The sequence below is a fragment of the Mugil cephalus genome, chromosome 8 (genome assembly GCF_022458985.1).
Source record: "Mugil cephalus isolate CIBA_MC_2020 chromosome 8, CIBA_Mcephalus_1.1, whole genome shotgun sequence".
NCBI classification, from domain to species: domain Eukaryota; kingdom Metazoa; phylum Chordata; class Actinopteri; order Mugiliformes; family Mugilidae; genus Mugil; species Mugil cephalus.
The window spans coordinates 24,358,783-24,430,871 of record NC_061777.1 but is presented as its reverse complement, the minus strand read 5'-3'; the positions used below and the strand labels follow the sequence as shown (position 1 = coordinate 24,430,871).

Genomic DNA, 72,089 nt, shown 5'->3' with positions numbered 1-72,089 from the left:
AAGCAGATAAATAAGTAAGTGTCTTTACAAGTGTTCCCTCTCCCTGAGTGCATTTAGTCAGTTATTTAAATGCTTTTCATCCGTTTCTGCTTGCAACAGTGCAAAGGATGGATGTTTATAAAAGCCTGGCAACTCTGTAAAGGTTTCAACACCTGATAATGTTCAAGGAAACCCAAATGAATGAAGACAGTTGTTAGCTGATACGACTGTACAATCTACATTTAAACAATATACATTGACTCTACACATACAATTTTTTTCTACTTTTCTTTTATCCCCTGTTTCCTTTTAGATAGATAGATAGATAGATAGATAGATAGATAGATAGATAGATAGATAGATAGATAGATAGATAGATAGATAGATAGATAGATAGATAGATAGATAGATAGATAGATAGATAGATAGATAGATAGATAGATTCATTTGCAATCATATTTCTGACCACTCTCCATTTAGCACTATTTTTGGTCCAACTCCAAGTGAAGAAAACTTGTTTTCCAGCTAATCACTAAATCCACATGTCTGCCTTTTGGAGGTATACAATGTTTTTTCATTCCCCAAAAATCTACATAAAACTACATGTTGCGCATTGAGCTCACTACTTAGTGAGTGTGACTGAATGCTACAAGAAGTTTTGATCATTGTTTCTTTGTTATAACCTCACTTACTCAAAAAAGATGACATAGTTTGGGATGAATTACATGCCAGAGTATCAGAAATGTTCAATTGAGTCTCCGGTAATAAGATGTTCAACTGAGAGATTAGTTACTTGAGTTTACAAGAAGTCTATCTATGTCAAGTACCTGCAAGGCAGACAGTAAGATCAGACAGCTATGAAAAAAAAATGCATGTGGCTGATGAGAGTGCTGTGAAGTGTCCTTACCCTCCCGTTGCTCACTTCCCAGCAGTCACGACGGTCTCAAAGCCTGTGCCTCTGTCACAGTTAGAGGTCATTTTATTTGTCAGCGCACAGAGTGGGAAGTAATTTGCATCAAAAATGGTACTTCATCTCAGAGGTACAGCCTGGTCCAGTCTGAACACAGAACGATGGTTCATTTGCTTTTGCGTTTGGCACGACTTGCCAGATATATTCACATTTTTTGATGGCCATTGTGAATAAACAGCCATAAACTTAAGCAATCAGAGGAAAAAATGTTCACCTTAGAACTTTTCTCCACTATCAAAGTAAACCAGTGATTGTTGGAGCAATATTGCTAATGTGAATGACATTAAGGCTAAGAAAAATCAAATGAGAACATGCTGAAAAGGAACCTTACGGTCAGTGATTTCAAATGTACAGTATGCCTAAGATGTCTGTCTGAATGCCTCCGTTGTAAGGGTGCAAAAAACGGAAACTGAAGCTACTCTTTAAACCACCTGTGGTACCAGCATGTGGAGCTCAGGTCTGCCAGGTCAGCTCGCTGCAAGAAACAACTCTTCACCTGTCAAAAAACCCACCCCTGGTGCCTGTTACACAACAACAAACTATAATTCTACTGCCATACTCACATACTAGCGAATCGTTTCTTGGCGAGAGAACTGGCCCTGTCCTCTCGCCTGTCCGAAATGGTTCTCTAACTCCCTGACTCCTACTCCCCAAGTAGAGAGCTCGATCCCAACAGTTTTCGGAAACTACATGTATCATTGTTTGCCAAGTGCAGATTCTGCTATTATCACATGGAGATACTGCAACGGTAAATAAAAAGCTGTCACAACTGGACTGCTGGTCAACACAGACATGATGTACAAGATCAGAGAATGAACCTGCCAACCCTGCAATTAGTACACCGCTCACTCTAGCACCTGAGCCACAGCCAATTGGTGGCTGTGGAAGGGAAACCACTGAGGCTGAAGACCTAGGAACGAGGCCCAGATCTTCTTTTCCAGCACTGGTCGGAGGCATGTCGTGGTAATGAGTTCCAGTCTGTACCAAACTCAGGTACAGTGGTGGGCTGATCAATCCAAAGCATCGATAGTATCGATACCACGTTTGTATTCGTGCCGGATAGATGTGATGGAATCAATACTTAAGTTTCATTTTTTTTTTAAATCTAGGTTAAACGGGTAAAAACACTGCTTTTTACTTGTCTGTGATTTTTGTCCTGGGTTTTCTGATCATAATTATGAAAACTAATTAAAAACAAAATTATTCAAGCATCATGATTTGTTTTTCATTTTCATTCAGATTTGGATATGGATGATGCATTCACTTAATAAATGATGATGCATTGCTCTACATGAAAATAACTGCTTTTGTAAGTGAAAAGTATCTCCCTCTGCAATACTGGCCCTGTGTTTACTTGGTATCAATCGATACCAAATTTTGCAGTATCACCCACCTCTACTTTGATACCACTTGTGTCATGTTATTTTATTTAAAAAAAAATTCTGTAAGCCTGTTTGGTTTTCTTTGCATGTTTCATTTTTCAAAAGATTCTTCCTTGATATTTTGTATCGTCCTGTGCTTTCCCTTTTTTACGATTACGTGATTTGTTTCTCCTTGTATGCTCCTCTGTCAGTACTCTCAGTGTGTGTGTATAGTCTTGCCGTTCCCTTTGACCTTCATCAAGTGGCCTGTTGAGTCACCTGTTCTTATACCATTGAGTTTCCCGGTGTTTCTTGTGGTTCCTTGTTTTCTGAATTTTGTCTGGCCTTTAGTTCTTTTTGAATTCTTTCCTTTGTTTTTAGTATTCTCTGCTCATGACTGCCTTTTAGTTTCTAGTTTCGTTTTAGAACATTCTTGTGCTGTCCTCCTCTCGTGTCTTGCATTTGTAACATTCAGGGACACTCTTGGTGTGTTTATACAAGGACAGTATCATTACACTATTATTTAAGTAAACGGTACACATTTTCAGTAGGATGTTTTGCTTGGTTGGAGTGAAACTTCTACTTCCTGTCATTGTTTTGTAAGATGCTGTGGGCCAGTTTGCCTCTAAGGGCATGAAAAGCTTTCACTCCTCTCTACAGGCATTGTCAGTAGTTTGGGCGTGAGAAAGCTCCCTACCTGATCCTCTGCTATTGAATCAGCAGGGCCCCAGGAAGCTTTCCTGTCGCCCACACCGACCTCCTCCCAATCTTCACTGCCATCCCGCCTTTCCTGCCAAAATTAAAAGCACCCTGATTAGGCAAATGAGCAGTGCAATCTAGAGTGCCAATTAGTGACTGGACTCAGCTGGAAGAGAAGACAGAGAGGTTACTTCACTTATACCCTCTAAGGAGAGCTTTCTTTTCGTGCACATTTTGTAAACCTGTGCTACATATATTTTTGGTTATTCAGAGTATGTCCGATAATAGCATGAGAGCAAGTTTTTTGATAGACAATGCCTTACTTGCACATATTGAAAAAACGGTTGTAAAACATATTTACTCTTTTTGCAAATTGGTCTTGACCACCAATAATATTTATGAATTCCCTGATGTACCCAGATTTAAATTGTGGCTTCAAATTTCAGAATTTAGTTTTCTATGTTGAAAAATCAACCTAATGTATTATTTCTGAAGGGCTTAGTCTCAAAAATGTAACTTGTGATTTGTGAGGGTGTGATTTGATGAGCTTTCACAGACATGTGACCAAGCACCCCATGAATTATGTGGTTATCAATTGGGGTTAAAAGGGTCATCAAAGTCTCATTTTGGAGGCATTAGAACCAACCCACCAAACACCAGACGTCATTTGGATGTTGGTTTTTGGGCTAAATCTGGTCGGTCTGTCATAGTCTTGATTTATTTCAGAAATAGTCGTTGAAAATGACATTCACTTAATAAATGACAATCACTTAATAAATGATGATGCATTGCTCTGCAAAATCTGCAAAATCGGACGGCTGTGTTTGGTCCATCCAATTTTGTCCAAATTTATTTATTAAAATAGAATATTAAAATTTGTTGAATCATGTGTCCGGTATCACACCTATATGTATGACGTTTGCAGGAAAGAATCCCATGAAAATCAGTTTTGTATTCAGAGTTATGATTGATTAAATGCGCTGACACTTCTCCTGTCAGACAGATTTGAGTGGAGTGGTTGACCAGTCCAAGATGGCGGCCATATTTCTTGCACCTCAGCAACCAATGCAGCATATACTCTTTATATGTCGATGTGCTTAAGTGTTGCCTATTCAGGTGCTAACATTTAGCAACACTGTGCCTGTTCAGACCAAATGCTCATAATTTGAACGCTGACATTACTTGAACTCCTTTCCTCATTGTATTGCTGATAATTGCTGATTTTACCAGGCTAGATGGCTGCACATCTAAAAGATTTTACCATCTTTAATTTAACTTTAACTTAACTTATATTTATATTCAATTTGTTGGCCTTCAGACATGAAGGAATATTTTTAATTTTGGTAGTTTTGTTTGAGTGAGGGAAATAGAGGGAAATGCACTGTAAATGCAAACATGGTATTTAATTAAAAATAGTAAATTGACTTAAATCAGTTTTTATCAAATTGCTGTTAACACTCGCTTTTAGTAAGTTACTTGTAATTTGTGGTTGAAAAATCTCACCAGCTCAGGATTCAAAAGTTCTAGAACTACTGAAAAGGAAAAATGTCGATGTGGCCCTCCTATCTGAGACCCATCTGGAACCGTCTGATGTCTGTCGTATGCAGAACAAACACTACAGAATGATGGCATCCTCGGGGGATGGGTCCAAAACCAAGGGGGTTATGATTCTAATGAAACGTAAACTAAATGAGGCAATTGATAAAATTAGCTCCAATAACTCAGGGAAATTGGCTTATTGTGGGGTTTCTGTCCAAGGGAAAAAAAATAGCCTTCGCAAGTATATATGCACCCACAATCTTTGATCCATCATATTTTCCTTGGTTGACTAAAGAGTTACTGTGTCTCTCTAGTTACTCACTTATTATAGGGTCAGACATGAATGCATTCTTTGATTGTAGTCTAGATAGATCTAATCCAATCACACATTCACAAGCTTTAACCTCGGACGCTTTCAAGAACTTTGCTAAGGACATTAATTTGGTGGATATCTGGAGGGTTCAGAATCCTACAGCTAGAGATTACACATACTTCTCCCCATACCACAAAATGTTCTCAAGAATAGACTATATCCTAGCCACACCAAACCTGATCCCGACTGTAGATGAGGTTGTGTTCCTCCCTCGTAGTATCTCTGATCATAATTAAATAATAACCTCATCTAACCTGGATTTCCTACAAGGTACTCTGTCCAGGTGGAGGTTCAATACAACCCTTTTGAAAAATGAAAAATATCTCTCACAAGTTAAAACCAAATTGCAAGAATTTATTAATATTAACAAAGATTCAGTCTCGGATAATGCTTTTGTATGGTCAGCGATCAAAGTCTTTCTGTGCCACAATGCAATTGGTTTCTCGTCATATCTTAAAAAATGTAGATTACAAAAGATTTCCCATTTAGAACAGGCTTGCAGTAGTCTGGAGAGAGAGCTTAAGGACAACTACAGTAATGATGTGGAAACAAAGCATAAATCAGTGAGGGCAGAACTAGATGATATTCTTAGGCAGCAGGTTGAATTTATGATGCACACCACCAAATGTAGATATTAGAATGATAGCAGTAAACCAAGTCGTCTTCTTGCTTTAACGCTGAAATGGCAAGAAAATCATTTCAACATTCCATCTATTAACTGCCCGGTAAAGGGACTGGTCACTAAAACAGCTGATATTAATAATACATTCAAGTCATTTTTTGAGAGGGTTAGGGTTTATGTTAGGAATTATTCAGTTCATTCTTTGATAAGCTGAATCTACCCACGCTGTCAGACAATGAATCTAAGGAACTGGATGCCTAAGCATGGCTATTAAGTTAAATGAGCTTTTTTTTTTTTTTTTTAGTTGTACTACTTGATTTAGTACTATACACTTAAAATAAACAAGCTTTTCTATCTCAATATTCTTAAGATTAGTTTTCTTAAATTTTCTGAGGCATACTTTAAGTAAGATCAGCTAATTATTTTACAGTGTGTAACATTAGTGTTGTGTTGCTTTTATAGAACTATATCATCACAGCCTAGCCTCCTGCCAAGTTGGCTTATGACTGACTGACTGAAATGAGTAAATAGGTATTTAAAAATAATTCAAAAACAAAATTGTTAATACATATTATGGAGAACTAATCTTTTACTTTTTTGTGAATTATGTCTAATTGTCTTTTAAAGGGGGTGAACTTTTTAGTTATCTTTGTGCAGTTTTTGTAGTCAAATATTGTAAACATTATGTTACTGCCATATGTTTGCATTTGTTGTTAAATGTTAATTTCTTAGGTATTGAAAGACGTTTTTTTTTTACAATGTTAATGTAAATTATTATACATAAAAGACCTTGTAATACTACAACTGCATATTTTTAATCGACTCTTAGATCTTCTCACCCTGTATTTTTCTACATGTTTCATGCTGGTGTCACCAGCCTGCTATGTGTATGTAAGTAGTTCTTCAAATGCACAAGTTTTCTCTCCTTCGCTCTCTCCTCACCTCAGGGTGGACCAACTGGTCAAGGCAGATAGCCGCCCACCGTGAGTCTGGCTCAGTCTGAGCTCCCACCCTTTTTTTCCCTTGACACAGTCGCCACTGCCAGCTGCTCGCTCAAGGGACAGCGGTGAGCTTTCTCTTCACAATACTATCTCAACCTTATGTACTATATATAGGTGAGGCTTGGATCACTTCCCACACAAACTTGACGATAGAAAGAAGCTTCAAATGAAATAAAAAAATGTTCTACTGTAAGTGACCAACTTACAGGAGAACATAATATAAGTTGTGTCAGGGAAAAGCTGAAGGAAGACGAATCAAGTGTCTAAAGCATCCATCATTCACAAGAAAAGCACACCACAGTAACCACATAGTCAGCAAAGGGCAGAACAGATCAGCAGGTGCACAAGTTGAGCTGATTCTCACTTTCCACCATCTATCTGTTTTCCTCCTGTGCTCCCCAGGGCTAAGTGAGGTATAGTAGAGTGCTACTGAAGCAGATTTAATTGCAACGACAGGTGGAGCTGACAGTGCAGAGGAGCTGAAGCATGCATCATCTTTCCATGTGCTAATAGTTAGATTTTTAACTATGCATGTTTTTCTGGAAAATTTCTCAGTACATAAAACTACTTGCCAAACTTTAAGGGTTGAGCAAATTTTCAAGATTTTTTTTTAAGATTTTCATGTCTTGAAAACAAGGCAGGTAAACATTTTGCTGACACACTGCTGTGCTTCCATCAATGTATTTCCCAATATGTCTCTGTACTAAACAGGGACAACATGATAGGACAGAGTTGCTTGTACACATCAGGCAGACATGGATTTGTGTTTGTGCCTTCAGGGTGCCTCCCTAGAAGGTTGTTGTCCTCACACACTAGAAGGTTTACCGAGCAAAACCAGCTAATCCCTGGGTAGATCCAAAATTAGCTGGAGGGATTATCTCAAAAGGCCTGGGAACGCTATGGAATATCCCCAGAAGAAGTACAATGTGTTGCCTTTATCAAATAGTGAAAGGAGATAAACATGGACAACAAAGACCTCTGGCTGAATTTGAACAGAAACCCTGCAGGTCATACAGTTTGGCTCACAATTTTACATTCCCTGGCAGAATTTGTGATTTTTAAGGCCATCAGCTGTGTTCAAACTCTAATTAAGTGAGGGATTCTGTTAAAACTAAACCACAGTCAGGTAAACCAACCAACCAACCAGCCTGGAAATTGCGCATGGTACATACTTGAGCATTCCAACATGACAACGATCAAAAAACACACGACAAACACAAGGCTGAGGCGACCTGTCATTGGATGCAGCAGAATTAAGTGAAGGTTCTGGAGTGGACATGTCAGTCTCCTGACCTCAGCATCAGTGGGCCACTCTCAAATGTGCAGTTCACGCAAGACCGCCCAATAATTTACAAGAACTGGAGGCTTTTTGCCAAGAAGAATGGGCAACTTTACTATATGAGGAAATAAAGAGCCTCATCCACCATCCATCCAACTACCACAAACGACTTCGTTGTCCTTGATGTTAAGGAGGCAATACACGGTATTAAGAACTGGAGTGTGTGCACTTTTGATCAGGGTCATTTGGGTAGTTTCTCTTGTCAGTTTAAAAAGTGTAAACACAACTGTTCAATGAAAAATGGCTTCACCCAACCACTAACCATGAGTGAAAGCAAAGTTCTTGCATTATCATTCATATTAATAAAAATCCTAAATACTGGCATACTGGCACCACATTACATAATCCACCTTGGAGCCTTTCCCAGAATTTATCTCTCTTATAGCTACATATCAGTTCCTTTCCAGGAAAATACTTGGACTCTTATTCTGAAAGCCTAAAGAACTCAAAGAGACGCATCATTATCTGCCTGTCCAGAAGGTTTAAGTACCAGCATATTTTAAGAGGCAGACCTGTATGACTTCAAAGAGAAGAATTATTCAGAGCAGCAAATCTCTTCCAAAGTAGGACATACCGAGGCTATGGAACCATCATAATGCATACCCACATTTATAGTGGTTTTATGGCACCCTTAGTGCTGGCTCATAAAAACACAGTCTTCATAATACCATAGAAGATATGCAATATTCATCCCTTACTCTACAAACAAATAACTGCAGATGCTTGTGTGCCTGAGTGTTTATCACCACACCCAGTCATGTCCACTCTAATCAAGATAAATGAACACTCACTGTGAGTCTCCACAAATCCAACAAAACAGAAGGAAAGTGATGACAGAAGATTACAGTGACGTGCATGATTGGGGCCACTCAGATCAGCATGGCTCATCAGATTCATTTACTGTGCGTAGCTTAGACAAATTACTTGTTAACATGTACACCTGTGGATCCTATTGATGACTGCCTGTTTACTCCAAGAATTGTTTCTGCCCTAAATGCATGTTCATCGCATTACTATTGAACTACAAGTAGTTATATTACAGTGTCAATAGTAATTGAGTGGATGCTTCTGCACTGCATGGATCTTAGTTCTTCAAATTCTCTTGCCCAAGAACACTGACTGAAAGATTGTCCTGAAGTGGATATAGACTGATCAAGTGAACATTATGACCAGCCTTCTAATATTGTGTAGGTCTCCCCCATTCCTCCAAGACAGGAGTACATTAAAAATACTGTGTGGAAGCGTTGAGATATTACTCAAGTAAATGCAAGATTAAATTGGCAAGTCAATTTAAAACTTCCTTTTTGTGTTTATCGTGTACAGTCTGTACAATACACAACCCTCACAATCTTAAAATGTACACCCATCAGTCAGACATCAATCAGTCATTATGACCACCTTCCTAATATTATGTAGGTCTCCCTTGTGCCCCCAAAACAGTTGTGACTCATCAGAGAATGGACATGGGTCTTCTGAGAGTGTACTGTGGTGTCTGGCAACAGAATGGTGTTAGTGGGGTCCTTTGGGTCCTATGGGTTGAGGGGACGGCCCTTTGTGGATCATCCCACAGATACTTGAACAGTTGGGATCTAGTGAATTTGGAGAGCTCTTTAATTGAGTTGTACTTAAACCATTTTTCTGTCTGTGTGTGTGTCAGGCTGCATCCTGTTGGGATGGCTGCTGCCATCAAGGAGTATCATTGCTATAGGGTAGGTGTGTCTGGTCTGGTCTAGTCTCCCAGCAGAGCATTGCATTGTTTGTTCCATATTTTTCACTTCACCTGTCAGTGGTCATAATGTTGCCAGACCTGTTCATTTAAGAGCGTAAATGACTGGAATGGTTTTATTCATTTAGAGACCAACAATAAGTTGAAGTTTATTTAACTCTTTAACCTTAACTTAACACTAAACAGATACAGTACACATGTGCTTTCTGACATTAAGTGTCCTTAACCTGCACTCTTTTTAACAGCTCTGGATGCAAGTAGAAGTCCACTTCTTCTCTGCATGATATATGCTTTATTGAGTTTAGAGTGAAATAGATGAAATTTACAGATATGCTTTAGTTCATGGCTACCTAGAGATAGATAAATGGTTACCATATGGGCATGTGGAGTGTCCTTGTGTTCTCAGTTAGATCCTCCCCTCCTTGCTCACTCTGTCATCCACTCATCCAAAGATTGTCACTTATGGTTCCAAAGAAACAGTAGTGCACAAACCAAAAAAGACGTCAGCGTGGCTACTTCTTTTATATGCTGAGGTGGTTACCAAAGTTGTTGAGCTTGTAAACGACCTTTTTACTTAAAAAGGCTTTGGGTTCAAATCCAGTTTGCGTGTTTCTTTGCATGGGTTTCTCTCTGGGTATCCCAGCTTCCTCCCATTGTCCAATGACGAACGAGGCTAAGCATTGAAATGAATTCAAAGGGATTTTAACAACTGATTTCATCTCATCATGAGTTTATACCAATGATTCTCTTTTGTTTTCAGTGGGAGCGAGGGTGTGCCGAAGATTCCTGTTGAAGCCTGGGAGGTCGGACTGAGGTCAGCAATACACTTGATGATGGGGGTTGTGATGATATGATAATGAAGTCATGATGCTGATGATGACTCTGATGTTGAAAATGAGCTCTATGGTGATGTTGAATATGGGCAGATGAGCAGTTGTGAGCAGCAGAGAGGAGTGAAGCACTGATGGTGCCGTGGAGTCAGTACACGCAATACCACACTGAGCACTGTTCATTTCTTCAATCTTTGAAAGGACTTTCCTTTGACAGAATACATTCCCTACCCCCTTACCATAACCTTCTATACTAAGTGCCTAATCCTAACTCTAACCATAAACTAATACTAACCCTTACCCTAAAACCTGACAATGTTATAATTCTGTAAAAGCTGTGGGTCCCTCACACAATGGCCTCACAAGGACTATGGTATGTCAGTCTGGACCCCACAACCTAATAATAATTAGACGGCAGTCACACACCTGACTGATCTTAAAGCCATGATCTATACTCAGGGTTCAACCCAATTAACCTTCAAACAAGTGCGTGCAGTGTCAGGAGGAGTGTGTGTATGTGTGTGTGTTGAGGAAGGAGATGAAGAGAGGGCGGAGAGCAACAGAGAGACAGATGACTGACAGAGCTGGGGTCCAGACAGCAGACACACTGTGGTGAGGACAACAAACAAGGCAAAGGTTAATCACACTGACAGCATTTGTAAGTCTACTTCTTTTTGTTATGGTCAGACCAAGCTGGAGATCACTCAGATCGAGACTGGAACATTGGATTATTTTTAACAGCTGAAGTTATGTTATGAAGTTATGTTTCACACTCATGATGCAAATCGGTTTTTCAACTTGTTATGTCATGATCCTATAATCATCACGCTGACTAGACACTGACAACACGGACACTTCTTTTTCGAACCGGCTACACCATAGGTCTTCAACAGGGGGATTGCAAAATTAAAAAACACATTTTTTAAAAAATATTTACCCACAATTTACCTCCACAAATTTAAAATTCTTTAAATACACATCAACATGAATCCAACATATGTTATTAAAGGGATAAATGGAGGCAGAAGACATTATCTGTCAGCACTTCACTCATGCAAGCGATAAAGGAACTGTCTCAACAGTGCAGCATTTCACACACAGTGATACCCTAGTTGCAACCTGTAATAATGTATATATAATAATGTATATTTATAAATAGCTCAAGGTCGAGTTTAAAATAGAACAAATATAGTAGGTAGGGGGTCCATACTTAACCTCAGTTTTGGGCCCTTGGCCTGAAAAATGTTGAAGACACCTGGGGTACAGTTACTGTTACTGTGACATCAAGATGTTAGCTGGAGGCAAAACAGACAGATGTTTGAGTTGAACACTGTCGCTTTCAATCGTGAAAATGTTGTCTTGCTGTATTTTTGGGTGCCAAAAACAAAAAAACAAACAAAAAAACAAAACAAAAAAAAAACACTAACTTGTTGATAAACTTGATAAGCTTTATCACATACCAGCCACTGACAGTCGTAGACAACTTTGGTTTGGCTCTGGTGATTAAAAGAAAGGATTGGAGTGAGACAACAACAACTGGCACACTTCTTATCAGATAAGATTAATATGTAATGCATCATCAGGTTCAGCCTAGATAATGTTATGGATTAGGATAAACTGTGTCTGAAATTACATTAAATTAATCCTTATTTAGGGGATTCTTGTTACATGTTAATGCTAATGCTAAATGACAGCTAACGCAACGTATTTCAGGGGTGACGTATGGTTGGTTCATATGGACAAGTCATCGTTCATATTCTTCAATTGAAAATCTTGCACATGTCCATTGAAGACATTGTTGTAGGCATCTAACGATTTGTCTGTAATTCGCATCATTGTTGGAGAACTTCTGCAGTACACAGCTGTTGGTGTTGTGTCTGAAACCTATTAACTAAAAATCTAAACTTGTGCTTGTGTAAGAGAAAATTACTCTTCAGACCAGCAAGTGGCAGAACACATCACTTGTCGTTCAAAAGAGGAAACCACAGGAGCTACTATTAGATAGTGATGGGAATTCAGGCTTGTTTTAGAGAGGAATCTTCTTGCTGTGAGGCATCAGTGCTAACAACCACAACGCCGGGTCACAAATTTTAAGTTTCAGTTTAACTCACAGTCTACACCCCATCTTTGTTCTAAAATGTGTTTAGACTTTACTCCGTTTTCTTTCACTCATTTTTCTTAGCTTTTCTAATGTATGTTGTTTCTGTCGCCTCAAGCCTGTGCTACTGTAGTCTGTGTTGTGTGTGTGTAACCCCTCTCCCCTGCTCATGTTCTGCTTTAACAGACAATAAAAGACAAGAAAAAATCTCATCTGCTTCCAACAATGTGAACCGGCTCCGGTCATTCACCGACTCTTAGAGCTGGCTCGTTCACGATCGACCTGAATCTTAAGCTGTCACATGTTCTGGAAATTTTTACTTCCAGGTTATCATGCTGTGGTGTATTTGGATGGTCACCTCTGCACCCTCTCTGCACATATGCTGATTTGCTAAGTAGAGGTCCACTAGGTCCAGGTGGTGGTGCAGGACACCATGATCACCAGATAAACCTCCAGATAGTATGTCGCAGTGTTTCCCAGAAGCACTGGTCACGCGGATCATGGCAACGGTGGTCAATCAATCTTCTCATTTCACTCTGGAAAAGAAATAAGCCTATGTCTAAAATGGTTGAGCTTTTCATTTATTAAAGCTGTTCAAGCTGAAAGGGGAATGAATAGTACTCGGCTCAGAGTTAAACAGTCAGCAGTCCATCTGTTATAACTAATCTTATTGTTATTATAGATGGGTGCTGTGCAGGATCCTGGAATCTGAATTAGATGTGAGGTAAAAACAGGGTTTGAATAATGTTGAAAACTTCACATTCCTGTTCAATGTTGCAAAGTAAAGCATTTATATTTCTGAAACTCATGCTTGCTTCAAAGAAATAAGAACAATCCATCCCAGATGCTTGAAGCACGTTCACATTTTGACGCCAAATAACTCTAATGTGATATTGACAGGTTTTCTTTGTCCTTCAGTCAAATCAATGCCTGGCCCCTGGACATGGGATTCATCATGAAAATCTTTCGTTGCATTGATGTTTTTTATTTCTCCTTACAAATCAAGGTTTATAGTAGAAAACCTCAAGTTCACAGTTTGCAAACTTGAGGTTTTCTACTATAAACCTTGATTTGTAACTACCACTGACTACTGATCACTCATTTTCATATACTGCACTCTAAGATTTGATGGCATGGTTGCGGCTTCTGATACACAACTTATTGCTCATTAGAATACAATGTGAGGATCTGTGTTCAGTCTTGCATTAAAGTCTATTGTAAACGGCCCACGGTTTCACAAACACAGGGAAGCTGTTCTGAAGACTGCTTTCATGAGAACTGGTGATGCAGCACTGCCTCAACCAGATGGTGGAAATCCTATTAGTGGAGCACTGTAGGGCAAACTGCAGCAAGATTTAAAGCTTGTGCTATTGTGAGGGACTTTTACAGAATCCATAAAATCTGCTTTGTGACCAGCTCCAGAAAAGAGCTTATAATGGGGGGGTGGGGACACCCATCTGTGACAGGGTGTCAGCTTTACTAATCCAGATGAAGGGGGTTCAGGTGTATTCACTTTTATTCAATATCAAGCATAGGTGGGACCAAGGTATAATTTTGAACAAGGATGTAAATAAAACTGGGGCATCCAGAGTGACATGTCTGATCCCCTCTTCTGAAAATTCTGTGAAAGAAGTGGACTCATCTATGGATTGTGTCTGGTTTTTGCTTTGGATGCAGCAAACTGCTCCCTGGTATGTTAGTTAGTTGTTAGTTAACAATCATTTGAAGCTATAAAAAGGGTGTTTGTCAGTGAACGTAAGGCAATATTTACAGAGGTACATCTTGATTAGTAAAAGATTCAAACCACTAAATAACTGGTTTTGAGCCACTGCAGTATTTGGAGTCGGTTTAATGTGAAGAACTCAAGTTTGTGTACTTATCAGTAAATCCAGCATCCAGATGGTTCAGACAGCTTGGTGTTGGTGAGAAACAGCAAGATAGTCTGCTGGCCCTCTCAGATTGGTCCACGGTTAATGAAGTAACTTTTTGGGTGCATTCACACCTGTATTTCATGCAATTAATATAATATTGTTACAATTAAACCTTAGTTTGGTTCGTTTTCACAGGGCAGTTTTAGTGCGCATAGGTAGTCCTGTACGCCAGCGGGTAACATGTGATCTCACTGCAAATGAAACCGCACCGGGGAGCGATTGCAATCATCACCCTCTCCTTTGTTCTGGAAAGGAGTGCAATTGCAGTGCTCACACCAGCCCAAATGAACCAATCAGAAGGATAAACGCTCCAGGTTTTGACCATTATTTATATTCCAGTGGATGAGCTTTCAGGAGGCACACCACAATGGCACCCATGCAGACCACTGCAGGATGACTCCCAGTAATACAGCTTCAGAGGAACTGTCAGCTTTCATGATCAAGAGCACTACACTGAACATTTCTTTTGCTTAACACACTAACATGGGCTGATTTCTTATAACTTTGTACGCTGCTCCAACCCACAACAGTAACTATTGAACAAGCTATCATTTTATTCTTTTACATTACACACGTGTCAAACACACACACACACACACAAAACAAAGCTACTGAGGTAATCTATCATGCTTCATAAAAATATCTATGATCATCTTTTAAATCAATATTTTGTGTGTCTGCACATATAAGGGAATGAAACCTCTCTCTCTGTGGCCCTTAATCGCTCCTCAGTCTTCCTCTGGCTATTGTTCATTCGAGGAGTGTGAAGCATTTACTCTGTTCTTCAACTGTCTGTTCTCTCCATCCTCACTTTCTATATTCACCAGATCCTGACTACTGTAAGCCTGGCGGCATGTGTGGGCCTCAGTGTCCCTGTATGTCTGCATGATGTGTACTGCAAAGATATATCCACTGAATCCATAATCAGCTAGCAATAGATAGACTTAGACTTAGATAGGCTTTATTGATCCACAAGGGAAGTTGCTCAGTGAAGTGCATCTGATTGCCTGTATCTCCCGTAACCAGTCATGAGTTTCAGTGTGGTCTTATTGACCTGTTCATCTGGACATCTTTGTAACTCCAGCTTACAATGCACATCTGCAGCGTCTGCACATATGCGATGTCCGTCTGCTGAGCTAATAATTCTGTTTGTTACTCACGGTGGAGCTGTAATTCATATTTGCTCTCCAGGGCATGTGTGTATTATGCAGTGCCATAACGTCTGCCATATGCCATTTCTGTCTGTCCCTGAATCTTGAGAACTGGTTCAAAACAGACAAAGATATCTAAAAAAGGGAACATGCAACATACAATTGAAAGGCGTAGTCAGGACTTTTTCAAAAGGATGGATTTGAATTCATCTTGACGGGGAGTATGTTCCATCAGGTGTCATAAGGCTTTCTATGTGCTAAAGGCAGACCCCTACTACATACTGTACGTGATCAGATTTTGGTAAAAGGATGCAATGTCCTCAAATCACTCCTGCTCCTCTAGTATGTGAATGAACTTTAACCTCTGGGACAACTAGTGTTTGGACTAGATATTGTGGGAATCCATCCAAAACTTTTCATGACATTACCAGAAATGGAAATTATCAAGAGCAACTGTGAAAATATGAGATGTTAGAGGATCATCATAGTAAAATATTCAGGATTCATACTCTGGAAACAATAGTGTCTGACATAATTGCATGCCAGTCCATCCAATAACTGCGACATTAAGTGGGTCGAAAGGGGCAGACTTAGATTCATATTGCCTAATCACTGCCATACAAGAAAATCTGTCAGTGCAGAAAGAATGCCAGATCATAGTTTAAAGTCCCTGGGAAAAGGCAGGAGTAATGGTATTTGTTTCTGTATAGTGACCTGTTATTTGTGATGCTCTGAACTCTCTCTGTTCACATTTATACAAGAGATACGCAGTAGGAAGCAGGGAAGCTGGATGCAAAATTGTATTATTTTCAAAATTACATAATATAAAACCCAAAGTACGTGATGAGTCACCAGCTTTTTAAAAATCATGTTCCAGGAAATGAAAAACTCTGAAATTGTGTTTAGAGCACCTACAAAGCAACTTTAAAAAAAAAAAAAATGTTATTGTCGGGCTGGATACTGAACCTTGAACCTTATTTGGATGTTTATTAAACCATTTATTTAACCATATTCAAGTGACAGTCACTTAATGAATATGGGCTTAAGGTGCCCCTCTTAATTGGAATGAACAAAAATATCATGATAGGTTTGGGAATTAGAGTAATATTAACACCTATTCATACCTTCTTTCCGTGCACAAATGCGGATGCAATGGACAAATTTGCATAATCATAAGTAACACTCAGATACTTTGTCAGGAATCCTTTGTAGACATGGGTCTTTGTGCCTCTGGTTTTTGACTGTAATGCATACTCCATGTACACACCACTAACATTTAACGGCAGATAGTGAGGGATAAGATCCCAAGTAAAGAGAATTCAGAGTGATTCAAATACCACTCTTTTCATGGGCATAGTCATTGTTAGCATGCTGCTACATTAGCATTAAAATTCATTACAACCTGAGGTGCTTGCACGGTTGTGTAACTAAAGCATTTGCATATTAGCTCAGTGGCTGTGGCTGTCCTTTAATTATATTGCTGCAATGATATGCATTCTCCGCTGGGATCAGTAAAGTATTATTTAAAATAATCCTTGCATGACTGGTCAGGGGGAAATTATATGGGCTTTGCACACAAAGCAGAGATTAATAGAATGGATGATTTATTGCAAACTTTCACCTAAAGTGCACTGCACCTTCACAGGCTCGTGCTTCATAGCAGGAGTGGAATTAATGCTTTTCACGTATAAATCCAGCCAGAGTGGACCTCTAAATGTTTCCATTGTATTAATGACACAACTCAATCAAAGACCAGACAATGAAGCTGTGTAGGACTATGGTTTACTGCAAAAAAAAAATCATTATAAACATTTTTTTTTCTCACAGGTTATTACCAACATTGTGTAGTGTAACAACATTTCTTTGCTATTAGTTCAGATACAACAACTTTCCACCTTGGATTAAAGCTCCATCTATAATATCTATTCTAAGGAAGAACCCAAAAGCTTAGGGAAGCTACCCAGACATAGTTTTAACTTTTACTATTATCAAAATCACCAGATATATAGTAATGTTATTTGCTATTATACCTTTCATAAAACACACATTTTTCTCTATCAAGACACGTGATGAGTCTGTTTTTGGAGCCTTATTATAAAATCACCCCTACAGTCTCTACTGTCTATAAAATCTATTAAAAAAAGTAATGCTCAGTTAGATGACCTACAAGTTGATGCAAAGTGAAACAGACATCACACAAACACATTATTTTTCACTCTTCCCAAAATACAATCACGGCTCGACTGTCAGGGCAATCAAAGCAGCATCAATCCATCATCCTCATCAAGCTCAATCACGCTGCCAACTGAGCCCTGGCAATCTCCACTAAGGAAAAGGAAAAGAAAAATGAGGCAGCAACAGGGAGGGCACAACAATGCTTAATATTAATTTGTACCGTCTTCTGGTCACAACAGGACAAACTGTTTCAGTTGAAAAAGAACAGGAGAGGGTATCTGGGTAGAGATCAGTCTCTTGATTCGTGTAATTATACTCTCTGGAAATGGAAATAGCTGCTTCAATGAACCAGCACCACAAGTCAAACTGTGTGTGTTTTCTCGGGCAGCTTCACTGGAAAGGATTTGCACTAATATTAACCCATCACTCAGCTCGCTAAAGAGCCTGTTGACATTTGAGTTATCTTTTTGTGCCAGCGTTTGTCTTTTGTCTTATCGTTGCCCTCACCCAAAAAAAGACTGCCAGAGCTGTCAGAGCATGACTCTCCCCTTGACTCCCAAGGTTGAGCTCTCCTGCTTCCTCCATTACTCGTATGAACATCAGTGCTTACTTTTTACCCTAAAATCACACTAAATCTTAACCTTAACAAGAAACACACAGAGTATGATCACATGACACTGCAGCCCCCCCTCCAGCTCGTTATTTTTGGTGACGGATATTTGCTGACAGGTATGTCATGACTTGTGGCAGAGAGACAAATGCAGCGACAGCGCATTAAATTCCACGTTAGTGGAGTTTGACATATACCTCAAGAGTTGGTGAATCCCAAAACAGAAGTAAAAACACTGGAAGTGATCAAGTAAGTGGAAATCCTGATTTGATGTAATGATGATGCGAGTATATATACCTTGGATTTTGTTAGAGTTAGTGATCACAAAGAACACGTTTCTTTTTGCTTCAACCCTTGTCTGGGAGTCTGTTAGCTTAACTGTTCAGGATTAAACATGAAATCATTAAAATAGGAACAGCATTCCAAAGACTAAAGCTACCTCTGTAACTTTACAAAGTCTAAGATTCCTCTTTTAGTTTTCCATAACATCACCGATCCTTCATGCTAAACATAGCAGGTGGGCTATAAAGACTGCAGGGGTTGCTTTCAGGGACCAGCATGAAATCGGAATTCCAATTCAAGTACTTAGTTCAGAGCACTTAAGCAGGCCTAGAGTAATATTTAAACTTAATTGTGCACACTGTAGTTCAAAATTCACACTACTGTCATTAAGACCAGGTTTGATTGCTCCTTAATGATAATGTACATCACATTTTAAGATCAGTGGATGAGTGAATGGTTCCAAAATGGCTTTTAAACTGTGCCAGACTCAAGCGTCCCCTATTTGATGCCAGTTGGAGCTGTTTTCCTGTTGAACCTCCCGCTATTTTATTCACTGTTTTTAAACACAATTGATAAAGGAGAGAAATCACCGATTCTCCAAATAAGATATATTCTCTCCTTTTTAAGCAAAACTTGAGCCCAAGCTTTATCAGGTGATCTTGTTCCTGGATGAAGTCTCTCTTTCTTTTTCCTATCATAGTATTTTTTCCGTGTAAAACATAACTACTAATTATACAGCTTACAAGTAGTTTTCCACTGAGCTCTTCCATCATGTTGCTACTGATGCTTTGTCCTCCCGCTTGACAGGTAAGAGAATCTGCTGTGCCCGACGGCAGATAATGGATATCCAGTACAGTAAGGACGCTCTTTGTTTTCGTTGTGATCAGAAAACTCATTAGAAATCCATCAAGCTTGAGCCAGTTTTGAGTTTGCAATTAAATCCAACACAGCAACAAGATTGAATATACTGTCTTAAGATGCATTTACAAGAACTGTGCAGGCGTGCGATTAGGCTCTGTGGTTTGGCCTTTACTTCAGCACACAGCAGAGGAGAAAGCAGAAGAGTCTTGCATGAGTAGAGACACACTGCACTGCAGCAGAATATAAAGGAGCCAATCGGTGAGCACACTGCTCTGCAGTGTCTGTCTTTGCTTCTGTCCATCACCACTGTCAATCAATACTCAGTCCAATCCAAATGTATTACAGACTAATACAGCATCTTGGACACTTCTCTATAGTGTACATACAAACCATACAGAATGTTTCTCACACCGTATATTGCTACAGAATAAATATTTGGAAAGAATATGGTGTTTAAAGAAAGTCAAAAAATGTACAACACTCATTAAGGTCAGATCTTATGTTCAAGCAAAGAGATCATAGAGCACAAAAGACAGTGACAAGCTCACGTGATACATCCAAAAACACTCAGGAGAGAAAATACGACCAAAAGGAACCTTAAAAAGCTCTATGTCTGAACAGAGGGTACATTAACTGTGAGGTCGGTATCAATACTGTGAATGAACTAAATCCACCGGGTTGTACACAGTTAATATAAAACACTTCAAACAATTCAAATGATCCAAACTTATAGTAGAGGGTCTGGGCAGTATAGGCAGTTACACGTTGTGTGAAAAACTGTGAAAGGAGTACCTGGTCTAGATGTTCGCCATCAGGGATTTTTGTGAATGGTTAACGCTGACTCATAGCCTGTTCTTTCTGGGTGGAGGTCCATGTTGTGTTTGATCCATTAATTCAAACAACCACCTCCTCACATGGAATATGTTGCTCTTTTTACTACCTCACTTGACATCCTATAGGCTTTCTGACAGAAAGTCCTGAAGGCAAACTAACTTCCGGCACAGCATTCATATCAATTAATAGAACCATTTTTTTTTTTGTTTGTTTGTTTGTTTTGAGATTTTGAGCAATGTCAGGTTATCATCAGTTCAACTTTTCACTTTTTGCAGATGTAACAAATTCAAGAAATAAAAAAAAGCAGGAGTTTATGCCTCAGAGCACCTGGGAGGCTTTGGACACTACTGTAGTTCAATATTAAACAAAATTTCTGTTCAGTAAAAATGTAAAATATTGTGATAAGAGCAGGTTTGATTCTATATTAAGGGCATGAAACTGCAAGCAGTTCAGAAAACAAGATCTTTTTACTAAAACATAAGAAACAAATGCTAATAAATAAGTGTAGCAATCTTTTACAAATAAAGCCCTCTCTCTCTCTCTGCAGTTGAGGTAATTCAAGAACCCAGAAATCCTTTGAGAATTTAAAGTACGCTGCATGGACTAACTCATTTCGGGACCTGTTACTGATTTGTTATCTAGTGGGACCATGAAAATAACAAGGCCTTGTTACAGTGGTTACATCAAATGATCCGTGACCCATGCTACTTGGTGGCATAACTATGCAGCAACATGTATGAATAAGCACAGGTGACAACATAAGCACTCACAATAGTCACAGTAAATGGAGAAGAGGAATGTATTCGGCAAAGCAAACATATATGAGAGACCTTATTTCAACTATTACAGCTTAAAATTATGACTCATTCTTTCTTAATTATGAGATTCCATGAGAAAACTCTCCCATACTTACAAGATACAGTACCATATTAAAAAAAAGTTATGGAGTTATGGAAATTTGTTGTAATTCCTTTTGTACAATTAATGTAGTTTGTTATTTTAAAAGTGCTACTTTTTAGAGCTTTTCAAAGCTGCTTTTCAAGCAGAGGAACAAAGATAAAGACACTATGTACATCCAAAGGGTTGGGTGCATGTAGGTGTCCTAAAAACAGGAAGTAAGTTTTAGTGTGAAAAATGTCAAATAAGACAAAACAGAACTAACAGTAAATTAGTTTAATTCATAGATTATTTCTAGACTCTTAAATATTAGAGTTTACTTCTGGTCATTCATACAAGAGAAGACTAGTTTAATGTCACATTTTGCAAACCAAAGATGAGATAAAAGCGGGCTAACTGAGGTAGTGGAAGTGAGATACTGATGACATCTTAACCTCTTCTCACAACCTGGTAATGATCGGATAGTAAGTCATAATTATGAGACAATATTTTGTTTCTTATATGAAGCCAGTGTAGTTGACTAGAAGCAGATAATGCAAATGGTAACGATGCTAATGAGGAAAATAGCTCATTTGTTGTTTTTCATGCACTTAAAGGGCTTCAGTCTATAAACCTGTTCAGATAAAACAGCGCAACCTCTTTTTTGACACACTCCCTGCAGTAGCAGTGATTATTGCCCCGGCTATAAAGGAGTTCCACTATAAAATACTTGTTTTAAGACTAGCCTCGCTGAGATTTAATGTTTTACATATATATCAAGCGATGAGGAAACATGCCAGGTGCCTCCATGTCTCACGTTCAGCCATGGCTCTCCTTATGGAGCACGTATGACCTCATGGACACATTAAGATGAAAAATGTCGGCATCTGAATCCTCTTCTGTGTCCTTCAAGCTAAGAGCTACTTTAAATACTCCACGCTTCTTCCAACTCACTTGACCTGCATGGATCAGGAAGCAGCAACAACACACAACCACCATGGCGCAAATATACAAAGAACAGTGAAAGGACTCAGTCATCCATGGTTGCAACGTAAAACACATTAACAGGCTGGGGGAAGCTTGGATACAAAGGAAGCACATATGGATTAGTGACACCATCTTTTATAACTGTACTATATGGAAAACCTTTCATAAACCTTTGTCTAAGTAACACTGAAGAAGAAAGTAGCAAATAAAGCGTTCACTTTTTCTTCACTCTGTCATATTTCTGAGGACATTTGCTGCGTATCTGCAGAGGGCAGGATGGTGTATAATAGAAGACATGACCACTTCAGCAAAACCTCGAGCTGCAGCAATCTAAACGTCGCTCATCGTATCTGAGGCAACATTTATTAAGCACTAACACAAGCAGTTTTATAACAGCGCCCCTACACACAAACACAAAAAGTCTACCGTTGGTTAAAAGTAACTTTATGCTGCAGTTATATATCTGACATTAGTGTGAGTGTTAGTGGATCTCCAATACACTGGGGTGATGGCTTGCTTTACAAAAATAGAATTACTCTTCAATAAATACAGGTTGAGCCGATAATATGATAATAATGCATCAAATAAGTATAGACTTTTCTTCTACAGTGGGTTACACACTGACAGTGTTGTGTCAGACTGTCTGACACCTCTCTGGTGAAAATATTTTTCATACACATAAAGATCAGTTAATGTCATGAACAGTTGTATGATGTGTAATATGGCTCACAATGACACAGTGTCAGACGTTACCAGGGTTACTCAGCTTGGGCTTCACAAAAGTTTGACAGGCGTTTATCGACTAAAGGGAGTTGCAGTATGTGAATTGTAGGGTCCAGCGTTGCTGAAGCAACACTACAATATAAAAGTCAGCTGTTCTGATTGAACCCATCCTTTCTTCAGTACATCTTGCTTAAGTCCTCCAACTTTAGGGAAGCGCATCAAATTGCTGCAGCGCACCTTGTTTATGTCAACACAATACATGTCATTTCACATTATAAAATGTCAACAAATGCCAGAAATGTTTATGGCAAGGATAACATTTGGAGTCACCAACACACTGACAAAATCATTAAAGTGAGGGCACAAGTTTTAAGAGTATATTAACAGAAAGACAGATCAGAGTTCGGTGGTGAGGAGGAGGAACAAAAGTAAGGAAAATACTGCCTCAACACCTCCATTGCTACTTTGAGTGATTCAAGTTCATTCTTAGATAAAAGACTATTTGACTATGTGAGTAAGCTGTTATGACATATGCACTACGTGTTTTTGCCTAATAAAGTCACTGTAAAGAGCCTGGTGTCATAGTTTCCTCCTACATCATCTTTGCAGAGCAACTATGTAAGGAAACTATGGGCACACATGCAATACTAACACACACGAGTATTAAAAAAAACAAAAAACAGTAATAATAATAATAAAGGCTTAGCACCCGCTATCAACAGCTCAATAAAGTATAGTTAGTGCTGGCTCAGCGGGTCCAAGCGCTGTAATGTTATGAGTCATGCATGGATACGTCTGTCTGATAGGCTACAGCTGACCATGAAAATGCAGAAAAGATCCGTCCTCTACACACAAGTAAAGACACGGCATCCCTGACGGTTGCTCTGAAGAAGATGACTCTATGTGGAGTGTGAAGGCTTTCAATTCTGGTCTACAGTATGTTGTAGTACAATTCTTTGTAGAAAACAAGGGATTTAACCTGAGTTAATACAACAGTCAGTACGAAACACATTTATTTGCAGTGTTAAAAAAAAAGGTGTTAAAGAGACCTCTAATTTTTAATAAGACTACTTCAATGTCTACATTTACACGTGACAGCATGGAGAGAGAGGCTGGAAATCTATTCTCTAATGCTCCATTAAGCACTTGTTTATTTACATATAAGCTCTACTTCCCTTGTAAATAATGTCCACACCTGACAAAGAAGATACAACCATGTGTATTAGCCTCCATCTTAGAAGCGCAGATAGGTTGACTAAAGTTAAGCCAAAGAAAGAAAATCTGTTAGTCTCTAAGCTCAGAAATGAGTTCTTCCTGTTCTCCACTGTCATTCTTGCATCTAACATCCCCTCTGAAATCAGCAATCTAACTCTAGCTAGCATCTTTGACACATTTAGGCTAGGATGATGGGTCACTTGCTTCTCCTCCTTTTTTCTTGTCCCTTTCTTTCTCTTTTCTCTGAGAAATAGGCAGAAAGTGAAAATGGGTGAGGAAGGAAAAGAACACCGCTGGCTGAATCTACGGGGCCACGCCCTGACACTCCAGGAGGGCTTAAAAAAACAGACCCGACAGCTGCTGCTGCTGCTGCTGCTGCTGCTTCAGCTCAGCCACACAGAGCCGGTCCAGGAGCTTCTCAGGAGGGGGAGGCCCTTCAACCAAACGCCCTGTCACCGTTAAACAGCAGGCTCAGACTCGTGACAACCGGCCCGACAAGCCGCCAGAACACTGGGCGATGTCACAAGAGGTCGTCATAGTCCAGCAGCTTGGAGTGCTGACGGCTTTTCCACAGGCGGAACAGGCGGAAGTCAAAGTACATCTCGATCATCTCTTTGCCTGAAGCCACACAAGAACAAAAAGGAGGAAGGTTACGATAATGCACGGCACCGGAACAACATCACCTCATCTAGTTACAGCATGCTGTGCTTGCGATGTTATTAGTCTGTCACGTTATGTTCAGGACAACATTAAGGTTTTTTCATGGGTTGTTTGTTACATTTCATGATTGCATTGTTAAGAGGTGTGTGTGATTCTGGCTATTCATGAACCTGTTGAACTAAATAGTAGAAACACTTTTGTATTTAATTGAATCCAAATTAAGAGCGCCACAAATCATCCATCAAAATGATCATCCAGTTGAATAACCACATTTCTAATACTGTATTTTTTAACAATATGAAGTGGGGTTTAGAGCAGACATTTCTTTTAACTAGTGTACTTAATGAATACTGTGTGTGAGTGCATATTCAATATGGCATTTTCTTCAAAGACTTTAGGCTTGAAACAATTGAGGCTATCGGATATTTTAGTACAAGAGGATTATGTGTTAACAGTTTCCCTCAGAAATTAATTTACGGGGTTGTGTGGAGGAAACAATACATGAGATCAAAACCAGTTTGCGAGTCTCTGAACATTTTCACAGCAGAACCGAAGCAGGGGGAAATGTGTCACGCTGCCAAGAATGACTTCAGCTAGACAAAAAATGCAAATCAAAAATAAATAATAATAAAAAAAAAAAAATGTTTTTAACAGCCTAACATAGTGTGAGTCTTTAACTGTTGGATGAGATAACAGAAAAGAGGGTTTTACGTGGTTGTGGTACAAAGTGGCATAAGGTCCTGGTGTGGTGTCACAAGAGAACATTGCTTCCACAAAATAGAAATACCTTTTCAATTTTCATTTTTCTGTTGATGTTGATACACAATTCCTGAAAAAACGGCAAGGGCCTGAGAACATTAATATTCCTCACATGGTGAGTGGGAATACTTAAACTACAGTCGCACACTGTGGAAGCTTCTTTTTTCAGACTAGCAAGAGAATAAAAACATATCCTAAGGTCCAGCTGGGACTGCTCCCTGTCCCCATCTTCTTTGTATTTGCCAACTTGTCAGTTCTTCTATTCTTTCTTCTTATTTTCATCACTATCCTTCCCTGAACCCTCCCCCTTCTCTGAGGGGACTTGGTATTTCTATGTCTCTCTTGGTCTCTCTTGTCTAAAAACATGTCTTGTTTCATCTCACAAAACCTGAAACTGTTAAACTGTAAAAGTGTAACACCTACAGTATTTGACAAGGTGCCATATCATGCAAGTTAAATCACATTGATGCAAAAGGATTGATGGAAAATTGGCAGTTCATTAAATACGCTGTGGATGTGGAAGAAGCAGAGCTGTCATCGAGTTTGTGTCATGTGTCATCAGTCATTGCTTCAGTATTATCAGGATAAAATGTAAGAATTTCCTGCTTCTTTGGGAAAATAGAACCAGTGCTGATAGATCCAGAGTACTGCTCTTTTACAAGGTGTTTGTCAACCTCTCACTCCAACTCTCTCCAGGTTGCTGTGGTGCACCTAAATGTACATTGTCCTTTTAAACATATTTATCAGAAAAGATTTGATTGAACCAGCAGATCTTGGAAAAATCTATTAATTACGGAGAGATTCCAGAACAATTATCTCTTACATAAAAACTATGGGGTATCGAGTTGGTCTTGCTTAATCCATCTTTGGGACCAAAAGGCATTATGTGTATAGCCAAACAAACACACCCCTCCATTCAGTAGAGGCTCAACTCCTCAAATTCACAGATGCACATTGAATCGATAACATTAATACAACAACACAGCTAGTAATGTAACAAATGTTGGCTAGGTAGTGGGTTAGCAGACTACTGCCACAGCTGTTGCTGCAAAGCTGCCATTTTGAGAAAATGAGAAGGTTTCCAAAGCCAGTGTACCTGCTTCAGATGTCACTGTCCTCCTCTCCTGCTACTGGGTGACTGAACTAGTCTGAACAATTAGATTAGAATTGCTCCTGTTACCCTGGAAACCATAACTAAGTTCTGCAGGACACCATAATTTAGTGGGAGAACTTTGGTGTGGAGTGGCTCCACTTTGGCACTCATTACACCTGCTGGAGTTCAGCCAAGCCAATCCAATCATTTGGGTGGGTTTTATGCTGTGAATAAAGAAGAGTAACAGTGATGAAGTAATCCAGTCATCTGAGTACCGTTGAGCAGATTTTTTACCACTATATTGGCATGTTGAGAGACATTCCAGGTCCACTTTATACTAACATTTAGCATGACGATTCTGAAATAAAGTGACTTCTGTGATTTCCTTCAACAGGCACTGTCTCCCCGTGTGGGGTGATACCGTATTATTAGCTGCCTCGTGTTAGCAGTTTCCCAGAACTTTTGGCATTGCGTCTGTAGCTAGCATCTGAATGTCAAAGAGACAGAGATTTCTCCCATTCCACTGCTGCTTTAGTCTCTCATTTTGAAAAAAGTTTGTCACACTGTCACTTCTAGTTCAAGAGGAGGTCCCTACCTTCAAAGCCAGGTAATGTGTTCAGTGTCGGACCTTGCCGAACTGATCCATTTCTAATTCACCGAATAATAAGACCACATATTTTACTGTCCTCAGCAGCTGCTGAATGTATCTAAGCTCAAATAAACCCCTCAGTTTACTGCCGTGACCCCGGAAACTGCTTTTTATAGCTGCTGCTGCTGTTTGAGAGACTGCGGATGAAGCACGGAGGAGGAAGCATTTTACTCTTCTGGTAAAATCCAAAATTCAAATGAAATCAAGCAATTTGATATACTACTATAGAATCCTATTACTGAGTTCACCTATGTACACATGGGGAGTATTTACTGTAAAAAGATTGGGAGGACTGGGACTGCTGGGAGATTTGTGGTTAGTGGTTGAATACTTTGATTATGTGGCTCCATAGCTAAAGTCCCTTCATGGACAAAAGACTGAGCTCAGCTGAAATGAAGCATACCATAAAGATAAAGCGAATGCCTCCAAATTTTAAGAAGGGGTTTAAAATCATAAAACCACACACCTTACATATGGAGCCATTTTACATTGTCTTTCTCTAATTATTTGAGCGATGACCTAAAAAAAAACATAAATGCATCACTGATTTCAAAGCAATATATGTGCACTTAGCTAACTTTTCAATATGGAGAAAGCAATCTGCACGCCAAGACGATTGAAAGAACCTCGATATGGTGGCAGATTTCATGAGGCAGGGTGAAAACTGTCACTGTGTGGCTTTCATCAAGTTTAGGGGCTGATCTTTAACCTGTTTTTTTTCTTCTTTTTCATTATATGTGCCACTCAAAGGCACCTAATGCTTCTTCACAGCGTTACAGACTGTATGTATGCAGAGACACATGGTGGTGGATATGTATTATATGAGTGAGGTGGGTCAATAGAGGATGGGAAAACACAGCAGCGATAACGACGCTTTAATAGGAAAATAATTAGCACAGCTCAATAGACGTTGGGAAAATGACTGATAAGGGATGAGCTGGGAGCTCAGCAGAGTTCACACCTGTATGTTTGCTTACACTCCCTAATGTGCTCGCTTCATCGCCGAGCGGCTTACCGACACTGATTAATGGCCACCATTAACATTCAACAGGAGCGGCCACTGCGGCCAATAAGTAGTAAAGGAATACAAACACTGTACTACTCATTCAGTGAGAAGACCACGATCAGAGCTTTTCAAACGTGCATGCTTTGCTCTCACCCTGCGCTGACAGCTCTAGTGGGGACTTGAATTCAACCGACGAGGGTCTCATCAGCCGCTTCAGAGTCTGGATAAGCTGTAAGACAAAAAAACAAGAGAGATCGAGAGGAGATGTTAGAGAGATAGAACACTTTGTTCCGAATGCCATCAGGCACTGTGAAAAGGAAACAAACAAAGCATAGATACGTCCGTATGCAGAGAGCTTGAAGAGGCCCTCCAGCACTTTGATTCTGTTCTGAAAAGGTCTATGTGCCACTTACACAGCGAGGGTAGAAGTGGAAGGTAATGTTTTAATCCTTTATATAGACACATCTGTCCATATGAGTGCATCTATATTGGGGTTAAGGGCTGGCTGAGCAAGATCACATTCAGGGAGGGCCAACTATACTCAACACACCGGCTTTCAAATGTTGACCCAGATTTTGTGTTTTAAATTGACAAGATAACTTATCATAAAATTATAAAATTGATGTCTTTTTTCTTAGAAAATTCACTTATGACATAAAGAGTAATCTTTAACCGTTCAAAGCCTGAACGTATCGCTGGTGGTACATTAAAGCATGCTGTATTTGAATTACCGTAACTCACAGTGGTTTGCTCTGTTGACAATATTCAAAGTGTGGCTGAACACTGGGAAGTTGTGCTTTTGTCTGGAAGACCTTCGTGACATCTCAAGGGTAAAACAACTTCATTTTTACAAATTCCTCCAAACAACTCTCTCTTCCTGGGGCTCCCTGGTCTTGTTTTACTTTTGCATCTGACAGCAGGAATGGGTCATCGCCACAATGGCAACTTTTTTTCCCAGAAAGCGCAACTTTCCAGTGCTAGGCCACACTTTGAATTTTGTCCATCGGAGAGTTACAGTAATTCAAATACTGCAAGCTTTTTATTTTATGCACAGGTGGATGTTCAGGTCTTAAAAAGATGCCGCTACAAGACAGTTGGATGTAGGTGAGTGTGAACTGTACTGTTGTGGTGCTTACAGTAAATATAAGCATACACTTGATTTGTCCAGTGACTATTTCATTACATTTATTCAAACAGGATGATTTTGACCACAGTGCTGACAAAAGAGAGCAACAGTATGTCTCTTTGTACAATTCTAAAGCTAAATATGCAGCCTTCAGAGGGACATACCAAACTGATTTTGTGCATGCTTTTGATCTTACTACAAGTCCTTTTGAGACATTAAAAACCAATCACTGTGGACTTAAAGCCGGAGTAATGCTTGCTGCATTGGTCGTTACGCATGTCAATGTACAGCCATGACCTTTTTTGGGGTAACAATGCTGAATAAAACAATGGAATATTGAAAGAAGTAGGACTTTAAAAAAAGAATGCCAATCAAACATAAATTCTAAAGGGGGTTTGCCATAGTTTTCTGCAGAGCATATTGTCTTTTCAAACCGAAATTTCCCACCACAACTTCGGCTTCATCTGGAATCTCAGTACTCCTTCTTTGATGTATCATGGAGAAGACTGGACATACAAATCTACTCTGGTGCTGAGTGCACCTTGAACAACACTACCTATGATAAACTTAAGTAATTGTTTGTACATGACTCAATTTGATATGTTCCACTATTGTCCCCTTGTTAAATGTGTTAAATTAGCCATTCAAATATAATAAAACAAAAACAATTTAAACAATCTTACATATCGTGAAGTGTCAGACAGAAAAGGCTTTAGTTTGACTTCATGAAGATTTATAAATCTGTTTGTTTTATGAAAATTCTTGCGTGTGACTTGCTATGACCTGAATAATGTTACATAAACTGCCCCAGTACTACATCGTCCACAGCATTCACAGCTTGTTCTGTCCTGTTTCAGTGGTGAAAGTCTGCAAGGGACGAGGTCTACAAAGGTGCGGCAGACTGAGCCTGTGCTGCTGGCATAAATAAGCCAGTCTGTAGGGGATTCATCACATCCTCACAAGCTCCCACAAACCTCAAAAAGGGAAACCCTTTAGGTAAGGGACTGCAGTTGGCTGCATTTGAGGAACCTTCAAAAGGTCTTATCAGTGGGATGTCATAGATGGCAGCTCCAGAAATAGGACACAGCATATGTCTGTGCCACCATGTCAAGTACTGTGCACTCAAAAACCCGGAGCACATCTGCTCTACCCTTTTATTATTTCTTGCGTGTTTTCACAGCACATGTGCTTCCATTTATTTGGAAGCCTGTCACACCTGATAATACTCGTGCCTTCGGCCCTGTCCACACTTTTACCTCCTCCCTCTCCTCTCTTTCGTTCCACCTCATCCTTCACTTTCCCTCCACTTTCTCCCTGGTGTCTGGTCCAGGGCCAGCTGGTGTGCCATCACACATGGAGCCTAGCAGCCAAATGGCATTTGCAGGTTTCAATGCTGTGCATCCATCAGTTGAGAGAAGCAAAGGGTTCATTAGTGACCTGCTAGCTTCTCAGCAAAACTTAATTGCTATTTACAGCTATGAAGTCGTTCCACATGCAACAAGTGATTCTGAAGTAGTGACCATTTTATTACTGACAGCTTGAAAGAACAACCCCTTTTTTTCTTATTTGACTTTTGAAATTAGACCAGCAACTCATTTTTATTTTATTTTACTCCGTTACAAATACTGAGATCATTTTAGCAAGCAGCTCCATTAGAAATCACTAAAGACTAATGTTGGTCATTTGAGTCTCAATTTACCACCTAATTAAACTATCAGGTTAGTCACACATTCATTCATTAAGCTGTTACGTTATTATTAGATAAAAAATAGTTTGAATTGATAATTAATTATAAAGTGTTTAAGCAATTTGTCTGTGACAGCTGAGTATTACCAACATTTATGCACTACTTTCTGTTGCTTCATTCACTCATTTGTTGCTTATCACTAATTAGTTTGTCCATTATGTTTAGCCAGCCATTTTATGCATTTATAATGTCATCTACTTTATAAATATATGTACATATAGGTTAATTACCATGGGGAACTCATTCCTAGTCTGTTTTCAGTGCACTGCTATAAAACATGCACGGATTTGAAATGTTTGGGGTAAAAAACTGCCTCAATACCTTTAAGGTTGCTTGTTTGCTCAATAGAAATGAAGTACAGAGACTAACCATTCATATGTCTATGTCTATATGTCTATATGTCTGTCTGTCTTTAGGCCTTTTCTCCCTGTTGCTAACCTTTCACCAGTGACTATGGATTAGGTACCAGGTAGTCCACTGGCATGCTGCTAACAATGATGGCATCGAACGCAAACAGCGGTGAGCAGAACTGGGGGAGGTGAAAGGTCACATAACCTGCCACAGACTATTTATGTAGCTAATGCAGACTGCTCTGGGGCTTAACCGGGTTCAGCTTAACCTTATAATTTCCTGCAGGCTTTATAATGTCAGGGGATATATAACTTTTCTATTCACTTTTCAAGTGAATTAACTGCTCTCTTGTTAATCTACGTGAGTGCCAACATTGTAAATTTGCTTTATGTGTTAATGGAACAGTGACTAATGGTGCTAACATAACTGCCATCACTTAGCCAAGCCCCACATTTGTTTTGAAGTCAGTTTTACAGTTGTATTGCGATGCCATGGGTTTAAAATGAGATGTTGAAAATGCAGAACACAAATCAACGTAGAGATGAAGATCTATTGCTCTTTCATGACTAAAGACTGAACAAAAGTGCACTCTCAATTCAATTTCTCTATATAATTGGAGAACAGTCGCAAGGGCACGAAATTACACATCGATTTTCCATATAATGAGAGTAATACACAACAGGAACACTTCTCTGTCAGGGCTGAAGCCAAACGTCAGGAGCACCATATGGCCTCAGAAGATTTGCCAAAACAGAAGGTGACAGCAAGATAAATGACAGTAACAGTGAGGCTTGATGGAAAAGAAAAAGGGTCAATATGTGGGCCCAGTCTACGGCTTCAAAAGAGAGATGATGGTTATCACATGTAATCTTACAAAAATGATTCTGAATTACACAGTGATTAAGGTCTGTAACTTTGAAACCACACTGGATTGTTTTTCAGATGTGTGCTGCTTTGTTGAATTCAGATAATACAAGGCATAGCATATAGAAATGTATATTTCATTCACCAGAAGTCTATATCACTTTTATGTATGACACAAATGTGTAGGTGTTAAAACAAGAGAGAAACTGTCGTGGCTAGACTTGGGCCATCGCTGACCTGTCAAGACTTGTGGGAGCTTGGCCGTCTGTAACGAGTACCTACTCACCTCCTCAGTGGCAGAACTTCACCCAAGTAAAGTTCAACTGTATCTGTTTACCTCAATGAAAACTATGAGCTTGCTATAATCAGTCTGGGACAGAGCACGGAGGAGAATGAATATGACCTCTAGGCACAAACATTTAGACCCTTAAATAACATGGCTGACAGCAGAGAGCAGAGCTATAAGGGCTGATGAGTGAAGTGGAGCATCTTCTGAAGTCAGCTCAGCCAGTCAGCCTATTAATAGTGTCTCTCCAGCTGAGCCTGCAGGAGCACACAGAGGCAGCAGCAGGAGGAAAATTGTTAAATGCAGCGAATGTACGCCCATCCCTGCTCCTCCCTCTCCACATACGAGTCGCACCAAATCAACGTGAACGAGATGCCAAATGTCACGGTGACTATCACAGTGTACCGCTGGGTGTCCTTAGCAGGTCTGATGCAAGGGAACAATAACTACGAGCACCATTTCGAAACATTACTGAGTCATTTTCCAATTAACTCCAGTGCCTGGTTGTTATTGCTGCAAACAAATATGAGCATAGCGGAGATTAATGAAAGCTCTGTTCACGAGTTCTAAATCCTTTTTCGTTTGAACTACATTTCCCACAAAGCCAATGGCTCTTTCTTATATTATGTTCACATCATGCTGCATATTACAGACTTTAATTACAAGGAGAGACTAGCACAGATGATTCATCAAACCAGATGCAAATGCAAAGACCAAATTCCTTCTGTGTGTAAATATACTACTGAACATGGCACATACAGTCGATTTTGATATGACTCACTAGACAATACTACAAGGCCCACAGTAGTCAACTAACTTGCACTGAATTTTGATTCAATTACCTTTTGTGGTGGGGAGGAAGAAATTAATGAAATTAAATAAAACACTTTTTATTGGCAACATAATAAACGAGTGAGAGATATTAAATGTATGCATGTAAATATCTACAGTAAAAATGTTTAGTCCAAAACCTACTGGATCCATATGACAAATGCCAGGAACCATAAAAATAAAAATCATTGTTGAAATCATTGGAAATGCTTAAAAAAAACAACAAAAAACAAAGTGAAAATAATGTACAGATGGCTGAGTTGGAAAGAAAAATGTGCCAAAGAGCAATGGAAACAGATTTAGGAGTGAGATGATGACATACAAGAGCCAAGTGACCTATTTGTCACCCAGGCTTCAACCGAGGCGACTAAAAATAGCTACATGCTAAAATATCAGAAATAACACTTTCCGCCCTGGAGGCCTCTGTAGTGTTGGGGTTACGCTAGTCTGGGATTCTATTGTTCTGTTGTTGTGGCACTAGGTAAAAAGAGTTTTGAGTACTACTGTGACTAAATGTATGTAAATAGCCTTTTTTATATATATATATATAGCGCCTTCCTACCTACTACTCAAAGCGCTTTACAGTCACAGACACATCTACCCATTTGCTCACACAAGCACACACACATTCACACACCACTGGGAGCAATTGGGGGTTCAGTGTCTAGCTCAAGGGGATTGAACCAGTCTACCTACTGAGTCAAAGCCACCCCACAATGTGAGACCTGAAGCACATCTCTTGCACCATATTTGGTAGAGATGTAGCACTACATAACTGTCATTGACTCAAGATTGTTATAACTCCGGTCTGGTGATGGAGACACAAACACTTAACCTGAGGTTGTTTGTTTTGGCCTTTCAGCTGTGACCATTTACCTTTGGGTCCTTTTTTTTTCTTTTCAGGTGTAAAAGAACTAGCTCAAGATCTGTGTTAGAAAAACTACATGAGTTTTTACTACTGCTAAGTCAAGACGAATGACTAACACTGGAGGAAGGCAAGTAGTACAGTGTGTTAGACGGGGCTTCAAAGACAAGTATGAATATTTCAGTGTGTGGGCATGTTTTATGTGCACATGCTGTATGCGAAGATGTCTGCATATAGCAAGTGTGTGTCAGTCTCTGTGGAGGTGGAGGGGTCGAGGCAGGCTTTGTTGTCATTCGTGAAATTGCTCTGTGTGCGTGCCTTGATCTCCACTGCTGCCCTCCACTTTATCTTTTACATGCACAAATAAACTGCCAGCCCTTTCATTGTTTTACCGTGCTTAGTGAGAATGTCGCCTCACTAGACCCTGCAAGACCCTAAATCTGACAGATCATCTATATGAGTTATCCGCATGGTGCTACAGACAGCATCTGGCTCTGGGAGTGTGCGCTCATATTTGTGATTATGACTAAACATGGTGTAAAATGCATGCAGACATTTCAGGCAAACTTTTGAACTCTGCTGGCGTAGCGTGGGCGTTTTATTTGTTCCTAGCGCTACATACGAAGGCGGCTACCTTTTCTCCATTAGCGCTCCCCAGCACATAGCATCCCATGATGTGGATGAGGTTAGGCTCCCGGTTCAGCTTACTCATCAGCCTGCTGAGCCGCCGCCAGAACCTGAGCATAGAGGAGAGGACAGTCAGCAACAAATGGTAAAAGAGTAGGGAAAGAATAAAGGTCAAAAGTGAATGCCGGGTTGATGAGAGAGGAAAATATTTTAAAGGCATGTTGTGATTGCATGTTTCCGTTGCTGCCTTGTCACCTCCAGTCTTTCACAACAGATTGCCATGTGAGTTTTTAACTCTTCTAGGTTCTAGTGGCGCAGACAGCACTGATAGAAATGACTGTCAGACTTCCATCCAAACCCACACACCCTGCATTTACGACCATCATGTTTTCTCTGGTCTTGTCTTCATGTCTGTTGAGCTGCGCCTCAATCGGCACAATCACTCACAGTGATTTCTTGAGTAGTTATGTGGAGTTATTTTCCTTCTTACTTAGTTATCGTTTTAATAGACTTTTCTTAAATAAATGAGATAATTCTTAACAGGTGGCATGTACATGTAGATCATTCTGCAACTGAAAGGCAGTGGCTGACACTTTTTTAAAACAGTAGAGAGGAGCACTTGTATTCCCACAGCTGGAAAGAGATTTTCAAAGTTTACCATCAACAGGTCTCACACTTTGCATCAAAGGGTTTCCTCCTAAGTCAGTGACACAGACACACCATCCGTTTCCTGAGGCCAGTTGTCTTCCAGGATGCTTTCTGTCTCAGTCCACTGACTCCTGTCTTGCACTTTCTCTGTGCGCTTCAGTTTCAATAAATACACACTTTATAAACCCAGTAAACCCAGGGACGGCCTCCATCAAGGTTAACAGGAACTCACACTCCTGCATTTAGCTTTTTCACTAGTCAGGAAGTAAAACTGATGTAACGTAGAGTAATGGCTCCTCTTCTTTAAATGACTGAAATTTTTTGCAACCCAGTTTTTAGTGTGGTGTTAGTTAAGTTCAGTAAGTGACCATGTGAATAATGTCAAAAAAAATATTGTTGTTTCCTCATTTAAGACCCAACAGTTTGCTTAATGTTTGAGTTGAGTTGTTTAAATGAATACTGTTTTTATTTTTATTTTTTTTTGCTCTACATCATAACAAGAAGACCATACACCATATCTGCCAGCAGAATATTATTTTAAAAAAGGAATAAAGTCTTACTGGATCATGTCTTCCTCCTTCTCCACCTTGGCAAAGGTGGCCACTTTGTTCTTCAGCAGGTACAGATGTCCAGGCCCCCCCTGGAGAAAGGAGTTTGCGTTATGATAGGTACATTCATATGGTTCTTTGTCAGTCATGTGAAAGGGGTCAAACTGCCCATATAAGGTCAAAAAGCTTGCAGAGACTCACACAAGGAGTGTCATACCTATAATTTCAGTCAAAGGGGCTTCTACAAAGCTTAGAATTAACAGTCTGAACTCTTTAGTAAAGGAGAGGTTTCAGTTAAAGACTCAATAATGTGTTCTCATGACAGATAACTGGGTGCAGACTGCGTACATGTAAACGTACAAAGTTAATATCGAACACTCTGCTCTTCCATTCTACAGTATTCAGTCTAGCTACTGTGTATCCAAGTATGAAAATAGGCCAATAGTAAAGCCGATGATATAATACATATATATAAAAAATATTCAACTTTTTGCTAGGAAGGAAAAACTTTCCTAACTTTAGGAGCTGATATAAAGTTATGCTTCAGAGCGCAAAACCAGATTTACTATTAAAGAAGATGTGACCCAATAATAACAAAATATTTCTCAGCGTGTCTCTGCTGTCACTCACCTGGCAGAAAATAAGCATGTTCCAGATTTTACAGCCTTTCCTGTAAGCAGTCAGCTTTTTCTCTATCTCCTCTGCGTGAGAGACCGTCGGAGAGAGAGAGCGAGAGAGAGAGGTGTCACTTTTCTCACTCAGCCATAACAGTGAGACACATAAATTGGCTGTCCCTCGAGACACACACACACATACGCGCACACACACGAGAAGCAAAACAATGAGTCATCTCTGCACTCCAGCAAGCTTACACTTATCCCAACCTCATCTTTTCCACATTTACTGTACATCGAGAGAACAGTGTTCACAAGAAGAGCTGCACTCACCGAGGATGTCGTCAAACGTAGCGTGTTCATGGTCCTTTACATGGAATAATAGAACAGAATTATTATTTCGTTATACCCTGCGGAGCACAAATTGAATCAAAGCGAACTACTCACTGATTTCTACTTAGATCATTAGTTCATTTTAAGCCATTAATGGACAAACAAAAGTCATTATTCTAAGAGAGCTGCCTGCTCACAATTACAGCCCATTAGACTTTTGAATATAGCTTAACAGCTCCAAACAGGGGCTCGGGACCCGTCTGGGAGCTTACAAGGGAAATCTGAGATGACTGACAGAATTCAAAGCGATGAACAAAACAAAACAAAACAGAAAAACATACTAAAGGTCCACATCAACGCTAGCAGGTTGGGTGGCGCTAGTTTTGTCATCATCTGCATGAGATCAAGGATCTAAATCATTTCTAATAGGTAGTGTGGATATATTTATTTTAATTTTAAAGAGGTACTTTTGACATTCTCTTTCCTGTTCCTGCCGAGCCAGCTGCTCTTTTAACCTGAAAGTAATTATTGTTGCATAGAGTCCATTAAAAAAACAGTTTGGAAGAGTTGAGATATTACTCAAGTAAATGCAAGATTGGCAAGTCAATTTAAAACTTCCTCTTAGCGTTTATCCTGTACAACCATCAGCCAGACATCAATCAGTCATTATGACCACCTTCCTAATATTGTGTAGGTCTCCCTTGTGCCTCCAAACCAGTTGTGACTCATACGGGTCTTCTGAGTGTGTCCTGTGTGTCTGGTAACAAGGTTATTGGGGGCCTTTAGGGGGGCTATGGGTTGGGGGACTTATTTTAACGCATCTTGATTTGCTAAACTCACAGTACAGATGAGAGTAATTGGAATATGTTCACCATGTTACAAGGTCATAATCAAAAGTATGTACCAAATAAAAAGATGAAATGCTAAAGTATCACCAAAATTCATCCTGGGAGTGACGCAAATGTGTGCAAACAACATCCATGGCACCGCATACAAGAGTTTTTCAGAGAAATCCAGAAGATCATTGTGATCTTCAGGTTGGCTACAAAAGTTACCACGGCCTTAGAATAATCATTTATCTACTGAGCAAACACATCTTCACAGTGTTTGGGGGAGAAACAGTGGATTTGTGTCTCTCTTGTGGACCGACCGCAAATGATTGTTATGATTTTTCCAGGTGCTTGAAAGAATGCTTTGTTACAAACTTCTAGTGTCTTCTTCCTTTGTGGAAAAAATACCAGCTGGGACACTGCAAAAGGTTTTGCCTTATATTTTCATCTGAGCTGACAAGCAACGGGGTGGCACTCAGCAGAACTTCAGAATCAGGCTGTGAAGAGCCTGTGTACTGCTGAGGAGAGACACGGCTTTCAGGGGATGATTGACAGCGTGCTTCTACCCTCTGACATAAATGAGCACTTGTTTGAATGAATCTTTATCTTCCCGAGGTGTCATTGGTCTTTGGCTGTGATAACTGCCACCAACAGATGTGATTAGTAATTTTAGCGTTGACTCCATGTCATGCTGAATTCCCTCTACTGGGAATCAAAGACATTTCTTATCTTATGTACTGTATATTCTAACAATACAGGCCTGGCTCTAAACCTTCAGTACAGGATGCTTTAACTAAGCAGAGCCATGATTTAAGCACAGATGCGGGACCCTTTCAGTAAAGTAAAGTAAAATCTGTGCACATCTCTACTGACTTCTTGCCCAGAAATACAAATTCATAATGCAGTGTGCTGCTTTTGACATCTGGTAAAAGAAAATAATGTCTCTGAAGCCGCAGTGGTATGGAAAGTTGTCATCAAGACAAAAAGTTGCGACTGGACTCTGTTATATGAAAATAATTTCACTACCTTACTTACCGGGTAAGAAAAAATCTTGTATTATTGGCAAGTTCAGAAATTTGACTAATATTGTTGCCAGTAAGTTTTGTTTTGAGTTTTCTTTTTAATGGCGCCATGGGTAAATCAAATGTGATGCAGCTCTTGCAATGTCAGTCAATGAGGACCTATTCACAACAGTCACATAAACCGTTAAACAATGGCTGCTACTCACATAAAGAATGGGAATGATGGAGGGGTCATCCCTACGGATGATGTTTGGGACATATTCAGCCTTCGGGACCTTGGATGATATCAACTGTGGAAAACGTTCAGAGGATATTTTCCGCATAAATACGTAAAAGCAACTGGATACTACGTTAATCTGAAAGTTAGCTGCTTGGACCCTCACCATGATTTTCGGCGGAATGAAGTCCTCTCCTTCACAGGCCGCTCTCTCCATCTCCCTCTCCTCCTCCCAGTCGGCATCCTCGTCCAGCCCTTCATCCAGAGTCCCTGAGGAGGTCTGAAGCTCGCCACCTGGCTCACACACAGGCACAAAGGGCAAGATGAAAGGATAACTCACAAATGAGATTAGAGAGCGGGGTGCTCCATTTAAAAGCCTCGCACCTGTTATTTCATTTTTTTCCAGCGCGGAGGGGAGGAACGGAGGAGTTAAAATCAAACGGCAGACGACACAAAACAACACAATAACAGCCTCGTTATGCGCCTGGCCAGATACAGACAGACACGACACAAAGCAACAGGCAGATGGACGACAGGCTGAGAGATGAGGACGGCTGTGGTGATGGAAGGCAACAGCCGAGTATTGGTACACAGAGAGCACATCCCGTAAACAGATAAACCGCAGACAAACAATGACAGTCAAAAATGACAGTAAGATTTCTGGTGTGAGTCAGAGTGCATCAGTTAAGTCTGTGTGTCATGGATTTATCGTGCGTTTGCTCAACGTGTGTAGCTTTGACGTCATCAAGGGCACTAGTGTGCATGCTTTGAATGTAGCTTTGCACTGTACATGTATGTTTATTCATCCGTATGCGTGTTCTTGCGTGTCTCTGAGATTATGTGACAGGAAGAAAACGTGCGTTTTGTGCAGACTGCAGCGGAAGTGTCATGTGAGTGACTGAGAGTGCATGGACTCACTGTCTCTGGAGTCATGCAGTGACTCAGGCTTCACAGGGGTGGGGTCACTCCACGAGCGGCTGAAGCTCTTGGCTCGGCGGTCGGCGAAGGCTGATGGAGTTAGGCGGGGAAGAAAGTCACTCACACACATGCATACTCTACAAAGGATAATCAGCCTCAGTAACCAAGGGCTTCGTCCTGTTGACCCATTGTGCACAGAGAACATGTGCACTCACTCAGGTGATCCTAATTTCCCTGTTAGGTAACTAGCCTCTGTGCTTTGTGTTAACATCATCATACCTGCCAACGCTCAGCTTTCAAAGGAGAGGAGGCTTTTTAGGGTAGCGGTGGGGGGTGCTGATATCGCCAGTGTCCGGCATGTTGGCTAATTCATTCAGCTTTCAACAGGCCTGCCTACCTCCACAAAGAGTCGCTGCATACACGCACCTATTGAATCAGGTTGCGGTGACTGATGGTTTGAAAAGGTAAGTAATGCGTGGATTGTGTGAGCAGAATTTGCTTCACAGACATCCTGGCAAACATATTCATGTATGACCGTCTTCATCATAAAGTTTGGGACTTCTTTTTGAGAGAAACAAGTCAATAAAGGAAGTGCTAGAGGAAGTCCTTGAAACACTGGAAAAACCCAGGAGCTCAGGGTCAAGCTGGTGGTATTATAGGAATAGTTTATTGAAACTGTCAAATTTCAGTCTAATTTAACCAATTTTAAGTCAAACATGATGATTTCAGATTGCTGGTTTTGTCCAAATCTCAAAATTATTTCAATTGTAAGAACAAAATACAAAAGACAGTTACTGTAAATCTTATTCTGAAATCTGGTCTAGAGTTTTAAACTCCCTACTTCACGCAATTTGGTTATCACTACATGCTGACCTCGTCATTTGATTGCATGAGACAAAGTCTTTACTTAATTTAATGATGATGATAATTAATGATAATAATTGTTGCTTAAATTTACTAAAAGTCACAAGGCAAAGAAAAGCACAGCAGTAACAGGTTTAGAAGGCAACAGCATAAAGCTTTATCTTGTTTGACCTCACAGTACAACAGACAATCAGTATGATAAAAATGAAACAATCCTTACTGCAACAAACATACACAAAGATACACATATACCAGTGTGCAGATTAATGATGATGTTGTGAATAAGGATTTGATTCAAAAGTGTGTAACATTATCCTGTTCCTACAAATATGCATATAATTATTGCATAATTGCATAAAGCATGATTCAAATCCTATGTACATAAGTTGTGATGTTATGATACACACTGAGGTGCATGAATGATTGGAAACACACAGACATCTACGTGCACACATGCAAACAGATACACCTAAAGACTTACTCTGGACCTTCATCCTGCGGCTGCCCACCATCCTAAGGTGTTTGCGGAAGTTTCTACCATGTTAGAGAAAAAGAAGAAGGAAACGAATGTGAAGCAGCACCAGGAAATAGGAAACACACAAACACAAATGTAGAAAAAACAAAACAAACAAAAAAAAGAGACCACTATGTCATCATTTTGGCCACTGGTCAAGCTGTGAAACATGTGACAATTGCTGTGTTTCCATTACACCTACAAATGTGCAAAACTTAAATATCGCAGTAGAAAACTGGTAATGGAAACAGAGATGACGCAGGAGTCATGTGACAAGTTCATTTGAAGTCGTCTTCCTCAAAGTGAAGTCACATGTGACGAGGATTTAAGAGAATTACGGGAAATCATGAGATGAGACTTTATGAGTCACAGCTCATTTACAAAACACCTTTCAACGGCAACATTTACAAGGTATCGAAATTTCAGAGACATTGCTTTTATTTTGTGAAAAAAAATTCACTGAATGAAAGAGAAGCCCAATAGCATTGGCATTCAAGATTTTTTTAGTTAGCCAGGTTTCTTGGGGAATAGCCGTTTTTTTCCATCCAGATGGTCAGAAGAAACATATGGATGAGGTCACAAAAATATAAATTTATTGCTCCCTTCACATGATGCCATGTATATCCTGTTTATGAGTAAACTCCATATGAATGCTGTCCTGTTACGCTATTCACAACCAATTTTTTTGTTTGTTTGTTTGTTTTGTTTTTTTGGAAAGAGATAAGTGTTTGCTGATGTTTTCAAAAATAGTCATACAGTTTTCTTAGTAATTGTATAAGATTGTTTTGCATTTCTGACATCATGTACCGGTCATTAGCTTGCTAAACAGTTAGCCTCTATGGCTTTTGTGCCAATAGTTGCCAAGCAGCAGTGTTTTCATGACTTATGGCAGCTGTTACCAACTGAATAGCAAGAATTTAATGTGTACACTTTATTACAAGTTCAATTTGGAAGCAGCATATTTTTCAGAAAGTTCTGTGGCTGTAAATTTGTTGCTCTTTACATCGTTCTGCAAATGAAAGTGCACACTCCCTCAGTTCAAATGCTGCCTAAATGAACACTTGAAGAACTACTGGGATTATTATTATCGTCATCGCATTATAACTTTAAGGCTCTTCAGCAAATTTGGTAACTAATGTTGATTTACCACCATTTTGTCAAATTTCTTTTTTAGTTTAAAACATGACATTTTCATCTTATTTTCGCACTTGAGGGATGACTGGTTGCAATAGGTAGATGTTCATTTTGTGTGCTGATTGGCTGTTGAAAACAGGAAGAACAAATGCAACAATGCGCTGATTTTCCTGTCCAAAATTCTTCTACTGAAGCTGATTATTAACTGGATGAGTGGATAATATGACATCTGATGTGGTTGGTCCACATCCCCAGAGCTCATTATTTTTAATGAGCCCCACCTCTGTGACCGGTTATTGCTACCTGTTCCCATAGCGTAATAAGACCAAGACCTTTGGTTTCGCGAGGCTCACCAATTTTGAAAGATCATCAACAAAATATTCTTGTCACGCCCCAGCTGTACAAGAGGTTCAACGCAAAATACAAGCCCTCCTACGTGCATTGTCTAAATCTCAAGATATGTTGCTACTAGGCTGCAGTAATAGGCATTTTTTTGGGGGGGAGGGGGGAGACCGTAGACATGTCAGTGTTGATTGCAGGAGTCGTGAAGGCAGAGCCTAAAATAGAGGGATGACTCAGAGGAGAGGGAGATCCATCAGTCTGCCTGTTTTGTATTTTCATACTGAGTGACAACAGCTTTTAACATCCCTACCACCCTCACACCGAGACTACCAAATCTAATTCCTGTCGCTGTGTGTGCGTGTGTGAATATGTGTGTGTCTGCAAGTGTCTCACTCCTAACCCCCTCTATCCAGTGACCTTTCCAAACACTGCAAAAGAAGTCTTGCTTATTCATACATGCACAATGCGATTTGTGGAACTAACTGAGACGTAACCTTCTATTTAAAGTTTTGCATTATGAAATTATATGACAAGTCCCTGCACGCACACGCACACACAAAATAAAACACCTTACAGCACACGAAGGACCAAACCGACTTGGCGGATGTGAGGTCTCTAGCCATCGACTGAAACGTTCACTCTGAGTGCCAGCCGCAGAGCCACAGAGAGTTACAGCATCGCACTGATAGACCCTGTTTTCACACTTCACTCTTCAATGAGGAACACTGATTGAACATCCCCCTCCCCACAGCATCCGGGGGTTGAAGACACACAACAAACACGTGAACCACTGGATACCTTTACACAGTTTTTGCAATCATCCCATAACAACCGGTTCTGGAAAGGTTACAAATGAAAAAAAGGCTCAACAGTATGTAGTAGAGGCAGAACATGGAGACAAAGAGCAACCTACAGGATTTATGCATGTGTGTGACTGTCAGAAGATGCGGCATGAAAGCATCCTTTTGGAAGGATCCTTCTTCTTGCTTTAAATAAAAATTAAGGACATCATTGAATGTGCCATCACATGGTCTCCAGGTGGTCAAGTGTGATATCACATTTTGGTGGTATGTTTATTGACAACTCTTCATATTATTCACCTTTTGTGGATTACTGGGAAAGTTAGTAAATGTTTTTAAAGCCTAAAAGATTTGGTGAGTATATAGAAGAACTGGGGTTTTATTTTAATATCTGTGTCTTCTCATTACTAGAGGAACTGTAACAGGGACGGTTTAGCATCACCACACAGGACAGGACAGGACAGCCGGGGCACGGTACCTCTCCATCATGGTGGCTGCCTCCTGCTCTCTTTTCCGCCTCTTTCTCTCAGCAATGCCTCGGAAAGCCCTGCCGAGACGTCAAAGCGTTAAGCGGTCTTGTTTTGAAACAGCTTTTAGTGGCGCCTGACCTAACACCAAAGGATTTTTGTCTGAACCCAGTCTGACCCAAAGGGTAAATAACGTCTGCAGAACTTGTCTTAACTTATTTAACTCAGCAGCCGTGACAGTATTTTAAACGACAGTTTGTTTTACCTTGGTGGGACTGTAATCCCACACAGTTGAGATAAACTAAGTTAACTAAACTAAGGCCCTTTGGGTCTAGTTGGGTTCGGACATAACGTGTAGTCAGGGTGGGATGGGGCAACAGTTACGTTTTTTTTTTTTTTTTAGTCTTTAATGTTAGTTAGGGTTTGGTTAGTTTGGTCGAGTGGTTAGGGTTAACAGCACAGAGGTGTTTTATCTACCAAAGGTGGAAGACAGTGTGGATATTTTCACAAACACACACACACTAAGACCACGATGCAAGAGAGGGGTCTACAAGAAGAGACACTGAGGGAGTAACCAAGAAACTGCACATCCTGTCTGCCTACTCTGTCATACAGTAAAATATTATTTTCAATCTGGTTATAATGAACATATATGAGTTTTTAATGTATGGCATTAAGATATGGATTTTAAAGTAATGTTTTTCTGTGTGTTTTCTGTTTTGTTTGATGATTATTTCACATCCTGTCCAGTAAGTTGGTCGACATGGCTACGCCTTCCCGAGAGGGGACAGTAATGGCTCTGACAGGATGTCACACACAATGAGAATCATCTGTGACAGCGTATGTCAGAAATGGAGTCGCGTCCTTCGGTCTGGTTTTTGAATGACGGACAAACAGACAGCCGATGAGCTCCGGGGCGGCAAAACAATGCGCTGCAGTCGCTACAGTCTGTACAGTGGTTATTACCCAAAAGCCTTCATAGCTGTGCCTGTGCAAGGCTGTTACATTCCCTCCGTCCCCTCATAGAGTCTGTCACTTTCTGTTCCCTTTTCTTTAAAAAAAAAAAAAAAAAACATGCTGCTGGAAGTGACTCTTCCTTCAGTGTGTCTCTCCTTCCACCATCTGGCTTCACAAACAACTCTGAAAGCTAACAGCCCTATTCCTCTTATCAGCTATAACACAATACAGCACATTTCCACCAAATTCTACCAAACTGTAGCAAAAAGAGGAAACGTCATAGTTGTAGGCTGGTACCAACTTTTTGTAACAGGCTAACAACAGCACCACATTTGATTATACTCTGTGGTAGAGCTGAACTATTAGGATGACAAACCTAGCACTTGTATTTTAAACTGCATTAACAGTATTTCCTGTAGATTCAAGTCTGGGCTTATGTGCTGGTCTAAAAAATATTAAACATGACACATGTACCAATACTAATAAATATATCAGGACATAACAATGCAGTCCCACAGCCAGGAGCTATAGCTTACAAACTCAGCCACTGAGTAACTTTTGTAGGAATTAATCGGTTGCCATCATCTGAGCGCATTAACTAACTTTCTGAGCACACTGTCTGCAGCCATAAATTATAAAGCAATTCACTAACCGGAGAAAGAAATGATCAACAACACCAGTACAATCTGTCCAACTGCGACAGTCTAAAAGACACAGAGTAAACCTGAGTGTAACTATCAGACACCATCACGCAGAGAATTACCACACATTAGCTACAAGTTATTATAACAGAAGAAAAATAAAATAAAGCTTAACTTTCCCATTCACTGTCTAAATCATTCACCTCCATCTCTAAATTATTAAGACAATAATATTGTACATCACAGAGCTAGTGATTTTAAATAGTTACAGTTCAGATTGCACTTAGCTTTCAAATGCTGGACTAATGCTAGATACTGAACGTGAACGAACATATTCTTAGATGGCCTATTCATCAGCTTGACATGTGTCTACTCTTAAGTTTAACCACAATAAAAAAAACACTTTGCTTCCAGCAATGCATTTCTTTAACTTCAGTATGGTTGCATAAGCTAATGGCTTTAGGTTTTAGGCCAACATACTGTTATGGACACAAATCAACCATAACATTATAACTACCTGGGTAAAACTCAATAAGTCCACACACTGACACTAAAACAACACTGACCCATCGGGGAATGGACCTCTGAAGGCATGCTGTGGTGTCTGCCGTTAGCAGTAGATCCTTAATCAGACTTGTTTGTCCAGCACATCTCACAGATGATTGATTGTACTGAGATCTGGAGTGAACACACAACTCGCTGTTGTGCTCCATCTAACCATTCTTGAACAATTTTTTGTTTTGTGGCATTGTCCCATTGAAGTAGACCACTTCCATCCCATTTCTTCATCCCTTCCATCCAATTTTCGCCCTTGTCAAAGTCACTCTAATCTTTTTTCAATTGTTCCTGCTTCTAACAACTTTGAGGACAAAATGTTCAGTTTCTGCCTAATATATCCAACCCTTTGTGTAGGCATCTTGGTGCAACTCGTGAATGCTCTGTGATTTCACCATTGCTGATTCTCATTTCATTCCTGCTATACAGTGACCTCCTTGTGTTTCAGCTCACTATTGACTGCATCTATACCTTCAAAGACCAGCAGACACTGAGGTGGAGGGGTTAAAGACACAGCAGACCGCATAGCACAAAGCCACACAAGGAAAAAGGTTGAAGAAATGTTACTTAACAGACAGAGAGAGGGAAAAAGGAGGAGCGACAAGAAAGAACAGTGGGGGCGTTGGCAAGAGCTACTCACGATATTCTATAGTTGTGGTGTGGAAAGCCGGCACACATGTAAAGGAAGGAGAGGAGACAAAAATGAGAGAGAAGTTAGCAACAGGGCTAGAAGAATAATCCACAAACACATATATCAGAAACAGCTTTATGTTACAGTCCCCAGTGTCAGAAGAGGAGGCAACAAACAATATAAATATATAAAAAAATAGAACAAAATACTCACCTTGAATAAAAAAAAATCCTAACTAACGTGCAAGGGCAAAGATCTAATTAGAACATGGACATTAAAAGAAGTGAGGATAAGCAGAGGTTGCATAATGATAATGCATGTACAGTATGTACGTTTAAATCTGATCATAACTTCTCATTAGAATCCGTTCATATCACGGATCACCCAAAGACTAATGGTTTGGTCAGTTCTACGGAGAATGTGGCATCCATCAAACTGCAACACGACCATCATGTTAGAGGTGAAAGACACTGATTAGCCTGCCATTTTAATCACAGAGTCAGACCCATATATCAGTCTGACCCTAATAGGGACAATAGCAGATGGAGACAGATGGAAAAAGGGAGTGGAGATGCTGACATATGGATAGAGACGACGGAGCGTAGGAGCGGTGGTGGAGGAGAAGAGAAAGATTGTAGTGGGTGAGCATTGTCTATTTAAGAGTTATAATTACGAGATCAGGGTGATAGGTGATAATTAACCCGTCACGAAGACTGGAGGCACAAGGAGCTGGTTCCAAGGTCCTAGTATGAATTAGTTTGACTCTAGCTGGGAAAACTGATGGGTGTTGTTTCTCTGTCCAAAGTGATGTCTCGACATGACCAGAGTTCACACAGTAGTGGTAGAGAGGTTTTATCGAGGTTCAGGTCTTCATACTGATAAATTCAAATTTGGGGAAAAAAGGAGCAAAATGTTTTTGAAGTGATTTCACTGATTTCATTATCATTATGGCAGTGTCATGCTTACAACACTAACGTTAACTATCTAAAATTGGATATATCCTTTAAATATTGGGCATTATGCATTTTCAGACATGAATGTGTTTTACTCATATATTAATTTTATAATATCTTATAATCAAGGCTGTCAAAATTAATACAGGCATTTTTTTTGATTAAAGTGTGATCAGCACACACACATTTAGGCCTAAACTAGACCAAGTCTCCCGCCTTCACATTTTTTGTGGTGGAAAGTTGGGTCTGTAATATCTCCGTCTGTAATATATACAGTGTTTAACCAAAAGTAAAACTTGATTACAGTTTAAAGTAACAGGAATAATGTTCTGAATATTAGCAACCACTGACTTCCATAAAGGAACCCATAAGGTAAACATTAGAAATGGACAGCTGGCAACTATTGCCATTTTATTTATATATATAAAAAATATATATAGAAGCGACTTAATGTCCAGGTGAAACCACCCAGTGAGAAATGTGTGAAGCTCATTAAGACTAGCAGAATGGTACATTTGCAAGTCTTGGAAGGAACAGGCTGGGCCGTATCTTGCCAAAACGGTGGCGGTGTAGTAAGACGCTGTGATGCGCAGAGTGGGAGTGAAGGCGGATTTCCATGCCATACTCACGCCTGCATGGTGGTGGTGGCTGTCTGAAAGCTGAACATATTCTCTTTGGGGAACCAGCTATTAGGATTGTCCTCTGCAAACACAGAAAACAAAAAGGAAGGCGTGGTGTCAGCGAGCGGAGCATTCAAACACATGCCTTATAGTTAGCGGAGGAGGCTAGAGAGTGTGAAGTGAACCATCTGAGGGTGAACGGGTTGCGCCTTGTTTCATTCACTTAAAAAATAAATTTAGCTCTCATTCCTGTTAGTCATGTGAAAATGTCCTGTATTATCCATTTTCTCATTGATCTTTCTTTACCCCTGTCATCAGTAGATGTTCTATCCTCGCTGTACATCCTCTCCAGTTTCTTGCGTTGCTTCCCTCCATCCCGTGGAGACGTATCCAGGTCCAGGGAGCGCTGGCTTTGACACGGAGCCCGAATGCAGCCAACACAGTCTGGGGTGTTGTCTTCCCGTGATCCCCCTCTCCTCATCCCCCAGTCCCGGATGTTGCTGGCGCTCTCCGAGCTCTGCAGTGGTTGAGACGACGAGGGTGGGCCTCCGTGATTCTGGTGGGCATGGTGATGGTTGCTGCGGTGATGACTGCTGCGGTGGTGGCTGCCCCGGGTAGCTGAGGCCGACGGCTGGCTGGTGCAGGACACGCTGTGGTTGGCAGCGACGGGGGCCTGGGAAAGAGGCTGCTCCCTGGAGCCCTTCAGCACCTCTAGCTCCAGACTCTCCTCACTTCCACGGCCCCCCAGGGTCATCCCTCCTTCCCTGGTGATTGTATACACCCTGGCCGGCTTCACAACAACGCTCCCTTCTGGGCCCTTAACACCTGGTGGGTCCTCTGTGGAGAGGCTGCGCTCGACAGAGAGTCGGCGTTTGGAGGGGCCCTGGGGTGCCGGAGCTTGGAGGGTGTTGACCTGAGTCTGAGACTGTGGGTGAGAACTGGGATTGGACTGGTTGGAGTGGTTGGGCTTAGCTACAGGCAAACAGCGGCTCTGTGGTGGCAGATTGTTGTTATGCAAGCGGCTGACGTCTGGAGAGTCGCAGTCCTGTCCAGGAAAAGTATCAGACAATAGATGATCTGGAGAGAGAGAGGGAGAGAGGATGCAGAATGTAAAATAAAAAAGTCAAAGCAGGTTACAAATAAATCATGTTGTCTGTCATTTATACATTTATACAGCTCTTGTTGATACATTTCAGATAAATCTGTAAAAAACAAAACAAAAAGGAAGACTGTTTGTATCTCTCTGGGATTTGTGGCTCTGGCAGCCAAATAGTAAACATTTGCAAGCCAGAAAAGCTTTTGGGAGGACGAGAAAAAAAAGTGAAGGAATAGAGCAGGGAGAGCAATGATGAAAGATGTGGAAATAGATGAGCTGGTACAGTACATGACGGTGTTCAGCAAAAACAACAGCCCAGTGTTCCTGTAGTGTCATGGAGGATGGAGGCACCTTCTCACAGAGCAAGCAGCTGCACTGCTGAAGGCTTGTAAATAAGTGTTAGCTCATGGGAATGAGATTGTCTTTGTCGTGCTGTCTGTGCTGTGAAAAAACAAGTATGGAAGTGCTTGTTGCAGAGTGATACAGACAGAACAGAAGGCAAAGTTTACCCTCTGTGTTTTTTGCTGGCTAAATGCTTGGATTGAAACATCAAACATCACCAAAGTCAACCAGACTGTGGATCAGGCTTGGTCCAGTGAATCCCACAGATACTTGATCAGTTTGGGATCGGGTGAATTTGGAGGCCAGATCAACACCTTGTGCTGTTCTTCATGTTTTTAGAGTTGTTTCTAAACTGTTTTTGTGTGTGTGTGTCAGGCTGCATCCTGTTGGGGATGGCTGCTGTATTCAAGGAGTGTCATTGCTATAGGGTGGGGGTGTCTGGTCCAGGTGGGTGGTACATGAACATCCATGTGAATGCTGGGTCCCAGCAGACCACTGAATTCTCACAGGTTGTCAATGTTAGTTACGTCTCCTGTCAATGGTTTTAATGTTTGTGGCTAATTGGTGTATATTATGGGCTTAGAGTACATTTTCAGAATGAATAAATTTAAAATGCACTCCCCTGTCTGCCCAACACTCCTTGTTTAAACTCAATATTCCAGTAGAAATTGTAAATTGAGCATTCAATTAGTTCAGACATGGAAGAATAATGAATCATCAGCTATTGAACTGTGCAACAGTCATTTTGACATTCATAAAAAGAGGCGTATCGTAGCCTGGAAAATAGAGTGTGGGAGTGCACTGTGTCATGGATAAAGCTACACACATATTTTGAGGTAAACAGAGCAGAATTTGTCACTGCCATGTGGTTGACTGCTTAAGACTGTGTGTGTTGCTTACCTGCTCCGTTGCGGTTCTCTGGATTGGTATTGGACAGGTATTCCCCGAATGCGCGGGCTGCTCTGTAGAGACACAACAAGTGCAAAAGTTAGCCTTGAGCTCCAACGTCCAACTGCTGCTGTCAAACACAGAGGTGACTCACAAACCAACATTTTCTCTCCACATAAGCAGCCTGTCAGGGAGTTTTTTTTTCTCTAAGGTCTCTTCAGTGCAAAGTAGATTACACCAACAGCAGTTTGTATGAGGAGATTTTATTGATTTTATTCAGTCTCATCCATATATATAACAGTCGTCTCTCACCCTGCTTACAGTCCGCTCCTACACAGAGGACAGAAAAACAGCTTGGAAGCTACTGCTTTCCTCCCCTGCACAGCTGATAGACCCCATAAGGGCTGTGTCATTGCATGTGCCAGGAAATAAATTCAGCCATGTACACATGTTATAAATGTGCTGGCAGAAACGCAGAGGAACTGGCATGGTATGCACATCGTCTATGTGGCAGACTCTCTCTCGTACATAAAACATAATGTCCTCTCTGGCGTTTTAAACCTCTTCAGTTCTCCAGGCAGGGCGGCAGACAAGTGTCTCTACATTAGTGAAACAGAAAATGATCCCTTTTTGGACTAAAACAGAGAAATTAATAGGATTTTAGTTTGTCCAAAGGACCTTACACAACACTGAGTGTATTCATCAGCAGTACTGGTGGACATGAAATGGCATGTACGCTGCAGTGCTACAGGGCCGTGTATGGATCCTGTGAAACTGCACAGTCCTGGCAACAGCAACTCAGTGTACTCCCTCTGACTGGGAGGACAGCTTTGAATAACTGTGATTAGCTCAAGATTAGTTCAATATCTGTGATTGTGAAGGCAGAAAAGCCTCCACAATGGCGTCAATTGACATTTCCGTAACCTTTAATATGGCATTATATATGGTGACCTTTGAACACTAAGTGAGACGATTAGTCAGGACAATCATTTATTGATGGAACTAGAATATACTTTGAAAAAAAGGAAAAAACATCCGTCTTGTGTGCTGGTAGAGCAGAAGCATTGCTTTGACTCTTACAGCCTGGTCATCTCTGTCACCTGAAGTGGACCCATGAAACTGCTGTGAGTCTCCTTTATTCAAGCCCAGTATTCACCTCAACTTCAACTTCAGCTAATTCATATTTGCATTGAAACTATCCTCCTACAAGTGACTTCACTGCTCACTGTAACTGGCACAAGCAAAATCAGCAGTTGTACTATGGTGTGAAACAGTTTGTTTAACAGTCTGATACAAATTCCTCTTTCTGAAACACCCACATACCAACAATACACGTTGTAAGATATAGGCCACACACAAGCACACCTATGGGGAAACAGTGCAGCCTCTAATCACTCTCCTCCCACTCACACCGACCTGGCATTCCTGCCATCTGCACACACAGATACACACACACGCACACACACAAACACAAACACACACACACACACACACACACACACACACACACACATCTTCAGACTGCGCATGTGGAACAGCAAGCACAATAAAAAAGACGACACACAAACACACACATATGTCTTGCACACAGAGCTAACGTCTCTTGGGGGTTGAAATGGAATTGCCGTGTTGGTGCTGTAGCCTACATGCCTTCCTGCTACGACACTCTAAGTAATTAAATATGAAGCGGCACGTGCAGCAGCTTCGCCGCTCCCCATGAAAACTCCCCTCCCTGCCTGGATGAAGGGGGAGGAGGAGAAGGAGGAGGAGGAGGAAGAGAAGGGAGGACACGAGGAAGAAAAAGCATCTCTGATGTATGTACTTGTCTCCATGCACACCTCATTTCTCATCTTTATCACGCTGCCTAAAAAACAGATGTTAACACTGAAATATGTGTAGGAGTTTCATTGTTGCCCTGTTCCATGTGGCTTACCAAACATGCTTATTTGTACTGTTGAAATCTACCTCCACATGCTCTTAAGTATTTAGTGTTAAATGTCTATTATTTATTTAATTTGTAACTTGTGAAGGCTCTTTTAGAGAAATGCAGCACACAGACGCCATAACTTACGCACGTAACCTGCAAGTGCATTCATCAGTCTTACCCGTTGTATAACAAGCTCTGCGCTGTATCAAACTGATGTAGATGGCTGGTAGGCTTTTTAAAATAGTGACTTGGTGACTAATTTCTTGGCTTGCTTAGCTAAACTTTACAGCCCTAGCCAGCCAACTACATCTTAGCGCTACTCTATCAATACAGCTCTCAACTTAAAGCACTCTTAGCACGTTTACATTTGGTAGTTTTTCAGTGTCAGGCCCTGGTAATTGTGGGATGTCTTACACTGCTGTGACTCTTGTTGGACCCATCATCAGCCTTCCAGCCGAGTCACCATGTTGAAGTGTCAGCAGAGTGTGTCAGTGAGAGAGATCTCTCCGGCTGATCAGAGAACCAGTATGACAAAAGAAAGGGACGTGAACAAAAGTTCAGAAACAAAGATTTCTCAGTTTTACATCTTAATCTAATCTGAACATTCAAATGCACAGATATTTCAAAGGTTAAGTGATAAGCCTGATATCTGACGGTTCATGACTCTTCCTAACTTCCCAGCTAACAGCCACTCTTCCAGTTTCCTCTTTTGAAAGTTATTTCCATTCACATATATGCACATACTGTATGTCAGTGGTAGTCTTTGAAGTGTGTCGTCCCACACTCTGGTGTCACATTGGTAATAGTTTGGTGAATTGTTTCTCATAACTGCGTTACCGACTCATTCTTATCAATATCTTGTAATGTACTTTACAGTCCATTGGAAGAAGCCATTGCATCTGAAATAAGCCAAGATGATTCCCTTAAATTCCCTCCAAAGTTCCTCTAAAGTTCAGAACAGTCAAAACAGTGTGCTATTGGTCAGCAGTGCATGGATGTTCCCTAAAGTTATAAAAGGAGGAAATTCTTTCATCCACAGTTCACAGATCGTTCATCGTAACGACTCCCATAAAATGATGATGTTTTAAACCATCGTCTCCCGAGGCCTCTGAGCGTCCACATGAAAGCAAGTACTGTATGAAACACTGCATCTTTACGGTCCAGACTACTGGCTCGACCATCCTTGAACTTTCCTTTCATGTGGATTGACCTTTACAGGAATAACTTTACTATGTTAGCACATTTTAAGCTCTTCAGTTGCTCTAATGAAGCAGCATAGTACATCTCTGTTTAACTAAGGACCAATGCTGCACATGTGACTGACAACTACTGTATAATCCCACTAGCGCTGTATGCTAGAATGATGGTTGCACGTTATTGCATGAGGGAGTTTGTTTGAGGTAAGTGCTACCACACAGTCAGATTTTCACTTGAAAAAAAAATCCTGTTCTTTGGACAGCGCTTGGGCTTGTCACACCGATATACGCTGCTCTCCTTCTGTCTTGTGCAACAAATAATGAAGCGTTCATTATTCTTCACTATTGCTGTTATACTCAGATAAAATCTGTACAATATATGTTCAGTGAGAACATCCCTTATTTATCCATCTCTTCGTGTGATTAAAAGATGGAAGGATAGAAGGATAACGGCACAAATACCCGCACATCCATGCATATTTCCCTCCAGCTCTTAGGTTCCTTCACAGCCAGAGCAAAGGCTAGACATGCTCCTCAGGCCAAAGTGGTTATCTGATAAGCGTTATCACAGCAGTCACCTCACATTTTAAATGCATTCATATACACACACATATATATATATATAATGTGTTTTTTTTTACCCTTGCAGTCTGAAACACAAAACATATTACACTTGCGTGTGTTTTATCCGCATGAATTATACATGACAGTCTGTATTGTTGGGTCCCAACGCAGCCGTTGCAACTACTGCAGCTTTTTAGCCATGTGAGCCAGAGAAAGAGGAGGAGAGAGAAATGCAGTGACAAGAGAAATGTGTGTAGAAGTCTGAAATACAATGTAAGGAGAGAGTGGGAAGTAGTGTGAAGAAGGGAGCAATAGGTAAGGAAAGAGTATCGGATGGGGAGTGGAGGCGGGTGACAGTCAAGAGACAGATGATCCAGAAATGAGATGATATTACGCTCTCAGGAGCTGGTCATATGCAAGGCTACTCCTTCCTCCTTGTCGTCATGCATCAGGGAATGAGAAGACTGCATACCTTATATGAGGAATGGCAATGCTTAGAGACGCCTGGGGAAGCATTTACATCAAATGGCACAGTAATGAAAGCTGCAGAGAGGAGCTTCAGTGGCCCATATACAAGGATACAGTTTGCCAGTCTGAGTGGTTTTGCTTTGTCTTCGTGTGACCGAGTGCAGCGTTTTCAGGGTTTTTTGTGCATACCAGTGAACAAGCCTCTAGCTCTAGCATGTCCTGGGGGTTAGCTCACTAGCTAGCCCAGCAACTTAGTCTAGACCAGGGCTGGGCAATTAATTTCTACAGGGGGCCACATATTGCTTCTGCTCAATATTAATTTTCTCCCATTGTAAAAAGAAGTAAATTATATATGTTGATAAGCTGCTACTGGTAATCATAAGTATAACAATATTCTGTAAATATTTATTTAAGTTTATGAATTTTGGTGTAGGTCGAAAAGGAAAATAAAACACAATGGATCTGTAGTTTTGAATATAACGCATTGGAATGTTGGAAACTTTGCCTTTCAATCATTCTTTTCGAAGAATTAACCAACGCAGATTATAACAGTGCCATGACGTAAATAATACATAATGACTTTTCAAAATAAAAGGAAAACAATTGTATTGCATGGACAGCATAAATACTTGTTTATTTGCTTATGACTGACACACCGCGGGCCAGACAGGGATGCACAAAGGGCCGTATGTGGCCCGCGGGCCATAAAATGCCCAGTTCTGGTCTAGACTATATCACCAAACTAGTCCTTCAGTCTGAAAGCAATGGTGGTCAGTTCTGCTTTGTATGGTTATGGAATTATAACACAAAAAACACAGTTTGCTAGCTTTTTTAAGGCTCATACTTTGATGAATTCACTGACATGTACATTTAGTTTTGTGTGTACTTCCTGCCATGTATAACAAAAGAATAAAGCCAGTGGGTAGATTACATTTTGAAACTTTTTTTTTGAAAGCTATTTAGATCTCCAGCTAGTGTAAATACCAATAATTAATTATAATGCATATAAATAAGCAATTACAATTCTTCACAGTCCACTGCACCTGCCTCTATTAATTTACTTTATTTCACTTAACAGATGAGTAACATCTCTCGACTACAATCAATAACCTTTTCATATTGCACGTCATCGATGTACAATATGCATAATAAATGGTGCACTGCAACGCCGCCTCACTTTACTGTGTATGTATTGAAGTTCACACACTTACATTTCAAAGAATCAAGAAAAAAGAAAATAATTATTCAGCAGATGAATGTGCTACTGGAATGTGTGAAGACAACTAAACTTGATGATGAGTTTTTTCTCCACAGTTTTCTTTCTGCATTCAGGCAGAACCATCAATCATTCTATAAGCAGTTGACACTGATGGGCTGATATTCAATAAAAAGACAATATCAGCCAAAATTCATCCTCAAAGCAATATTGTAGTAGCCAGTGCAGCAGCTATTTTCTTAAAGTGCGCCTGTATTATCACGTACTCTGTGACTTTGTTTCACGGTGACAGACCCTATGAAGAGTTCAGCCTCCACAACCAGCTCCAGACGTCTGAGGGGGTTTGTCAAAGAGTTGAACCTGCTGTGCCCTCCATGCTCCATCCCCTGGCTGGGAGGTGATCAGCGATAACGGATCATAATTACTCAGATCAGTGAGAGGACTGCCGGCCATTTCACCGCTCACCTACCTGCTTCAGTCATTAACAGGCCATCATTATAGCCATGTTACTGAATCAAACTCATTTCACCCTCTGGACTGGTAATGATCAGGAGTGTAAAGAGGAAAGTGGAATTTAATGTGAAATTAGAAGAAGGGAAGAAAAGAGTTGAGTAAAGGATAAAAGCCTCATAAAGGTTACAGAAACCTGTATAATACACTGGTGGTCATTCAGGTGTCAACACACTCTCCAGCAGCGTTATGCTTTATGGCTACCCCTAAATTTGTACTGCTGCATCAATTGATGCCGTCACGGCAGTCAGAAACTTTATGGCCCTACGCAGACCGCCTCAGCCTGATGTGCACCTCCCCTGACATGTAACTATGTGTCACGATGTGACGTTCTGCACAGGCATAAAGCGTGTTTAACTGTTTGGGAACCAGGTGGTTCTTATCAAAGTCACTCAGATCTTTAACATTTCTCCCAAATTCAGCTTGTTAACTATGAGAATTTTATGAGAATGTTTAGGTCTCACATAATACATCCCAGACTGTGACATGAATCATTAGAAGACATCCATGTTCTTTGCCTCATCTGTGAGTCATCATATTGCATGAGTTCAGCTGTATATACTGTCTGTGCAGGTTCTTTACAGAACTATAATGGACATCAAGTACATTACATACGTTACATCTCGCTTACCTGGAGGTTATAGGTCTCCATTTTATCATTCAAGGAAACAATTTAAAACGTCTGAGTCAGTGACGCTGTCAAGCTCAAAGATATTAGTGAGGGAAATAAAGTGAAAGCCTTGTGATCATGAGTGAAGTGAAAAATGGGCCTCATTTCCTTTTGTACTATAATTTTAAAGTGCTAATTTCCCATGAAATAGCTCAGCAAAATCCTTAGACGGAAAAGATTGGAATTCAGATGTGTTCAATTTTGCTGACTTGGTCTCAAGAGCAAATGAAGAAAGGACTGCAATTTTAACTTACTTCTTCAGGTCTCACTGTTGCTTTTAGACTTTTCCTCAGTTTCCAATACTCTTCACCCAATGCCACTACTAGAAGCAGACCTACATCTTCTGTATCAATTGTCGCTATCTATTTAAATATTAATTAGATTCTGCAGCACTAATCTCTGAATCTACAATAACATCTGATTTGAACAACTGATCTGTGTAGAATCTGCTGATTAACTGATTACTTAAAAGGAAAGCAGAGGCAAACAAACAAAGGCAGCTGTGGCACAGATTCTGTGTCCTACTTTAGATTTATGCAACTTTAGCCTGGCCTGTGTTCATGGTTCTCTCTTGGTGTCATTGTTCACACTGTAGCTGCGTATCAGCCTGTACAATGCACACTGGGAAGGCTGGTTGCCTGGTATAGAGCTGATGACTTCATTAAGAGACACTTGCTTCGCTACACTCCACCGACAAGGAAGGTCATGAGTCAGGCAATTACCCATAACTCCCAAGAGGCCAATGTGGGTTCATCAATACACGCTGGAGGGGGGAGAAAGAGCAAGTGTAAACCATTGCATTAAAGAGACGCAAGGCAGGACAATAGCCAAAACAGGAGCAGTCTCAGGTTCAGCTAGAGTGAGACTGTTCTGTTGGTCTGTTGACATACTGGGTTCATATTGGCTTTTATTAAAGGGGCACCAGGTAAGAGGTTTAGCGCCCCTTTAGCACTAAATGACCATAATATATTTCTCTGGAGGACTGGCGGGTTATGAGTTTTGTGCTTATCAAAACTCATTCTCCATTTCATTCTACCCAATTGTGTCACGACTCAATTTTTAAGATGCTCCCAAACCCCCTATATGGAACATTCACACCTGCATACAAAATACGAGTACTTCCAAATTCTTGGTTTTAAAGAAAACAGTAGAAACGTGCTTTATCTACTCGCTATGCATTTCCATTTGGCTGCTGCTCTTTAATTAGATATTTATGAAAGCATGACCGTAATTACTAGATTCATTACAGTTCAGGAACCATCAGTATATTCACTGAGATTGCAATTCCTTCTGGGTGTTTAAGGTCACTAAGGATGAACAATGACTTATGACCGTTCACAAAGCAGATGGAAAGTGGCAGCCATCTACGACCTATTTCTGCGGTCTGAAAACCTGCATGCTGCATGATGTCAGACATTTGACCGGCAGAATCAGGTACATCATGACCAAGGCTGGGAAACCTGAATGACAACTCGCTGCCTTAGGCATCTCCACCCCAGTGACTCAGTCATAGGTCATAATGGTTTAAATTCTTTGTTGAAAGGATGGTGTGCTTTCACTGACAGTAACAATTCTAGAAATTTGTAGTACGTTCAACAAATATGTCTGTTAATGTTCACTGACATATTGTAAATGTTCTTTCTTGGACGTTACATTGATGAATCCACCAATATTACTCACCCATTGCAGAGGTATATATACCTCAACCTCCAGTTGATGACATTCTAAGCGATTGACAGACACTCAGCGGTGACTCAAGTGTTCAATGTTCCAGACAATGCAAAGTTGCAGCTTTTGTCACACCCCTATACCACATCTGTGCATGGATCCACGACCCCAACCTCTAATACTGTCCTCACTAGAAATTCAGATCAGATGTAAAACATCAGTAGTATGTAAATGCTGATGGAACGTCAACCTCAATCCACCACAACTCAGGCTTCAACATCGGCAGCAGCAGGATCAAATGTACTGTCAAACGTTCATCTCCTGAGGAGGTGGTGGAGGGACAACAGGCCGACGAACTATCTTCATCTGCCTGTAAAATCAGACATGTGCTATGTTCCATTAGAAGTATCCAGCAATCTTATACCTCCATACCATGACCAGTAACATCCTCTTTTTGCATCCGTCTTTGTTCCAAATCACTCCCCGTTGCTTTCCCTTCATTTCCTGTCACATACTCTTCCCTACTGTCAGCTATGCAACAACAAAGGAATAAAAATAACCCCAAAATAATTATTAAAAAAAAGTATCCTGATCTGTGTCTCTTTGCTGGCAGTGGCAGCGTTGTGCTGCAGAATGTGAATGCACAAAGGAAGACATCTGGTTAAATTGAAACTTCTGGAACAGTCTCCCTAAAACTCTGAACTGCTTCCCATACAAGAAAGTAAAGCCATTTAAAGCACCAAGAGCACCATTATACACTAGAAAAATGTTGGTGCTCTCTTCCCCATCTTTGGTGTCGTAAACAATAGAAATGCCAATACACCATTACAGTATTAAGGACACTCATGATTGTCTATCACCACTGCTGGTTTAAAAGTCTGGTCATATTTAACCTTTCAAGCCTCATATATGTCTTTCCACCTGTGACTCTGACAGGTTTATATTTGAGACAGGGGGGCCAGATGTTTGACAGCTAATAGCCACACTGAGACCGTGGCTGGAGCTAATCTGTGCAGCGATGAGGATAGGGTTGGTGCTGGATGCACAGTCTCGTGGGAGAGAAGCCATGAAATCACATTTTCATGTGGAAACTATTAAGTTTCCATGTTGATTCCTTCCTTTTAATCAGTGACTCAAACATTCTTGAAATATTATAGGTGACGTTGGCTTTAAAGCTTGTGTAATCTTTCCTATCTAGTGCATGATCAAAGCAGAACCCCTGGTTTTGGTGGGGTGTGTAAAGATTCGTCACAAAAAGGACATGAAGGGAAGTCATCACTAAGTGCTTCAGGTGGAGTGCAAAACAGATAACTCATATTCACCCAACCTCCCTTTGAAAAAGTAAGACATTAAACACATAATGAGACAGAAAAGCCCTCCAAGCCACGAAAAGCATCAACATGTTTCACATTTCTTTGCAAATTACTCCTGGTGCATTAAAGAAAAAAATCATGCAGATGCATTAGCATACAATGACCCGTGATGCAAAAGAAGCCATCAGTTTTAAACCAGCCAATTTTCAAATGCAGATTTGGTTTCGCAATCCATGTCCATGCATATTCCTCCCTCACCATCCTCCTGATGAGCCCAGCTCTGCCAGCAAAATGCCACGCAGGCAGCCAATACAAATATCGAGCCCATTGGAAGATAGCAGGCTGTACTGATAATTCATTCCATGTTTAATTTCAGGTTAATGACAACATTCTGCCAGAAAGGAACAATGTAGGATGCACAACACCCAGACTGGCTTGAAGTTTTGTTTATATGAGCCAGTGTCCACATTCACATAACCCGACACCACAGGTTGTCCATAGCTCTAGGTATTTATTTGAAAACCCACATATCTTCCTGATTATCTTCAAAATCCAGCAAGGTGTTGTCAGTAAACTTTTCACAGCCGACTAGTGTTTGCCAACCTGGCTGGCATCTGATTGAATTGACAAAAGAACAACAAAGAGATAACAACAACTGAACAAGGCATAAGACCAACTCCCTCAGGACGAAGAGCTCATGGCTGTTAAAAGATTCACGACCGACTTCTATACGGACAAACTAAAATTCCATACTGCAGTTTTATGTGAAATATTATCTAAAAGGTTGGTGTATGATTTTACGATTAACCCTGCCCTGCTGCAATTACTCAGTTCAAATTCTACTGCTGTGATTTAATAGGGCTGAAGCACATTTAAATCCCTATAAACACTTCAAAAAAGTACAAATACCATGGCAACAATAATTCATCAGTTTGTAATAGGACTGTGTACCCAGCAAAACAGAAGGGGCAATGGGCCAATGAGCAAAATGCTTCCAAGTTTTATTCTTTAAACATTAACAAGGGCAGTGGCAGAAATCCAGAGAAACAGCATCTGGTTTGAACAATTTCTAGAACAAAACACATTGCCACAGGGTGAATTAGTGGGTTTGTGTAGGCTGCACACATCTCTACACAGAGCCACACTCTCATCTAAAGCTGGATGAGGTCAATTTTCCTTGTCTTCTTGGCAAAAACACCTGGATGTCCTGGATGACAGAATATGCATAACGGCTGACTTACTACATCCAAGCTAGTTTTCATTTTACAAGCCAGTTATTTGAGCTTGTTCGGTCAAAACTAACAACTGCAAGGCTGCACTATTGAATTAGCAATTTTTTCTGTGTGTGGGGGGGATTTAAACTATCTTCAACTAAACATAAGTAAAAACGTAACATAGGCCAAAGGCATTTCAGCCAAGACTAGAAAAAAAGAACGTCCAAGCTTATCAAACCATTATTGTAGTAGTTTTGGTACTGCTTACAGATCCACTCACTGGAATGACGCAACAAATCATTGCTGGCTCACAATCAGTTCCCAACAGAGTGTCTCCAGACCAGATACCTGATACCAACTCCGTTTTCCAATAGTTCACTTAATTTCTCAGCTTAATATCCAACACCTGCCTGTTTTTGTTCCAGGGTCACACACCAATGCGGTGGTGGTCAGCATGCGCACACGCATTATCTGATTGAAAACTTAACATTATGCACTTATGTTCTCCTGTTATAGTCCAATTAGGGCAAAATTTTGTTTTTCACGTGCAAGTAAAGGCACTGACTCTTGCATGTTTCAGTTACTTTGAGGCCCAATGTCCATCATATAAAACCCAAACTAGTGCTGGTGACCCTTTTTCTTAACTGTTAAACTTGGTCCAGCTTGGCTTTTCATCTTCAAGTGGACATGAAATTGTCTTAGAAAAGCAGTTTGGGTATACATTTATACTTAGCATCTTAAAACCTCTTTTCTCCGAAACATTTCCATTGTTGAGGATAATGAGTTTCATGCAACAACTGGCCAGATGTGCAGAGGTGAGACGCTCTCAAAAAACACAATAAATACCTGCTAGTAAAGACTGCCAGAAGGTGTGAGCCGGCCGTCCCAACTGATTATCACATTTCAACATTTCATATTTCATCGTACTACGTGACAAGAGTCATCTGCGATGCAATGTTGTCCAGAAAAAAACAGCTGTTTTGGCAATAAAACCCTTTTCATTTTAAGTTTTGTGATTAACATAACTGATGCATTCATTCCTAAATCCCAGGTCTAACCAACACAGGCACAGTTAACCATGTGGTTTAGGCACAGATTGTATAGGGTTGTACTGGATGAAGTGACACTTCAAGGGACAGATGAATGAGGTCGAAAGGAGTGTTCTGGAACAAGAGGATCCTATTAAACATCCTGTATAATCCCTCCACTGCGTCGCCATTCACACTCACCCAAAGACAAATATGTTGGACTGGATTTGTTAGGGAGAAAAGAAAAAAAACGGATTTTCCCTGCTCATTCACTGCACAATAGATCAACGCCGATCACCCAGCAGACTCGAGACACCACTAATCCGGCTCGGATGGGATTCAGGGCAAAGATCTATTGTTGACTGAGAGCCATTAAACTCCTCAACTGGAGTGCAGCTCACGATCGCTGACAAAAGCGGGAAGTACGCACTGTACGGGCCTTGGCTGCAGTCCACATGCGTGGCTGAGATGCTGGCCGTGATCGGCGTGATTTATGGAGAGTTAAGCGTGAGGTGTGAAAAAGCGAAAGAGGCGGTGAGGGAGGCGATAAACAGACAAACATGGAAAGGAAGGCAGAGACAAATGGAGCTGGACACTGAGCACAAAAGAGGAGCGTTGTAGTGACTGTGGAAGATGGAAAGGTCACACGGTAGCCTGCTTCGCTGCAGTAAGGCACGTGATCATACACTTACGGAAGAACGTAAATATATGCACACACAAGAGCAGGGGAGCTTCATTTGTCTGCATACTGGCTTCTGAGGTCAGCAAGTGGGCGACACGGACTGAATCCCCGACCACTGAACATTAGTCATCCCACAGCCTTCAGACAGCTAACACACATGACACCAAGACCTTTCCTGGCATGACTCACACTCTCTAAGTTAAATGTCATTAGAATTAGTCACAGGTCCAGTAAATCCAGGTGGAAGATTGTGGACCAGTAAAGAACAGACTATATAACGTATACAGCATTCAACACGAGGGCAAACACAACACAAAGATGCTTTTTTACTAATATTTACAGTGCAATTCACAGCATGTTAAATGTTTAATACCCCATTTTAGAACACGTGTACCAAATAATAATAATAATAATAAAAATAATAATAATAATGATACAAAATGATCAAAATAGGACAGAATGGAAATTTCACTTAAAGTTTTTTGCAAAGGCAGCAACTCATGCTTGTTTTCACTGTATGATAATGTCCATCACAGTCTATGCAGTGCTGCAGGAAACAGCTCTAAAGGTCTGCAAGATGTGTTCAATAACCAGTCAGTACAAATCTTAATCAAATATTTTGTAATAATAATTATAATAACAATTAATTTCTAAAGCACTTTCCAAGTATAATTTTCCAAGTATTTTCCAAATATGAAGGAATTAAAGATAGACTTAAGCCAGGCTGAAAGAAACATTTTTCAGATAAAGTCCTTCCATTCCTTCACAACTGTAAGGTTGATTTAAAAGAGCAGTTTCTAATACGACAAATCAAGTTTAAAAGAAATAAAGCCAGATACCAAAGTGAAACTTAAAAAGGAGCCAAACAAAACAAGGGGCAGAAGGGGAGCTTGTGGTTTTACGACATATCCAGGGTGTTATGTGGAAGCGTTTTACTTACGAATTAAAGTAAAACCAGTCTTAAGAATCGCCTGGAAGTATTAGTTTTAAACTACGGGCTCTGCTCCTCATGCGCTCCGCCGCCACTCTCCGTGAGGCTGCAGAGCGCTGCGCATCCACGGGGACACACTCACCGAACTTTTGCGGCCACGGAAGATATCGCGTCACTCCTCAGATTCTTCCTTTTGGACACCGCAGTTCCCATGCTGAAGTGGACACGACCCAGGGGAGAAAACGCAGACCATTCCACAGACTGATCGGCGAGGGAAACAGACAAGAGAGAAACCCACCAGGAGACAGGGGAATGAAAACCATCCGTACGCAGCGAGCCGCGACTTTAATTATGTCATATTTATCTTGATCGTGTCTCATGGGTTCATAGAAGAAATAAAGATGGATGGTGCAGAAAGCTGCGGGCTCGGTGTGGAGCGCAGCAGCACAAGTGGAGGATAAATGAAGAGAGCGTGGAGCGCTGCGCTCTCCTCTCCTCTTCCAACTGAAGCGTCCTAGTAGGAAACGAGACCATAAAAGGAAGAGCTGCCCGCCTGCCTGCTGCACGGCCCGGACAGGTGCGGGGGGAGGGAAGCGCGCGGGTTCATTATATGGGTGTATATGAGATGCGGAAGAGGTGTGGACACTTGAGTCCACAAGTAATCTTGCAGTTTATTCTCAGCTGCCTTCAAAAAACAGTGTTGGGCCAGAGAACCACTAGTGCATTAAACATTTTGTATTGGAGTTAAGAATACTTAACTATATATAATATATATATATATATATATATATATATGGGGTGAACTTTTTCAGCACCATACCTACTTATTCTATAATAATCTCTGTATAATGATCTGTTATATTTAGCTTTCAATGATTTCTGTTGCTGCTGCTTCAAGTCCAAAGTGAAAAGGTGTTAAAAAGCCAAAAGAAAGGCACGCTACCTTCAAATGGAACAGGTGGATGTCCTAAAGCCATCCGAGATGGTTTGGGATGAGATTTTGGCTGCTTTGCCTTTAGTCTACGATCCAAGTGCTCGGCTCATTTGGGAACTCCTTCAAGGGCTGTTGGAAAACCAATCCAGATGACTACCTCATTAAGCTGACTGAGAGAACGCCAGGGGTGTGCGAAGCTCTCATCAAAGCAAAAGGTGGTTCCTATCCAAAAATGTTCTTCAGTGTTTTTGGGTGTACCATGACCTGGATGACTGAGCAGTAATGAAGCAGTAACAGTGTTATACCACATCATGCATGGGCTAAGATACCACATGACTTTCAAACTTCTTCTGTATGTTACAGGCAGCAACATTGGTTAATTGCTTAATTAACTTACAGGTTTTTAGACCTCTGGAGATGACAAATCTATCTGAAGACACATTAGTGAAACCCAGCCAACTACACCTACCCTAACAAGTTGTGTCTTTTACTTTTTGCTTATTATAATAACAGGTAAGACACATTTCCTAAGCTGTATCCCACAGTGTGGTTTATGCAAATGAGTAATAACAGGTTACCTGGGGACACTGTGGATTAAAAAATGCAGAGTGCAGTAAACAAAAGCGGCTCATTTGACTTTCATCTTCATCCAGGGCCACGAGTGTCAAACAGATTTTTATTTTTTGCACTCTGGGGAAGCAAAATCAATTCCATGTCAATATTCAATCAGGGAAAAAAAGGAGAAAACAAAAGCAAGGCAAGCCACTGGCTTATTGAGGTGATGAAAGTATGTCTGATTTAAATATATATATATATATCTATATCTATATCTATCTATATATATATATATCTATATCTATATCTATATATATATATATATATATATATATATATATATATATATATATATATATAGGGCAGGCTGCAACAGATCCTGTGCATTCATCACATTCTAGATTTCAGGAGCATCTCACCTGTCAGTGCAGCAGCAAGCAGAGGGACAGTGACAGACACTGTGGAGCTCCACTCTGACTCTTGGCCTGTCACCATCAGCCTGGGTCCACGGCTGAGACACAGAATCCCTGACTTGGAAAACAAACCGAATGTCACTGCAATCAAATGTGTATACAGCAGACTGTGGCAACACTGTGGGTAAGTCACTGTGTGACAATATTTTCCTGAACAGACATATGTTAGCTCAGGCCAGGCACATAGTCAATATATATTACATACACACAGCATAAACCAAAAGTGAATCATACATGGTGTGGTGTATTTTTAAATGATTCTGATGGTATGAACTTAGAGTTTTAAGTTGAAGTGAAGGGTATTTGATCTTGCATGTAATGTAACCTTGAGGCATCAAAAGTGTCTACTCATGTAATTTCCAACTCAGGCCAAATGAATGAACAAGGCACCAATAAGGAAGAAGGATGACAGAGAGAACAATTCAGCCTTTCATTAAACAACAGACTGGTAAGTGCTTCTGACTTGGCACAAGGATTACTGTATCGGTATTTCAGCAATGTGCGGCCACTGTGAAGGACATCGCTTGAATCCAGCCTCTGTGGACGGTCTCCAAGAACAAAATATTTGGCTCACGGAAAAACTGCAAGATTACACAACATGAAAGGAAACCCACAAAATATTTCCAACCCCTCTGGTGTCAGGTGAAAATGAGTTGGTTTGACTCAGCTGGAGTTTGACAAAGACCTGCCACAGTCACTACACAGAGCCGATCATGAAGCCTGAAGGTGGGCTTCATGAGTGATGTGCTGCTTTAAGGGAGCCTACAGTTATATAGTCTTCAAATTCAAGTGTTTTTCCATTACTAAATAATAAGACGATGGACACAGCGTCACAGGATAGCAGGTGAACCCACAAGTGGGAACACAACAAGTTGGTTTTTGTGGTTTTACGTGGATGTTTATTTGCATGTTTATTGAGTCTGAGCCAGGTTGGAGGCCACGAGTCTTTACAGGCAGAGTGCCCTCTGGGTCCAAGGCAGAAAAACAGAAGTAGGAAATATTTGCAGAGCTAATGTAATATTGTAGTCTTATACCGTCGCCACATAAAACAAGCAGCACAGAATAAAGAGGAAACAACAAAACAGGACAAACAGAATCTTATCTTTCATATCAACCAGACCTGACAGAACAGCACCGCTGGGCTGAATCATGAACCTTGTGGTTCACCTACTGATATCACAGACATTGACAAGTGTCTTTGTGGTAAATAAAAAAAAAAAAAAAAAATACTGAACTGAACCTAAAAACAACAACAAAAAAAAAAAAAAACAGGGTGAAGCAGTGTCACGAATTAAGAACTCCATTTTTTTAAAAATAGCAATGCTTCTTTAAAAGCTCTCTCATTTTAACAGTCACTATAGTGTCTGTGTGTAAGAATAGACCAAGGGGGGATACCATGCAATCTGTCATCAGAGCCATGTAAATAAGACATCTCACTGGAGTAGACTTCAGAGACGTTGTACCTGCTTCATTATGACAGGCATGCAGCAGGAGATGTGAGATGGGGGTGGATACATGCAGCATGGCCTCAGTGTACTGAGCAGACTGCTATGCATTGATTCAATAACAAAATGGCAGTTTTTTCTGTTCACTCACCTCTCATCTTTGGATGTTTCCACAAACACTCTCAGAAACACGATGGTGACTCAGTTTCCAATATAAAGTTCAGACATTTTTACCTGCCACAGTAGGGAATGCACAGTGAATTGAAACAGCTCTTTGCTGATTTCTAACCTCGCCGCTTGTTATCAAAACTAGTAATATAATGTGCACAAATATTTATTGTAATGTTGTCTAGGGCACAATTTACAACAGCAAAACGTGTATCTTTCCTCCCTGTCTCTATAGTAGGGTTGCATTTAAGTAACAGATAAATGAATTACTAATTTAACATGTAGCTGATACACATTTTTTTCTTGGTATATGGTGCAGTTGTGTTCATATGAAAAAAAAAAAAAAAAAAAAACAGGAAGTTTTTTGCAAAGTGTATTATGGTGTTCCACTTGCTTTATTGTTGCTGTTGCAAGTGTGTATGACCGACTACAGACAGGCTACGGAATTGGAATGTATATTGGAATATTATAAGACATGAGCAGAAGACAGGAAATCTCCTGTTCATACAGACCATGGCAGTATTAGCTTCACATTGTAAAAGATATTGTATTTTATTTTTGCACAAATTATAGTAAACATGAGTAAAATCTAACTGTACCCCATTTTCCAACATTGTTGCATTTTCTCTTCATCTTCATAACAACTAAGTACTAAATTCTGCAATCTGTGTAGACATAAGTAAGTAAGTACATCGCTCCAAACAACAGGCCTGTATATTCTTTGATTTTGGCCTTAGCTCTATGTACCTTTGTCTCACCTCAACTTGACTGCTGTTATGGACTTAGGTTCGCATCAGAGAACAGAGTCCTCTGCGGAAGGCTACTGCGAGACTTTTAAGTGAAAAACAAGAATCAAGAAGTAAGAATCAAGGCTACACTCCTATTAAAAATACATTTTATTCATGTCTAGAGTTTGTACCATTATAAAAGCCCCTTCACACAAATGCACCTGCCATGTTTTATTAATGTAACAGTTCACTAAAGTGCATGTTGTAGACAAAAACTTTCTTCATAAGACTTCCAGACACAGTTAAAGACACTACATACCAGCAGCAGTTACCTAATTCACCAGTACTGCTGCTGCCAGACTGAAGAAACAGATTCAGATCCCAAACTGGCAAAGTCATCTGGGGAGAGAGGTTCAGCACCTCTGTGAAAAAGTGAATTTGCACAAGGTAAGCACCTAATTGTGGACAGATTACAAAATTTTCTTGCTGCATAGCGTTGGCAGTGCTAACCTGGTGTGGTTTAATGTGAAGACTGAATGCATGAGTGAAATATCAGCGTTATTCATCCTAATGAGACCAGAACCAGCCCAGGAGGACGAAACCTGCAAAGCAGCCAGCAACTCATCGCTGCCAGGATGTACGCAAGCGGAATCCCACAACCCCTCAATTCCCCCATCCATCCATCCATCCTTCCCTCCTCCCTTTCCTTTCTTCCTGCTTTGTTGCCTTCTTCCTCTTCTTTGCTCCACTCTAGTTCCTCCCCCTCCTCCTTCTGCAGCACGTGAGGCTGATTGGGCAGCAGTGAGCGGAGCATGTTAAACAAATCGACTGTATGAATATTTAAGCGGCCATCTGTCTTTTTTTCTCCTCGCCGTTAGCATGTGACTCCCACGTCCATCCACGGCAACCCTTCGTACTAGTGAATCCACTAGCTTCTATGGGTTCCTGCTTGAGGATTTAGTTTGTGTAAATATAGATAAAAATCCTCACGCTGCAATAAGAGCTGCTGTACACTCGAAAGGTTTGTTCACATCCATAAGAGCTGACCAGGGTTGACTGACACCTTTTATCAAAGATGAATGCTGTTTTTTGCCGGTGAGGATGCTACTGAGTGCCAGTCACGAGTTAGCTGATAGATGGAAGCACGATACTGCTGATCAGCTGTTACAGATGTAGTCCATACCACCCATGTGCAGGTAGGGTAATGAGGAGGGGGACTGAGGCAGACAGGCTGGCAGAGCGGGAGACGTCTCACGTAGAGCTGCTCTATCCAGGGATGGAGAAAGGAGAAAACATCGCCGGAAGCACTTCAGTGCCGGAGGTGGAACCTCCAATGAAGACTGTGTCCTTTCAACCTCAACTGGAATCATCCAAACCTCCCCACCCCCGCTAGGGTGAGGGTTTCAGTAGCAGGAGTCAGCCCAGGTGACGTTGCACCCCCGCATGCTCTGTTCAAGAGGAAAAATACAGCGTTGCCTAAAACTAGGTTTCATCAACGTCTTCATGTGACCTCTGCCAGCTGAATCTGTGTAAAATTCCTTACACAAAACATCATGTCTTTTAATTAGACCAGCTAGGCGCTGTCAACCAATGCTGCAAAAAATATGAGACAAATTACCATCTCATCAGCTCAATATTCTTTCTTTTTTTTCCCCAAGTGGATTTTAAAGAACACTGTACTCTAAGTGTCTCTGGAGTCTAACCCTACCATTATTACCCATAATGGATGAATACAAAGTCTAATTTATTCATGTATACCAAGTCAACACCAGCATGCACATATCAAGATGTAAGGATTTCTCATCACTCACATCAACTACATGCCTGCGCCCTCCAACCATATGTTAATGGGAAAGGGAGGAGCTGTGTTATAGTGGTCAGATAGACAGCTATGGGGTTTGTCAGGTCATTAGTCTCTATCCGGCTGGAGTGACTTCAAAAAAACAAAACGTGAACCTCACTTGAAGGGGTTAAATGTACAGAAAGAAGAATCCTTGTCTGTGTGTACGTATAGTGAATTGATTTAGGGTTTGAAGGCTGGAATGATTTGAACTTCTTGACTTTCTCCTAATTTTATGCAAGGTTTTGGTCTCATGTGACCAGAAAGCACTGCCTCAGAACCTCCTGGCTGGTCTTCCAATTTTCCTGCTGTATAGACTCTGTAATTCTGCTCTACAAGTTCTGTCTTCTGACAGTTGTGGTACTGTCACACCTACACTCCCTAGACTGATAGATTTGAGGTCTAGCTTCACAGCAAAGGATTTGTTTTCCATTGGCCCAGCGTTTACCCAGCGTGCTGGGTTTCCACAGCCATTTGTGCGTCCTGTAGTTCTCAGTAGTTTGTTTTCTTTTACGTTCGTGCCAATGAAATTACTGTCTTTGTTACTTCTGGCACCAGCTGCACTCGGAACAGATGAAAAGATAGACCTACAGGATACCCACTGCTCTTTATATGTGTGAAAAATCCAAGTCATCAAGTTCCACCTGTCAGCCTTTTGGTAACAACAAAACAAATAACTGACTTTGGAGCTTCTCTCCTTTTCCAAAACACACTCCCCTAGAATTTTCATCATATACAGTATAGTATCAGATGATTTCTCCACTTTTACCCGATTGTAAAATGACAAAAGATTACGACCAAACTTTTACGCACAGACTTTTACACTTGGATAAATACTCTTGTACTATCCAACTTAAAGCTATCATATCTCCGGTTTGACATGGTCTTAATGTCGGAGATCTTTGAGTCTTGGAGAATCTCAGATATCTGATCATTCAGGAGGACATAGAAGACCAGGAACAAAGTTAATGAGTAGCTGCACGGAGCTATAGCTTTTCATTCTTTTTTTTTTTCAACTAGAACATGCAAGTATAATATATAAAAATACACCAGATTTCATCTACAGCCCTGCCTCCTTAGCTACCAAGGTGTGGGGGAGTGTGTGTTTCGAGCAGTGATGTGTGTGGATAGCTCATGAGTCTCACCATCATGACCGTCAGCAGGATCCTGCGTACTGTCCTCCGTATTGAATAAAAGCATGCCATGGTGTAAATGTTGTTTCACTGATTAATGAATAGTCATTCTTTTGTGAGCATTTTGCTTTAGCCTTTAGAATTTCAATCAATTCACACACAGTTTATTGATTGTACTTGTACCCAAGTAGTTTTAAACTGTAGGGATTTGAGTTCCGCTTTCAGCATTAATTGTAGTATCCGTAGAAGTGTGTACATCCACTGTTTTACACTGAAAACAATGAGTCTTCATCCTTCACCAGAGCATCTGCACACTCCTTGAAATAGCATTTAACACTCTTTGATTTGCACATCTGGGCTGGGCAATATGTTTTAGTCAGTCGTGATATTGAGTTGAATCATTTTCACTTTTCACTGTATTGCATTATATTAAACACATGGCTTAA

General features: G+C 40.5%; 1 protein-coding gene across 4 annotated transcripts; it reads right to left on the bottom strand.

The window, feature by feature from the left end:
- Positions 1 to 17,384: 17,384 nt before the first annotated feature.
- On the bottom strand, positions 17,385 to 64,884 carry nsmfb (NMDA receptor synaptonuclear signaling and neuronal migration factor b). 4 transcript variants are annotated; one of them, XM_047592648.1, is made up of 16 exons: positions 64,510 to 64,884; positions 50,993 to 51,054; positions 48,961 to 49,731; positions 48,664 to 48,736; positions 47,091 to 47,096; positions 44,309 to 44,377; positions 41,522 to 41,574; positions 40,177 to 40,266; positions 39,425 to 39,552; positions 39,248 to 39,331; positions 37,190 to 37,223; positions 36,873 to 36,943; positions 36,255 to 36,334; positions 35,054 to 35,156; positions 28,503 to 28,578; positions 17,385 to 24,800 (listed from the first exon to the last, which is right to left on the bottom strand). In XM_047592648.1, the coding sequence occupies exons 1-16, from the start codon at positions 64,578 to 64,580 to the stop codon at positions 24,703 to 24,705; spliced, it is 1,869 nt and encodes a 622-aa protein (XP_047448604.1). In that variant the 5' UTR covers positions 64,581 to 64,884; the 3' UTR covers positions 17,385 to 24,702. The 4 variants fall into 4 exon arrangements, with proteins under 4 accessions (XP_047448604.1, XP_047448606.1, XP_047448605.1 ...); XM_047592650.1 differs by lacking the exon at positions 40,177 to 40,266; XM_047592649.1 differs by lacking the exon at positions 44,309 to 44,377.
- Between the last annotated feature and the right edge of the window lie 7,205 nt (positions 64,885 to 72,089).

Coding starts and splice junctions, on each gene's coding strand:
- nsmfb (XM_047592648.1), bottom strand. CDS start 64,580: ATGGGAACTGCGGTGTCCAAAAGGAAGAATCTGAGGAGTGACGCGATA. Junction 51,055..64,509: donor TCCGTGGCCGCAAAAGTTCG/GTGAGTGTGTCC, acceptor GTGTCTCTACAG/AGCAGCCCGCGCATTCGGGG. Junction 28,579..35,053: donor GGAGCGCTAATGGAGAAAAG/GTAGCCGCCTTC, acceptor TTTGTCTTACAG/CTTATCCAGACTCTGAAGCG.